Genomic DNA, 60948 nt, shown 5'->3' with positions numbered 1-60948 from the left:
GGCATTAACGGGAAATGAAACAAATTAAGCAGGTAGAGAATGGCAAATATGTTATATTGAATGCAATGTAATAAATATTGAACAGCAATGTTGAAATGCAGTTACATAATAAACAACTGCCCATTGGTGAAGGTGAAAAAGGAATGCTCTGTGTGTGTGTGTGATCGTTGCCTGTTCAGTCGGTGAACAGAGAACAGCCAATTCAATACTTTTTGAAGTGTAGTCGCTGTTGCAAGAAAATTAGGTGGGAAAAGCCAGAATGGTTTCAGGGCTATGAACCCCCAACATTCATCATTGAAAATAAGATTGGCAATTAATTTGGGTTCAATCAGCCTATTTAATTTGGACTGTGAGGATAGAACTAATGGCATTGTACGGAATATTAACCTTAAGCTCGGACACAAATGAGAAAGGTTTTTCTTCCAGATGAAGTGTGTAATCATTTGCTCACCCATCACCCCTCTGCTCGCCCATCACCCCTCTGCTCACCCATCACCCCTCTGCTCGCCCATCACCCCTCTGCTCGCCCATCACCCCTCTGCTCGTTGACCTACACCGGCTCCTGGCCCAGCAATGCCTCAGTTTTAAAATTCTCACCCTCGTGTTCAAATCTCCCCCATGGCCTCAGCCCTACCCTATCTCCGTATCTTGCTCCAAACTCTCCAAATTCACTGCGCCCCTCCAATTTTGGCCTCTTGCACATCTTTGAGTTTCATTACTCCACCGTTAGCGGCCGTGCCCTAGGCTACCTGGCCCCAAGCTCGGGAATTCCCTCCCTAAACCTCTCCACGTCTCCATTTCTCTCTGCTCCTTTAAGAATCTCCTTAAAACCTACCCCTTTAACCAAGCTTTTGGTGCCATGTCACATTTTGTTTAATAATATTCTTGCAAAGTTTCTTGGAATATTTTAATCAGAAGTAAAATGCATGTTGTGGCTGTTCTTGTTGAATTGTCGCTCAGTAACTGATCACGTCGTTTGAAAATAGTTGGATTAATCAGGATAGTAGAAAACTGCAGCCACACTAGGGCAGCCTTTTATGTTCAGCGTGGGTGGCAAGAGACACTTAACCCAAAGGTAGATCAGTCAAGGCGCAATTCCACAGGTCCATAAGACCATAAGACGTAAGAGCAGAAGTAGGCCATTTGGCCTATCGAGTCTGCTCTGCCATTCAACGAGATCATGGCTGATCTGATAATCTTCAACTCCACTTTCCTGTCTTTTCCCCATAACCCATGATTGCCTTACTGATTAAAAATCTGTCTGTCTCAGCCTTGAATATACTAAGCAACCCAGCCTCTACAGCCCTCTGTGGTAAAGAATTCCACAGATTCACTACCCTCTGAGAGAAGAAATTCCTCCTCATCTCTTAAATGGGCGACCCCTTACTCTGAGATTATGCCCTCTGGTCCTAGACTCTCCCACAAGGGGAAGCAACCTCTCAGCATCAACTCGTCCAAAACGCTATGCCTTCTCTATCAGTCAAACCACTTACGCTTAGGAGTGCAGACAACAATAGGAACCTTTTAGCCAGTCGCACTGGTTTAATATGGAAACATGAGACGATTAGACTTTCTGACTGAATGGTTTTCATGCACTTGGCAGTAGCACCCTTTGTTCTGAGTCGGTTTTGGGTTCAAGTCCCACTCCAGAGACTCGAACACGGAGTCCAGTCTGACACTCCAGTGCAGTACTGAGGGAGTGCGGCACCGTGGAAGGTGCCATCCATTGGATAAGACGTTAAACCTCTTAAAAGATGCCATGGTGCTATTTCAAGGAAGAGCAGCAAAGTTATCCCCACTGTCCTGGCCAATATTTATCCATCAAGTAACATCACTAAACACAGATTATCACATTGCTGTGTGTGGGAGCTTGCTTTACACAAATTGGCTGCCATGTTTCCTACTTCACAGCAGTGACTATACTTCAAAAAGTACTTAATTGGCTGTAAAACACTTTGGCATGTCCTGTGGTCATGAAGGGCACTATATAAATGCAAGCCTTCCTTTCTGTCTTCTGAGACATGAGTGTGGGACAATAAGACTGACCACCCCATTCTAGACTGTCTGAAACAGATTGGATTGCAATGGAATGGAAGTGTACTTTAGCATCTTGGGAGAAGACGGTGGCATAGTAGTAATGTCACTGGGCTAATACCCAGGAAACATGGGTTCAAATCTCACCACGGCAGCTGGTTGGATTGAAATTCAATTAATAAAATCTGGAATTGAAAGCTATTTTCAGTAATGGTGACCATGAAAGTATCATCGATTGTCATAAAACTCATCTGGTTCACTAAGTGTTGTTGAGGGAAAGAAACCTGCTGTCCTTATCTGGCCTGGCCTGCATGGGACTCCAAGGTGGTTGACTCTTAAGTGCCCTCTGAAATGGCCTAGCAAGCTATTTCAAGGGCAATTAGGGGGTGGGCAACAAATGCTGGCCTTGCCAGTGACACCCACATCCCGCAAAAGAACGAAGAAAAAAATAAACAGTATATGAGTAATTTGAAACGTTAAAGGTGATTTGGGGCATACTGCCCTGGAAGTTCTCCACCACTGAGGGCTTTCCTCACCCCACGTCTGGGTTTGTTGATAGGAGATTGATGGCTGTGATTAGTCAACAACTCCATTATCATTGCACAACCAGGATGGTAGAAGGTGAATTAAATGGGCCTTGATCTTTTTCGTCTAGAAACTCCTCCTCAGAGACAAGAAGTGGAAATTGAAGAGAGGACTGGTGACCAGATTAAACATTGAAAGTTGGTTTGGAAATGATAGGGTTTAATGGTAGAAATCCTCCTAGTGAGGAGACAGTTAAGCACTGATGCTACTGATCAGATCTCCTATTTTCTCCTCCTGTCTTTATTACTCCAGCTCCGCTGACATGACTCTGAACACCCAGAGGAGTGATGGCCACGCCACCCTGCAGAGACGCGCTAGCTCTCCAGTGCCCTCGACTCACCATCACCCGCATCCTGACGCCCACCCTGTCCGCAGCCTCACCACGGAGAGGGAGCTGCTGGCCTACCCTGCCCAGAGGCAAAGACCCAACTTTGGCCAATTGGTTTCGTACCAGCCCGCGGAGAGGGAGCGCGGCAGCTGGTCATCGGACTCGGCAGAATCCGACGCCTCCAGTGACTCCGGTTGCGGACTCTTCCGGGTTCTGCTGCTTGGCGATTCCGGAGTGGGAAAGTCCAGCCTGACCAATATCTTTGCAGGGAACCAAGATGCACATGGCGAGCACTTGGGAGGTAAGAAGGGAGCATAGGGGAAAGGGTAGGCCATTCGGCCCCTCAAATGCACATAGGCACAGAAGAAGGCTATTCAGCCCCTCAAACCTCTTCCACCATTCTATTAGATCAGAGCTCATCTGCATCAACCACATTTCCTTATCTGTGTTCCATACCTCTACATCTTTCACCAACAAAATTCTAGCAATACAAAACAAAATACTGCAGGTGCTGGAAATTTGAAATTATGACAGAAAATGCTGGAAATAGTCAGCTGGCCTTGGCAGCATCTGTGGAGAGAGAAGCAGGTGACCTATTTTAACTATTTCTCTCTCCACAGATCTGCTGAAAAAATCTGTTTGAAAATTTGAATTGATTCCGGCCTCAATGGCTTGTTAGAGGAGGGAATTCCAGATTTTCTCGACACATTGTGTGAATGAAGTGCTTCCTGATGTCATCCCTGAACAACCTGGCCCTAATTTTAAGGCAAGGTCCCCTTGATCTGGGCTCCCCCACCCCCACCATCGACTCAATCGAATCTCTTTACCGTTTAGGAGAACACTCCTTGCTCTTTTGTACCTGAGGGAATGCAAGTCTGGTCTATGCAAACGACTCTCTTAATTTAATCCTTTAAGCCTTTGGTATCCTTCTGGTGAATCTGTGGGTATACGTACTCCGTAACCAATATATCCTTCCTGAGGTGCAGTGCCCTGAACTGGAGATATTAAATAATAGATTGAAGAACAAAAAAAAAGAGAGGCTATAACAGAGGACAGAAAGAGGGGTAAACATTTAACAAGGAAACTTGGAATATTGAAAGTGAAGCTAGCCAATAGGGTATGGAAGGCTACTGGTTGTGTTACTGCGCTAGTAATCTAGAGTCCTGGACCAATGATCAGGAAACCAGAGTTCAAATCCAGTTTCATTCATTTCAGAGGATGGTGGTGTAGTGGTAATGTCACTGGACTAGTAATCCAGAGGCACCAGGCTAATCTGCTGGGGACATGGGTTCAAATCCCACCATGGCAGCTGGTGGAATTTAAATTCAATTAATAAAGTCTGGAGCTGAAAGCTAATCTCAGGAATGGCTGAATGGTCAATTGTCATAGAAATCCATCTGGTTCACTCATGCCCTTTAGGGAAGGAAATCCTCCATCCTTACTTGGTCTGGCCTACATGTGTCTCTAGACCCACAGCAATGCCCTCTGAAATGACCTAGCCAGCCACTCAAGCAACGACAGTTAGGGATGGGCAATAAATGCTGGCCTTGTCAATCTTGCCCATGTCCTGTGAACAAATGGGGGGAAAAAAGTATAAGAAGCACATGAAATGGGAAAGTAAGAAACAAGAAATAGGAGCAGGGGTAGACCACATGGCCCATTGAGCCTCCTCCGCCATTCATTATGATCATGGCTGCCCTTGGGCTTCAACTCCATTTTCCCACCCACTTTCTATAATCTATCTATCCCAGCCTTAAACGTATTCAAAAATTAAACATCCACAACCCTCTGGGGTGTAGAATTCCAAAGATTCACAAGCCTTTGATTGAAGTAATTTCTCCTCATCTCAGTCCTAAATGATCGGCCCCTCATCCTGAGACTGTGCCCCCGCCTGTGTTTTAGATTCCCCGACCAGCGGAAACAATCTCTCAGCATCCACCCTTTAGAACCCCTTCAGAACCTTATGTGTTTCAATGTGATCACCTCTCATTTTTCTAAGCTCCATATAACATAGGCCCAATTTACTCGGCCTCCCATCCTAGGACAACCCCCTCAACCCAGGGGCTAATTTAGCAGACCTTAGCTGTATCGCTTCCAGTGCAAGTATATCCTTGCCAGAACTGCTCACACTATTCCAGATGTGGTCTCACCAAGGCCTTGCACAATTGTAGCAAAAAGATGGCTAACCATAATGAGTTACGGAGACAGGGAGCGAGAAATAATGGACCACATAAGAGGTGGAATTTTATAAATCCTCAGCCGGAGTATTGTGGACAATTCTGGGCACCACACTTTAGGAAAGATGTAAAGACCTTAGAAAGGGTACAGAGGAGATGTAAAAGGATGTTAGCAGGGATGAGGGACTTCAGTTAAGAGGAGAGGTTGGAAAAGTTCAGATTGTTCTCCTTGGGATGACCTCCTAAAGGTTTTGAAGATGAGAGATTTTTGATTGAGGAAGTAGGGGAAAGCTATTCCCTCTGGCCAGTGGGTCAGTAACTAAAGGTCAAGGGCCAGGATTTTATGGCCCTACCGCAACATGTCTCCCTCCGGCGCATGCGGCGACCCATTTGAATCTCCATTTCAGGGAGATGGGACGTGATATCCCACCAGGTGGGAGGGACCTAGAGGAGAGATGAGGAGAAACATTTTCACTGAGAGTTGTCAGGATTTTGAACCTGCTACCTGAAAGACTGGTAGAAGCAGATTCCACAAGTAATAATAAAGGGGAGCTGGGAAGGAGTTGAGGATGAGGATATTACAGGGTTGAGAACAAAAGGTGAGGACCTGGGACTGAGCACAATAGCTCTTTCAAAGAGCCAGCACAGTCCCAATGGATCGAATGGCCTCTTTCTGTGCTGTAATTTTCTATGATTCAAAATAAAATACACACTAGTGAAAGTTCATTACTTCTGGTTGTGTTTATGTTTCACCTGTCAAATTGGAAAATGCTCCCAATGTTACATTTGCCTCATCCAACACATGAAGAAATCTACAGTCATAGAATTTCTTTAATGATATTCACCTCACTCTCTGAGCAGCTGCAACATGTGACTGATTAAGTGGTGTAATGACAGAGAACTTAAGCAAAAGAAATACCCAATGAAAATTTTGTAAACACCACATTATCGACCAGAACCGTTTTTCAATAGCTTCCTCGCAGGAACGTAGGAACAGGAAGAAGCCATTCAGCCCCGCCTCCCCCCGCTTCAACAGCCCTTTGGGAGAGAGAGTTCCAGATTTTCACCGCCCATTGTGTGAAGAAATGCCTCCTGACATCAGTCTAACTCTAATTTTAAGGTTATGCCTCCTTTGTTCTTGACTCTCCCTACTGGAGAAAATGGTTTCCCTCTATCTAGCCTATCGAATCCTTTTGTCATTTTAGACACTTTGAGGGACTACAAAGCCTCATCTGTGCAACCTGCCCTCATTACTTAACCAATTCCAAGTGCCAACCCACTCTCTGCCTCATAGCTCAGATAATTCAGATTAGCTTGCGGCTAACAGATGCACTACAAGTCCATGCACATTTGAGGACATGAACAAAATGCTACTCCAGCTGATAGTTCCAACTTGACCTAACTCCCAGTGAGAACCCCACTCCAAACTGGTTCCTGGTGGCTTTTCTGACTTGCCTTCGTTGTGTATATGAGCTTGCATAGTGTTACCACTAGATGACCCCTGACGGGGATAAACACACTGTAGTAATTACACTCCAAGGCCGTCACTTGCATTAGGAACATAGGGACAGAAGTGGACCATATAGCCCATCAAGCCTGTTCCTCAATTCTCTCTCTAGCAGTCCCTCAGAGTGAGGAGGACACTTAGAGCCCATGGCAAGAGCTTGTGCTTGGAGTCTTTTACTGTGGGGAGGCTGTTGTGCTGCAATTACCACACAGGTCTGGCTGACCAGGAAACTCTCCCTCTTACACCACCTGCCAGGTTGACAATAAATCTTCTTGGCAATGCCACAGGTACACCTTCCACAGCCATCACGTCCTGGGGTGGTACTCAAACCCTGAGCTTCTGGCTTAGAGGTAGGAACGCTACCCATTGCACCACAAGATCTCCTGTTCCTTGATTCAATGAGATCATAGCTGAACTGCAGCCTAACTCCATATTACCCACCTTTGCTCCATATCCCTTAATACTTAATACCTTTAGGTAACAAAGGTTTCTCAATCTCAGATTTAACATTAACGATTGACCTAACATAAACTACCACTTGCGGAAAAGAGTTCCAAACTTTTACCAACCTTTGCATACAGAAGTATCTCCTAATTTTGCTCCTGTATTTTTAGCTATGTCCCATAGTTCAAGACTCTCCAACCAGTGGAAATAGTTTCCCTCTCTCCCAACCCAATGTTATGATGTGACGGGTGGTATTTGGCTGACCAAATCCACAAGGGAAACTTGGCCACGCTATCACAGCGGTTTTGCAATTGTATTTATTACGAGAGGATTTGTGCAGTGAATTCAGAAATAAATGAGTCCACTAACAACTTTAGAGATTTTAAAAATTAAATGAAATCATTTATTAACAAAAGAAAATAATTCAAACACATACATAAGATTACAGTTACTTGATATTATAACAAATCTCAAAATTCCTAATTAACCTGACTCCCAACTACACACCCGCTTTAAGGCAACTGTCCAAAATAGATTTTAAATTTAAATGGGCAATCCAGCAAGGTTACCACAGCACCCACTCGACAGTGGAATTCCAAAGGCTTTTTTAGCACAACTTTCGTTGCTGGAGCAGCACTTGTTCTTTGGAGTGGCTAGAGGCTTTTTTCTTGGCTATTTCACCCAGTTACCTTTCAAGACTTTACAACGCCACCCCCACATAGCCATCCATCCTCCTTATAAATGTTTCTCTCTCTTTAATGTGTAAAATCTCATTGTTCTACATGTCTTTGGAAACTTACTTTTCCCATAATATAAAACCCTTTTATGTCATCATTATGGTCAGTGCTTTTGGGAAAAATAAACATTTAGCTTTGCCTCACTTACCTTGTTAGTTGGAAACATTACACCTCCCCTTTGAAAATCAAACAACCCTTTCACTTATCTAAAAATGCAAATATCGTTCACACCCTCTATCTGTGGGACCTTCATCCTGGCTTATCCATCTCCATTTCAAATCCCATTTTATATCTAACTCTTTTGATCATTTCAATCTTGTAGTCTAAGCATCTCTAGTCTAATTAAATCAGTCACTCAGACAGAACCACCCACACTCACACCCATAAGCCTACAATAATATTATGAAAAATATGATAGGTCTGTGATACCTATCAGTTTCCCTTCATATCTTGAAAATTTCAATTAAATCACACGTTAACCTTCTCATTTCCAGAGTATACAGCCCTAGATTGTGAAATCTCTCCTCATAATTTAACCCCTGGAGCCTAGATATCGTTCCAAACTCCCTCCAAGGCCAATATATCCCTCCTAAGGTGTGGGCCCAGAACTGCTCACAGCCTAACCAGGGCCTTGTATAGCTGTAACTTGGCTTCTAGCCTCTTGAATCTAGCTGTTTTTTTATTATTCTTTGACAGGAAGATTCTCAAGGGCGGAAGTAAAAGCATTTAATTATTACCGCACACAGGTCGATGTTTATTCAGCCACCTACAGCAGCCTCAGATCAATGAAGCTCAAACTTACAGTCCTGAGCCAGTGAAACCATCACTGGTAAACCTGACCCAACCAAACATAACGCCAGTCGACAATCCACTAACTATCGGGAAAGACCGAACAGGTTGGGGCTCTTTTCTCTAGAAAAAGAATAGACTGAGGGGTGACCGGAGAGAAGCCTTTAAAATTATGAAGGGATTTGTTATGCCAGGCATGGAGAAATTAAAAAAAAAAGAAAATGCTGGAAATACTCAGAGGCCAGACTCCGCCCCACTCGCCGACGAGTAAAATGACGCCGGGTGATGTCGGGCATGTGTCCCGATGTCATCGCGCGTCATTCCGATCTTCGGTTCGGCGTGCACCGGAATCGGCTGCGCGCCCGAAGAACTGTCAAAGGCCTGTGAAGGCCATTTACTACGTAATTAAAACGATTTTCAGGGCTGCCCGTCTAACCTTAAGGTTGGCGGGAGTGGGGGGCAGGCGAAGAGCCCAGGCGGCCTTCGCATTTTTCATGAAACTTCATCCACAGGCAGGATGAGGTTTCATGAAGGGTTTATAAATGAAATTAAAAATTTTATTAAAATTCATAGGCACTGTCACATGAGGGGACATGTCTGAATAATTTTTTTCATTTTTAAAAAAATTTCATAATCAAGTTAATCTCCCTAAGGCAGCTCCGTGCCTCAGATTAAGGCCCCGACTCTCCCTCCTCCCCCTGCCTGCACAGGTAGCACTGAGCGCTTCCGGGTGCCTGTCACGCTGGGCAGGCCTTAATTGGCCCGCCCACGTCAAATAGCGGTGCGCAGCCGATCGCAATCGGCGATCAGCTCCGCGCCAGCCCACGCCCGCCCAGCGGGGAGAAAATTCTCCCCAGAGAAACAGAGTTAACATTTCAGGTCAAGTAACCTTTCACCAAAACCCCTTTCACCAGGTTATTGACTTGAAATGTTTAATGCTGTTTCTCTCTCCACACACGCTGCCTGACCTTCTGAGCAGTTCCAGCGTTTTCTGTTTTTATTTAAACTTTCCAGCATAGGCAGTATTTCACTTTTGTAAACGCTGAGAAGACGTTTCCACTTGTGAAGGAGACCAGAACTAGGGGCCGTAAATGTAAGGTCGTCACCAATAAATCCAACATGGAATTTAGGAGAAACCTCTTTACCCAGAGAGCTGTTAGGATGTGGGAACTCACTACTACAGGGAGTGGTATAGGTACCATAGATGCATTTAAGGGGAAACTAGGTGAACACATGAGGGTGATAGGAATAGCAGGTGAGATGAGGTTGGTGGGAAGAGACTCGTATGGAGCATTAACACCAGCTGAATAGGCTGTTTCTGTAATTCTGTGCAATGTAAGAACCATTATCAGTACCAAGTATTTGCACAGAGAAAGTCAGAGTGTAGGAAGCAGCTAGACACGAGCCGATAAACAAGATGGATATACAGCTCATGACTGTCTAGGCGGTAAATTTGAAATATGCTGAAAAATTCAACCTTCAGCATTCCCGAAAATTCCTGAATATAGGCAAACACTCCCTCAGCCAGGCCACCATTCTTCGTGTGAGTCGAGCCATTGAGGAATCACAGATGAGCCAGATCCTGCCAAAAGTGTGTATGTACATATATAAATTATTAAATATGCGCACCTGGAGATGGGTAAGGACAGGGTCGGGCTCAGTGTGATTCCTCCCTTGGCCGGAAAGCCCACTCAATGGCTAGAATCACAGATGAAAGGTACCTTCATATAACCTTACATGGTGAGGTACTGCTGGGCAGCCAACGCCCAAGTAACTGCATCTCCGACACGTTTCGGGGAGAGAAGGGATTCCTACCTAAGTGCGCACACTATATAAAAAAACAATCCGAAACAGATCGAGTGACAGCTAGCAATACAACAACAGCAACAAGTTACAATTATACCATCTTTAATGTTGAAAAATTAAAACTCAAAGCACTTCATGGTGGCATAATTAAATAATGGGCACCGAGGTAATGAAGGAGATGACGGTGGGGGGGGTGTTGAGGGGAGCGTCCAATGGGTTTTAAGAAGGACCATGAAGGAGGAGAGGGAGGTGGAGAAGCCAAGAGGTTTGAGAGAGGGAAGCCCAGAATGTGGGAGCATTAGCAGCTGAAGGCACAGCCAGCAATGGCTGGGGCAGAGGGAGGGGAGAGCGAGATTTTTTTTTTCAAAATTGAGATAGAAGCTGGGAGGAATAACACAGTGGGAGAGCTTTGCTTGACTACATACTTCACGAAATCTGCTGTTGCTTTTCTTGGTACAAAAGGTCAGGGCTTGCTTTGAACTCGAGGCTGCAGGAAAACTGAAACTGGGACGAACCAGGCAATTAATAACTACTGAGGCCCTTTTCCAGCCTAATTTCATGCTGGAGTTATGGAAAATGTTTGAATGCATTAGCTTAACTTTTGACAGGGAGATTCATACTGTATTAACAAGACCTACCATTAGACAGTCCACAGGGAAATTTAGAATTCGAACAATGTGCTTCTTTGTGTTCAACACAAATAATTCTGCTGTTTGGAAAGTAACTGGTTTAGAGGTTTGGTTCCTAATGAATCAATTAAAAGTAAAACTCTGGAGATATCAGAAACCTTGATTTTTCTCAAAAAGACGCATGGCTGATTACTCCTTTTTGAGGGCATTCCAAATGCCAGAAAGATAGAATTGGAAAAGGGCAGTTTGCTCTAGTCCAGCAAGATAAGTCAAGCTTCCAACGAATACCCTGCCTTATAGCTTAGATCATAGAGCCATTGAATGATAGAATGGTACAGCGCAGAAGGAGGCCATTTGGTCCATCGTGCTGATGCTGACTCATTGAAAGAGCTACCTGATTAGTCACATTCTCCTGCTCCTTCCCCACAGCCCTGTATTTCTTTTTGCTTCAAGTATTTATCAATCCCCTTTTCAAAGTTATTATTTAATCTGTTTCCATCACCCGTTCAGCCAGCGCATTCCAGATCGCAACAACTTGCTGTTTAAGAAGGAAAGTGATTTCTTATGGCACTCTGGTTCCTTTGCCAATCACCTTAATTATTCCTTTATGGGATGTGGGCTTCGCTGGCTGGGCCAGCATTTATTGCCCATCCCTAATTTCCCTTGAGAAGGTGGTGGTGAGCTGCCTTCTTGAACCGCTGCAGTCCCTGTGGTGTAGGTACATCCACAGTGCTGTTAGGGAGGGAGTTCCAGGATTTTGACCCAGCGACAGTGAAGGAACGGCCAATATATTTCCAAATCAGGATGGTGAGTGGCTTGGAGGGGAACTTGCAGGTGGAGGTGTTCCCATGTATCTGCTGCCCTTGGCAGTAGTCGTGGGTTTGGAAGGTGCTGTCTGAGGAGCCTTGGTGAGTTCCTGCAGCGCATCTTGTAGATGGTACACACACTGCTGCCACTGTGTGTCGGTGGTGGAGGGAGTGAATGGGAGGTAATAAAGCTCAGAAGGGACTTTGAAGTTGCAATAGGGCAGACACCAGTCTGTAAGACACTGGTTTGAATCCCGCTAGGTTTGAGCGTTCAGTGTGAAATAAATTTGGCTGGTGGCAACCCAAAATCTGCAATTCGCTCCCTAAACCTTTTGGCTTCTCCACCTCTCTCCCTTTAAGATGCCGTTTAAACCCCTTCTCTTTGACCAAACTTTTGGGCACCTAGTTTGGTTGGGTGTCAAGTTTTTGCTTGATAATTGCTCCGTGAAGCGCCTTGGGTCACTTTAATAGTTTAAAGGTGCTAGATAAATGCAAGTTGTTGTTGTTGATATCAGTGGGCATAAATGCACAAGGCAAAACCATCCCTCATTTGCAAGTTTGGTGTTGTGCCACTTCTCGAAGCTGTTGTAATTGTTGGAGGCACAGCCAAGTTCAGACACTGTGGGCTGGATTTTTGCAGAACCCGGAACACTCGGTGAACTTTTAAAAATAGCGACCGGGATCCAGCTGCAGATGTCCCAACGAACCCAGTTTGACTTTGAATTGACGTGAAGGGTTTAAGGAGCCATGGGCAGGCAGGGCGGGTGGATGGAGGATGAAGTGGAGGAGTGAGGGCGAGAGGGCCTAACAGCTTTGGAAACAACTTGGGGCGAAGTTCCAGAACCGAGTCAGGCCTCCCAACCAGCCCTCCTCGGCACTTGCCCGTCCCCATGGCCGCCTACGCTTGCTCCGGGGGTCGGTGGGCACTACTCAATCCTGCCGCTGCTTCCCCAGAGTGAAAATCACATGTTTCAGACTACGTTTTACCGAGGCAGGTCAAAAGAGTCAGAAAATTTCCCGACTCGGGCTACCCGCCTCAGTTGCGAAAATCCAGCGCAGTCAGAGAGGAGACTGTTAAATTGGCCGTGAACTGGGACTTGATTTGATTGAATGACTTGGCCTTGCATGCCTGGGCTGGGAGCGAATGATTAATATGGTTGCTGTTTGGGATAACCTGGATGTATCTTTAGCACTGTTAAAAATATTTCTGAGCTCATCAGTGGGACTTGTGTTAGCGCTACAAATGGAAGGTTCTTTTCTGTCTCTGGAATCCAGCTGACACTATTTCAGGTCAAATACAACATTCTAAGATGCAACTTAGAACTCCTTACGTTCTGCTCCAACAACTCAGTCAGGGGCGGGGGGAGTTATCTAATCCTGCCTTCCATTTGGTTTCCCTTAAAGAACTTGCAAATAAGGGATGGTTTGGCATTTATGCCTCCTGATACCACCAGCAACAACTTGCATTTATATAGCACCTTTAGCCATTAAGCGACCCAATTTAGAAAATGTTAACATTTGTGAGATGTTGGTGTACAGAATTCATCTGTCCACCAGTTGAATTCATTTAAAATAAAAAGGTTTAACAGTGGAAATAAGATGTAAACTCATCCATGCTTTTCAATTGTTAATTTCACATTTCAGTTTCACCCGATTACCTTTCATCCATAAAGTTAAAACCTCCCAGGGAAGCTAAACCTTGTGCAGACAGCAAGTGGATTACAATAGTAAGACCTGTAAAATGCAGTAATAGAAATAAATATTTGCATTTATATAGTACATTTCATGACATCAGAATGTCCCAAACTCCTCCATGTCCAATTAAGTACTTTTTGAAGTGCTGTTGTTTGTAGAAAATGCAGCAGGCAAAGTTAGGAACAGCAAGATGACAATGTGATAATGATCAGACCATCGGTTTCTTTTTAGTGCTGTTGGTTGAGGGATAAATGTTGCATAGGGCACAAGGGAGGATTCCCCTGCTTTTTTTCAAAATAACGCTATGGGATTTTTTTAAACTCCTGTGAGAGGGCAGTCGGGGCCTTGGTTTAATATTTCATCAGGAAGACAGCACCTCCAGCGAAGCAGCACCCCTACACTATTGCATTGATGAGTCAGCGTAGATTTTGTACTAAAGTCTCTGGAGTGGGACTTGAAGCCACAATTTCTAGCTCAGATGCGGCAGTGCTACCAGCTGAGCCATGGTTGAGCCACAGTGCCTCTAATCTCGAGGCACTGGAACATTTTCTCAACCGTCGATACCACGGCTGGATCTAAGTTAGAGCTGCCAACTCTTGCTGAACACAGATTCCTCGAGGTTTCGTTACCTAACTGCCACCAACCGGCCCAGCCCCACACTCTCACCATTGACAGCCCAACACTAATTTCCTCCCTCTGTTCTGGGGAGTAACCAGCACCCCCTGCCATTTGTCCACACCCCAATACCTTGGTGGTCTCCTAAACCAAGTGGTCAGGGTGACACGGTGTCGAGGCTGTAGACTCTGTACATGTGTAAACGTTAGGAGATATTTTTGAAGCAGTGAGACTCAGGAACTGAGCAGGATTGCAAGACTCACTGTTTCTTTCATCTACAGGGAAAATTACACTTCTTTTCCACAATGTCCCCGCCATAGCCTTCATTATGTGTGTTGATCCTTTGTTTCAGAGGACACGTATGAACGAACTTTAACCGTTGATGGAGAAGATACAACCTTATTAGTAATGGATACGTGGGGAACTGAGGTAACATCATTTGCTTTTTTTATTCACTTAAGGGGTGTGGGCATCGCTGCCTAGCCCATCCCTAATTGCCCTTGAGAAGGTGACGGTGAAACATCTTGAACTGCTGCAGTCCATGTGGTGTAGGTACACCCACAGTGCTGTTAGGGAGGGAGTTCCAGGATTTTGACCCAGTGACAGTGAAGGAACGGCGATATATTTCCAAGTCAGGATGGTGAGTGACTTGGAGGGGAACTTCCAGGTGGTGGTGTTCCCATGCACCTGCTGACAATTGTCCTTCTAGGACAAATCTAGAGATAGAGGGTCGCAGGTTTGGAAGGTGCTGTCGAAGAACTCTTGACGGGCTGCTGCAGTGCATCTTGCGGATGCTGCCACTGTGCGTTGCTGGTGGAGGGAGTGAATGTTTAAGGTGGTGTGTGGGGTGTCGATCAAACAGCCGGCTTTGTCCTGGATGGTGTTGAGCGTCCTGAGTGTAGCTGGAGCTGCACTTATCCAAGCTAGTGGAGAATTTCACATCACACTCTGGATGTGCTTAAAAACACTAAGGGGAGAATTTTTAGCTTGTCGAGCAGCATGCACCTGACCGGAGTCAGCAGCGCGTCCGCCAACAATTAAAAGGTCTATTAAGGCCATTAAAAAGGTAATTAAAAGAAATTTTTCGCTGCCCGTCCAACCTTTCGTTGGACGGGCAGGCGAAAAAGCCAAGCGGCCTTTGCATTTTTTAGGAAACCTCATCCACAGGCGGGACGAGGTTTCCAATAGCAAATAAAAATAAAATAAAAAGTTTTAAAATTAAGAGTCACATGAGGGGACATGTTTCATAACATTTTAGAAAGAGTTATTTTTTTTTATTTTGAAAAATGTTCATCTCCTTGAGGCAGCTCTGTGCCTCAGGGAGATTTTCAATGGTGCACCAGCACACACGTGTGCGAAGTTCGCCCTCTGCCTCCCCCACCGACACAGGCAGAGCTGAGCGCTGCCGCTCACGTTTCATGCTGGTTGCATGAAATGGCCCCGATCGGCTTCCCAACCACCCCAACCCGCCCCCGCCGAGCCCGCCTGACGAGGGAAAAATCCCCTAAGGGTGGAATATCACACCGGCGGGATTTTAAGGTGCGACCAAAGTCAATGGGCTTTTGAATGGCGCACCGCAACAACAGGGCCATAAAATTCCACCCAAAGAGATTTCCTCCTCCTATTGTTGAGTCCTGTTCTCTCAACATCATGTTTCCCCATACGTCTCTCTCTGACTAAGCTGGCTTGGTAGTTAACTGCTTTTCAGCCCTCGGTAAATGCCATTTTGAAGCAGCTGAGCAGTCGGTGCTCACCGGGACTGGGTAAATTAAGTCACTTTCTTATTTTTCCCTCCATGAACCTGATAAGTATATTCGCTCGCTGCTTGCACCTCCCACTGATGTCTCAACTCAGGTCAGGAACTCAGATGAGCTAATCCCTTCGATGCTCGTTCACTACTATGTTCACATAGGTTCCTGTCTGTACTGTTTTTTAATGCAGCCACTTAAGAGAAGAAATTGGCCCACCATGCCCCCTTTTTGGAGTGAAAAAACAGCATTAGGAGACTTGTGGGTTGGCTACTAATTTCCAACGCTATATCTTGCACCCAATCTTCACCAGAAGTAGACCAGCTGCCATATTGGACCAGTGGCAACAGGTCCTGAAACAGACCCTTAAGTGTGCTAATTACGGCGTCAATACAGTTAGCTTGAGCTAACCACTGCCAAATTCCTTAGAAAGAAGGCGTAGAAGAAAGTTATTTGGTTACAAATTCCATATCACTGTTACACTGCCAGGAGTGAATCCCAAATCCTGGGGATGGGTGGTGGTCCACACATGTCTCAATTCAACAGAGTCCCTTCCCCCCCAGCTTGCAGCATAGGGGTTTCAATCAAGCAGGTGGGGTGAAACTTTATCCACTGGCGGAGGGTCGGTAACCAGAGGGCACAGATTTAAGATAATTGGTGAAAGAACTGGAAGGAGACATTTGTTACACACACAGAGAGTTGTGACCAGGAGTGCAAGGCCTGAAAGGGTGGTCGATGCAAATACAACAGTAACTTTCAAAAAGGGAATTGGATAAATTGCCACCACAGATGGTGGAGTGAAGATTTACCGCCTGATCCTTTCCCTCTTCAGGGGGATGAGCCATGGGTTCAGGATTACTGTATGCAGGTCGGAAACGCCTACATTATCGTCTACTCCATCACTGACCGCACCAGCTTCGAAAGTGCATCAGAGCTTCGCATTCAGCTTCGGAGGATGAGACAAGCTGAAAACATCCCGATCATCTTAGTGGGGAACAAAAGTGACTTGGTTCGATGTCGAGAGGTCTCGGTTGAAGGTAATTTGTGCATCCAGTTTGCGCGCACAGAGGCAGAGCAGTGACCAGCCCTGAAGAGGTACTCGCTGCCCTGTCCCGCCTCAACTCAACCCATTAGGAAAATCCAGGCAATTCTAGATACATTCATGGTCCAAGCATAATTTGATTAAACTATACATTGTGATTGTACAGTTTGTTCCAGTTGGATGGTGTTCTAATGGATCCGTTCCATTCCTACTTACTCCCATCTTACGGAATTCTATTTCCATTTACAGCAACAATTTGCATTTATGTAGCACCCTTAATGTCGTTCAAATGTCTCAAGCGTTAGGATCGCTATCAAACAGAATTTGCCATCGAGCCCCACACACATGTTCATATTAGGACAGGTGACGAAAAGCTTTGTCAAAGAGGTAGGTTTTAATGATCTTCTAAAAAGAGGAGAGAAAGAGAGCGTTAGCAAGGGAAAGAGGCTTAGGGAGGGAATTCCAGAAGTTAGGGCCCAGGCATCACAGTTTCATCACAAAGTTTTAATTGACTACATTTCTTCACTACTCACTCCTATTGTATTGATTCCCAGTGGACCCACCCTCGTCATCAAACCCTTCTATTGTTTAAAATTTGGAGTAGATTGGTTACATTCCCGGACTAGTACACTGACAGATCTGGACTAACAATCCAGAGAACACACATTCAAATCTTAGCTTGGCCGTTTGGAAATATGAATTTAATTTTGAGGTTGCTGTCAGTAAAATTGACCATGAAGCTGTCAAATGATTGTACAAACCCAAACTGGTTCACTAATGCTGCCCAGAGGAAGAAAACCTGCTGTCCTGAACTGGTCCCACCTATATGCAATTCAGTCTCTCACCAACATGGTTGACACTTAACTAGTCTCTGAAGTGGCTGAACAAGCCACTTGGGTTGAAGAAAAGCCCGTCGTCGCCTCCTCATGGTGACGATGGGTGGGTATTAAATGCTGGCCTTGCCAGCAACATTGTCATGCCGAGGAACAATTTTTATTCGATTTCAGCGGACCCGATCTCCATCTTAAACAAAAACAAAAACAGAAATACCTGGAAAAACTCAGCAGGTCCGGCAGCATCGGTGGAGAAGAGCACAGTTGACGTTTCGAGTCCTCATGACCCTCCAACAGTTCTGTTGAAGGGTCGTGAGGACTCGAAACGTCAACTGTGCTCTTCTCTGCCGATGCTGCCAGACCTGCTGAGTTTTTCCAGGTATTTCTGTTTTTGTTTTTGTTTTGGATTTCCAGCATCCGCAGTTCTTTGCTTTTAGCTTCGATCTCCATCTTGTTGTGTTTAACCTCAGTCGGTCAACCACTTTTCCACTCGCCACCCACTGCACGAACCAAACACAAAGTTGCCCACTAACCACACTCAACAAATGTTCCCCCATAATAAGGACAGAAAATGCTGGAAAAACTCAGCACATCTGGCAGCATCTGTGAAATTCTTCCACAGATGCTGCCAGACCCGCTGAATTTTTCCAGCATTTTCTGTTTTCATTCCAGATTTCCAGCATCCACAGTGTTTTGCTTTTATTTTAATGTTCCCTCTCAGCTATGCAGCCATGCAGCAACCTGAAAGTCCCTGCAAAGGCCACACACAAGTCAGCCCATTTAAGTACCAGGCCTGCGCAGCCAGACAAAAAAATTTTAAAGGAGCTACGCACCTTAATAAATCACCTGCCTTCTCCAATAGAAGAGGGAGCGTTGCACTCAACATATTTTCACAAACAGATGTTCTTTGATATCTGTTATGTACAGTTATGATAGAGTTGCTGGATCAATAATTAAATGGTCACAGCTCTAAGATTTGAAATCCGTTGTTTTTTTTTAATCCATTTATGGGATGTGGGCATCCACTGGCTAGGCCAGCATTTATTGCCCATCCCTAATTGCCCTCGTTCAGAGGGCATTTAAGAGTCAACCGCATTGCTGTGGGTCTGGAGTCACATGTCAGCCAGACCAGGTAAGGACAGCAGGTTTCCTTCCCTGAAGGACATTAGTGAACCAGGTGGGTTTTTACAACAATCAGCAATAGTTTCATGGTCATCACCAGACCTTTAATTCCAGACTTTTATTAAATTCACATTTCACCATCTGCCATGGTGGGATTCAAACCTGGGTCCCCAGAGCACTATCCTGGGTCTCTAGAATACTAGTTAGTGACAATGCCACTGCCTCCCACCTTTCTTCAGTTTACAGAACTCTTGTTCCAAGCCAAACAGATTTAGACTTTAGTTATCGGTTTACTAATATTTAATTTTGGACATTTCTCACGCTACACGAGAGACTATATATCTACTTGGATATGACCCAGTAAAAGTTTGATACCGCTGTTGGAGTCCCTCTGAAGCAGGGCGCTGAACTTTTTCATTTGTAAGTAACTGGGATGCTCCCTGAACCCCAGATAGATTAAAAATAGATCCCAACTGGGAGGCTTCAAGCTCTTGGCGGCAAACAGCGTGATTGCTCATCTATTGACATCATAAACCAGGAATTTAAACAAAGAATTCTGAGCTCAGCTTTTCCCTCAAACAGCTCAAAATATTGCGAAAAAAAAAAGGATGATTGAACAAAGAAGATTTATTGCCATGTCAGAACTTTGGGATTTGAATTGGGAATCAGCCAATTTGATATGCTTTTTTTTCTTTAATCTTTCATGGGATGTGGGCATCACTGGCGAGGCCAGCATTTGTTACCCATCCCTAATTGCCCTTGAACTGAGTGGTTTGCTAGCCCATTTCAGAGGACAAGTAAGAATCAACCACATTGCCGTGACTCTGGAGTCACATGTAGGCCAGTAGATTCCCTTTGTGAACCAGATGGGTTTTTACAACAATCAATAATAGTTTCACGGTCACCGTTACTGAGACTAGCTTTCAATTCCACATTTTATTAATTGAATTTATATTCCACCAGCTGCATTGGGGGATGGGGATTTGTACTCATAGTCCTCAGAGCATAAGCCTGGACATTACCACTAAGCCACCATCATCTCGAATGTCTTCTGCAACTCAGAATCCATCGACCCCACCCTGCCCGAGCTCAAAGTGCCAGGAAACTCAGGGTGCATTGACGCAATAAAGCAAGTGATTAACATTTTCAAATCTGTAGGAGGGGAGGATAGGACAACAAGCATTCTCGCATTTAGTTCTCCTCCTTCTTATTCTGAATCTTTTTATTTATTTGTTCATGGGATATGGGCAAGGTTGTTGCCCACTCATGGGTGGTCCAATTAAAAAATGGTGCATTTGAAATGACAAAGAAAGGTCGGAGAGAATTCGGGACTTCAAAAGTTTTCTTTCACTGTAACTCCAGTTGCCAACCCAAAAGGTGTCAAGAACAGGTGCACACGTGCACTAGGCCCACAGGCGCATGCACAGGTTCAGAACTGCGCTTTGTAACTTTTAGAAGCTGGGTCTAGTTATAAAGATAATGCACAATAAGCTTTACAACCGTGCCTTTGGAGGCAAGAGGTTGAATTCAATAAATTCAGGCTCTAAACGAAGTAACTTGAATCTTATTGTTAGTCTGTATCAAGCCAACTTGTTTGTTTTAATGCAGGCAGCTGACACTCTGACCCGAATTTCCGCTGCCCACTCAGGAGCGCAGCATCAGGAAAATTCCCAGCTCTGCAAACCTGACTTGGGAGACAGTGCCCCGAACGGTCGGATTTTCATTCCAGGGGACAGGTGCTAACTGGATTCAGGCCTGCTACCGCTGGAAAGAGTTCGGAGGCAGCCACAAGGGCTGACGGATGTGGAGGTGGGCTGGTTAAAAGGCCCGCTTCAGTGCTGTGGGACTTTGTCCCAGTTATTAAAAAAAAAAGTAAAACCAGAAACAACCCTCAAACCCTCACCCTGCACACCCCACCCCTCCCAAGTCCCATTAATGCCACTCATGCCACCTCATGTGCCCCCACCCACCTCTCCCATGGCCTCTCATACCCTCTGTGCCAATCTATGGCCCCTCATAGCCTCCATGCCAACTTAGTTCCAAATCATACAAAACTATCACTCCCCATCCCCATGGCCCTTTGTAGCCCCTATGCCAAAATGCCAACCCATGTCCCCAACCTACCACCCTTTGCCCTTACACCCACCTTGCCAACTCACTGAGGTATCCACCATGAACAAACCTTAGGAGCCATGGTGAGATGGAATAAAATAAAGTTCTAAGTATCTTTTATGCACTTCACTATATATTTTTTTAAATCTCATTGATGAAAATCCCATTCAATACATCTGAATCCCTTTGAGTAGTTAATCCCTTATAAAAACAAATGTTTATTTAAAAAGACACAAACCTGGAGTGCGATGGAATACTCTCCATTGGCTGGATGAGTGCAGTTCCAATTACATTTAAGAAGCTCGACAACATCCAGGGCAAAGCAGCCCACTTGATCAGCACCCCCATCCACCACCTTAAACAGTCACCACCTCCACCACTGATGCACCTTGCAACAGTGTACATATACTATATGCACTACACAACTCAACAAGCCTCCTTCGACAGCACATTCCAAACCCACGACCCCTATCACCTGGAAGGAAAAGGGCAGCAGATGCATGGGAACACTACCACCTGCAAGTTTCCCTTCAAGACCCTCATCAACCTGATTTGGAACTATATCGCCATTCCTTCACTGTCATAGGTTCAGAATCCTGGATTTCCCTCCCTAACAGCACTATGGGTGTACCTACACCACATGGATTGCTGCAGTGGTTCGAGAAGACAGCTCACCACCACCTTTTCGAGGCAATTGGGGATGGGCAATAAATCCTAGAGGTGGTGAAAAGTATAAGTGTATCTGACTGATAACTGATCACTTGCTGTAACAAAAGGCTTGGCCTAATTATTAATTATGATTTTTTTAAAATTTAATTGGCCCCATTGTGGTAAATTTTGACTTTGTGCAACAATTTAAAACTATTAATTTCAACGGAAGTAAAAATCGTCTGAGAGCTAATATGGGCGGCTGATTGTCCATCACATGCCTTATACTTTTGCACAGTCAAAATGACCCTCATTGAATGGTAAATGGCAGCTTCCTTGCTGTTAGGGACCTTTGATACAATCAGAATCTCTAGATTTTATCGCAGCTGATTACATTTTCCAGATTATCAGACACTCTCAATGATCACTGGGCTACATAAGGAAGGAACATTGAAGCCCTCATTCAGAAAGACTCATTTTCACATTTCTTCTACCTTCATTTCCAGGTGATGTGTCTTACCTATCATGACATAAATTTTAAAATATGTAGTGCTTTAACATCATGGAATGGCTCCAGGTGCTACATAGGCACATCATAAAACAAAATATGCCTAGCCATATAGGGAGATATTAGATCTGATGACCAAAAGCTTGGTCAAAAAGGTAGATTTTAAGGGGTGTCTTAATGGAAGAAAGCAAGTTAGAGAGATGTAGGGAGGGTATCCTAGGGCTTAGGGCCCAGGCAGATGAAGACACAGGCACCAATAGTGGAGCGATTAAAATCCAGATTGTACAAGAGGCTAGAATTAGAGGAGCACAGATATATAGGATGGATGTGGTGTTGGTAAAACTGAACTCATCTCCTTTGGAGATCTTCCCTTCACAGTTTCCAATCCCGGACAGCCCGCTTCTACCTCCTTCCCAAAATCCACAAACAGGACTGTCCCGGTAGACCGATCACGTCAGCCTGTTCCTGCCCCACGGAACTCATTTCTTCCTATCTTGACTCCATTCTCTCTCCCCTCGTCCAGTCTCTTCCCACCTACATTCATGATTCCTCTAATGCCCTACATCATATCAACCAGTTTCCTGGTCCTAACTACCTCCTCTTCACCATGGACGTCCAATCCTTCTACACCTCCATCCCCCACCAGGAGTGTCTGAGGGCTCTCTGCTTCTTCCTTGAACAGAGGCCCGAACATTCCCCATCCACCACCGCTCTTCTCTGCCTGGCTGAACTTGTTCTCTCACTGAACAATTTCTCCTTCAACTTGTCTCACTTCTTCCAAATAAAAGGTGTGGCTATGGGCGCCTGTATGAGCCCCAGTTATGCCTGTCTTTTTGTGGGGGTATGTGGAACATTCCTTGTTCCAGTCCTACTCAGGCCCCCTCCCACAACTCTTTTTCCGGTACATCGATGACTGTTTCGGTGCCGCTTCATGTTCTCGCCTGGACCTGGAAAAATTGATCAATTTTGCTTCCAATTTCCACCCCTTTGTCATCTTCACATGGTCCATCTCCGACAATTCCCTTCCCTTCCTTGACCTCTCTGTCTCCATTTCTGGTGGTAGACTGTCCAACAATATTCATTTCATTCATTGGCTCCCACAGCTACCTCAGCTACAGCTCCTCACACCCTGATTCCTGAAAGGACTCCATCCCATTCTCTCAGTTCCTTCGCCTCCGTCACATCTGTTCTAATGATGCTACTTCCCAAAATGGCACTTCTGACATGTCTTCCTTTTTCCTTAATCGAGGTTTCCCCCCTCAACCGTGTCCGACCCATCTCCCACAACTCTGCCCTCACCCCTTCCCCTCCCTCCCAAAACCATGATAGGGTCCCCCTTGTCCTCACTTTTCACCCCACCAGCCTCTACATTCAAAGGATAATCCTCCACCAACTCCAGCATGATGCTACCACCAAACACATCTTCCCTTCACCCACCCCTGTCAGCATTCCATAGGGACAGTTCCCTCTGGGACACCCTGGTCCACTCCTCCATTACTCCCAACTCTTCATCCCCATCCCACGGCACCTTCCCATGCAATCGCAGAAGGCGCAACACCTGCCCATTTACCTCCACCTTCCTCACCATCCAAGGTCCCAAACAATCCTTTCAGGTGAAGCAGTGTTTCAGTTGCACCTCCTTTAAATTGGTCTACTGTATTCACTGCTCCCAATTCAGACTCCGCTACATAGAGGAGACTAAACGCAGACTGGGTGACCACTTTGCGGAACACCTTCAGTCTGTCCGCAAGCATGACCCAGACCTCCCTGCCGCTTGCCATTTCAACACACCACCCTGCTCTCATGCCCACATGTCCGTCCTTGGCCTGCTGCATTGTTCCAGTGAAGCTCAACGCAAACTAGAGGAACAGCACCTCATCTTCCGATTAGGCACTTTACAGCCTTCTGGACTTAACATTGAGTTCAACAACTTCAGGCCACGAATTCTCTCCTCCATCTTTACCCCCTTTTTAATACATTTTTTTTGTTTTATTCTTTTACTTGTTTCTTCATTTTTTAATCCTTTTTCCCCAACCCCCTTTCTGCCCACAGGGCTTTCTGTCTCTTGTTTCTATGTTGTACTTTCACAGAGCGCTGACCCTTGTTCTGCTATTGACCCCTTCTGCCACTATCAGCACCTTACCACTACCATTAACACTCCCCTTGTCTTGTGTCCATGACATCTTTGTCAATTTCTCCTTAGTTGTCACCTGATCTTCTAACTTGCCCCAACTGCTCCACTCCCTCTTAAACAGTATAAAATCCACCACATTTCTACTTCTCTTTAGCTCTGTAGAAGAGTCATATGCACTCGAAGCACTCAATTTAGAGATGGTGGCGGAGTTGAGAGAGGTAGTGGTGAGATAGAATTGGGTGTCGTCAGCATCCAAATCCCACTACACTCACTGACTGGGATACAAACAGGTGGCCTTGAATATTGCGCTCAACACAACACATCTTTGAAAAAAGAAACCAAAGCTAGCTCCTCTGAGCCCGCATTCTTGTTAGGCAAAGGAATCAAAGGTTACGGGGGGAAATGGGAATGTGGAATTTGAAACACCAGAGGATCAGCCATGCTCTGATTGAATGGCGGAGAAGGCTCGAGGGGCCGAAGGGCCTACTCTTGATCCGATTTCTCATGTTCTTCTGTTCTTATTTCTATGTTCTGTTTCAGAGGGCCGGGCGTGTGCTGTAGTCTTCGATTGCAAGTTCATCGAGACCTCCGCTGCTCTACATCACAACGTGAAGGAACTTTTTGAAGGTATCGTGCGGCAGATCCGGCTGAGGAAGGACAGCCATGAAGACAATGAGAGAAGGAGGGCCTGCCACAAGAGAAGGGAAAGCATCACAAAAAAAGCGCGCCGGTTTCTGGACAAGTTTGTTGCAAAAAGCAACAAGAAGATGGCCTTAAGAGCCAGGTCAAAGTCCTGTCACGACCTTTCAGTGTTGTAAATATACAGAAGTCCTCACAAACCAGCCAATGGTGGGGGACAGGAATTATGATTGACTATTGATGTCAGGATAAAGTTCCTAATCTGGCATCTCTCATCAGTGACCCGTGTGACCAAGTGGCTTAACCCCAATGAAGAAAACATGACTTGCTAAATAAAGACAGCTGAATCTTTGAGACATGTGACCACAAGGATGGGTTTCTGCAACATATTCATGAACCTGCTCCATAGTAAAACAGAGAAAAATTCACCAATGTCACGTGTGTGATCTGAACCAAACAGAAAATGGCATATTTTCACTTTTGGAAATAATTCTGCTGATTATTGCTTGGACAAACAAGGCTTTGACCTCCTTCATTTTTTGGCTGCAGAAGATATTTTCTTGTTATTTCCTTTCGTGGGATATTTTGTTTGCCTTCTGCTTAAGCCCATGACTGCTCAATACAAGTCTGAACCTTGAAGACAAATGAGACCTAAACCTTACTACCTTTTGGTGTGATCAATGTCTTCGCACTTGATACCAAAGACTAAAACCCAAGTTGATGTATCTTTATATCTGCAGTGTTTACATATGGTCAGATATATGAGGGTTTTTTTTTGTTGGGGGGTTGGAGGTGGAGTGGGCATTGGGGATGTTATAAGATCTGTAATAAGTTTAGCCTCAGAATATCTAATTTAGATAACAGTTGTTTGGTAGTATAGAACTTGATATTGCTGAAAAAACAGACTTGTCGAAACTTTCCATCTTGCACTCATCAGGATACTTGCAAGAATACCAATATAAGGGGAAAACAACAATTCATACTGTTATGTGAAGAGAGTGCTGATTGGTTTGCAAGTGGCATTGCCACGGAGAATGCACCAGTGATGGCGACTGACAGTTAACTGCCAAGTATTGTTTGAAATTTAAACCAGGCAGCTTGACCCTTATGTTGGTATATGTCCTGATGAGTGCAAGACGAAAAGCTTCGACATGTCTTTTTTTCAGCAATAATTTAGATAACATTTTAGGGAATTACAGCCTTACACCTCTTGGAGTTTTTGTGAAATTTTGATAAATGATAGATCACATTTAAATAGTGGAAATATTATTTCTAGTTATCTCATGGGTGTAATCACAGGGATGGTTCCCAGCTCTCTGAGGGAGTGTACTAAAGAAGGTCTTGTCATGCAGCAAATTAGCCTGAAATGAGTTGGCTCACCCCATGTAGAACTAGCATTAGGCACTGGATGAAGTTGTGGGACCACCAGAATGACCCTTGGTGGTCGTTATTGGTAAGCCCATTTTCAACCAATCCACCAAATGGACCATAACTTGGAACTAAAGTTTTCTGTCAATGGTGTGGAAGTGGAGTAGGGAGAGCGATGGAAAGAGAAGACATAATTTAATGGTCAAATTAGTTTGCCTGTCTCTGGAGGAATGAAGTCCATGTCCAGTACTAACATAGCTCCCTGCTTGAAGAAGACTGGAAGATGGCTGAGGAATGCTTGTGTTGTATCAGATAGAGTTGAGAACAGAATTCTGGTTTACTGAACCCAGTCCAGCTAAAGAAACAAGACACCCAAATGAGTAGCTCTGATTGTCATTGAAAGTAAAATCTTAATTACTCCAATAGACTTCAACTGGTGGGTCTCAACTCAAATTTGTGGAACTTGAAAGTAAGAAGCACTATAGATGAGCAGGTAATGGGAAAAGAGCAGAACATAGGAAATAGGAGCAGGAGCAGGTCATTCGGCCCCTTGAGCCTGCTCCGCTATTCCACTAGACCATAGCTGATCTTCTGCCTCAATGCCATTTCCCCGCACTATCCCCATATCCCTTGATGCTGTTAATATCTAAAAATCTGGTCATCTTTGTCTTCAGCATACTCAATGCCTGAGCCTCTGCAGTCCTCAAGGGTAGAGAATTCCAAAGGTTCACCACCCTCTGAGTGAAGAAATTCCTCCTCATCTCAGCCCTAAATGGCCTGCCCCTTACTCTGAGACTGTGCTCCATGGTTGTTGACCTCCCAGCTAGGAAAAATATACTTCCTGCATCTACCCTGTCGAGCCTTGTAAGAAATTGTTCATAAACACCTTCTCAGAACATCTGGCCCCCTGCCCTCTCAATCTTTTCATTGGAAATTAATTAATTAATTCACAGGATGTGGGCATCAGTCAATGCCAGCACTTATCGCCCTGGCCTAACTGCCCTTGAGAAGATGGCAGTGAGCCACCATCTTGGATATGACTGAGTGGCTTGCTGGACCAGTTCAAAGGGCATTTAAGAGTCAACATATTTCTATGGGTTTAGAGTCACACATAGTCCAGACCAGCTAAGGATTTCCTTTCCCAAAGGGCAGGAGTGAACCAGATGTGTTTTTACAAAGATCCAGTAACCATTGTTTTTTTGTTCCAGATTTATTTAATTAATTAAAGTTTAATACCCTAGTTGCTGTGAGATTTGAACTCATGTCACCAGGTCAATAGTCCAGGCCTCTGAATTACGAGTCCAGTAACCACTGCGTTCCTGACGTGGCATCAGATGTCTCAATTTCTCTGTTGTCTTCACTCATTCCTACCTACCTCACAGTAAACTTGCAGCACTCCATTGTCTTAAGTTCAACCCTGCCATTGTCATTACTGACAAGGCAGAGCTGTTGTTGGTTGGTGAACTGACCTTCATCTTGCAGGGCTTGAATGCTAACTCTTAGACACATCTTCCTACCTCCCACTGGGCCATGACCCCATAGCATTGAACACCAAGCCATTCTTTTCCAGATAATCTCATCTCCTCCAGAGATCTACCCCTCACAGCTCCAACCTCAGAGACACCCACCCCCACAAAAATACTTCTCTTCCCAGAATTATGTAACGTTCATGGCCAAATTTCACAATTTATCAATCTCTCCCCTGAAATTATCCTTTGTTAGGGAGCTGAACTCAAATAAAAACCATTCTGAGGTTTAACCATGGAATGTTCAACAGACATGTCTTCTTTCATTGACAACAATGAAAGCAATGGAGGCTGGGTCATTGAATATATTTAAGACTGTGTTAGATAGATTTTCGATTGGCAAGGGAGTCAGGGGTTATGGGGGGAAGATAGGAAAGTGGACTTAAGGCCAGAATCAGATCAGCTATGTTCTTATCATATGTCAGAAAAGGCTCAAGGGGCCAAATGGCCTATTCCTGCTCCTATTTCTTGTGTTCTTGTGACCACCATGGACCACTCCCTATCAATCCTCAGCTGCAGGCTCCCGCCATCTGAATTCCTTACTTCCAATGGCCAGGTAGCTGAATCCAGCCAGAAGGGAATCGGAGGACATTTCTTGAATTGAGGCACGGCTGTTGAAAGCCATTCGGGCCTTAAACATTTCCAGTGCTGTTCTGGGTGCATCGTTTGTTTCAGGAGTTTCCATGCATGGTTTCCCTTTCTAACTCCCTCCCTGATAAGATCGGGGCCAACGTCTCTGGATTAGGAAAGGGGGAGACGGGGAGAAAAATCAATCAAAGCCGCTGCATCCCGATCACGGTATAGTAACGACAAAGGGCACATGTGTGGATGCCAGACGAGGAGAGGGTTGGGCTGCCTCCATGGTTTGGCCCTGATTTTCACAGAGTCATGAGGACTCCATAGACCTTCCAAAATAGGTGGGCGGGACCCTGATCCAATTGTTGCTAGTAGGGGAAATGGAGTGGGGCTTGCTTCACACAGGAGGGAAACCCAAACTCAGCAGGGCAATGAGTTCAAACAGACCCCATTTTTGCTGTTGCAAGAGTCTTAACCGGCAGTGTGGGAGCCCCAGGTTTTTAGAGTAGACATAAATGCTCTTGAAGAGCGGAGAAGGTCTGTAGAACTGTCATGCTGTGAAGTTATTTAAATCCACAGCCTTTTAAAAAAATTAAAGAGAAGGCCTGCCTATGTCAGTGAGTGATTAAAAAAAAGTAAGCTGTGAAGTTACTTAAATCCTAGCCCTTCAAAAATTAAAAAAGGCTGTCTGTGTTAGTGAGGGGTTACAAAAAAATCTGGTCTAGCAGTTACAACAGCTGTTTGATAGCCTAAGGACTATTTTTTGTTTTAGTAATGCTTTGCTGTTTTCCACAACCTATAATTATCACAGGAGGGGGATCCTAAGTTCACAGTTTGTTTGAAGGTTCAAATAGGTTATTACAAGGCTATCCTTCTTTGATAGGGCGTTATGAATATGTATGTTTGTTTTTTTATAAGGAATTACGTACTTGAGGGAGTTTAAAATTTTTGTATGGACTTTCATGGATGGAGGGTTTTTAAAAATATATAATGAAGGCTTTACTAGATATTTAGAGCTTTATTTTATTTCATCTCAACGTGGCTCCTGAGGTCTGCCCATGGTGGATACTGAGTGAGTTGGCATGGAGGGTGTAATGGCAAAGGGTGGTGGGTGGGTTGGCATGTGTTGGCATTGGGTGCTATATGGGGCCATGGAAGTGGGTGAGGGACATGGGTCGGCATGGAGGGTAAGAGAGCCTATGGAGTTGGGTAAGGGGCACGAGTCAGCATAGGTGAGGCAAGGGGAGTGGGTGGGAGTGTGATGGGTGAGGGCCTAAAATATGAGCAAACAACTGGGATAAAAGTCCCAAAGAACCCAGGTGAGCCTTTTAAACAGCCTTTTTCATCACTTGGCAGCCCCTGTGGCTGCATCCGATCTGCATTCAGGGACGGCAGGGCTAACCACACCTCACTTTTAATATTTTCATAGTTGTTTTCAAATCCCTCCGTTGCCTCAATCCTTCCTACCTCTGTTTTCTCCTCCAGTTCTCCAAGAACTCTGCAATCCTCCAATTCTGGCTGCTTGTCCATTCCCGATTTTCATCGCTCCATCAATGATGGCCGTGCTTTCAGCTATCTGGCCCCTAAGCTCCGGAATTCCCTCCTTAAACCTTAGCAACTCTCTCTTTCCCCCTTTGGACGCCCTTTATAACAACACTTTGAGCAAGCTTTTGGTCACCTGCCCTAATAGCTCCTTGGGCTGAATTATACAAAGCACCAGATTTCCCGCCAGCCCCTCAACACCCATTGGCTGCTCATAGACTGAAGGTGGGGTTTCCACTCCTCAGGGGCAGGAAGAGCTGCTGGCCAATCAGAGGCTGGTAGCTCTCCAGTACTTTAGGACAGAGGCATGCGGTGTTGGATTGGGATTGGGTCAGTGTTTGGCTGGCAGGCCCTGTCAAAGGGGATTGAGGGGGTTGGTGTTTGAGAGGCCACTGGCTAAAGGGGAAGAGGGAAACCTCCAGTGGCCCCAGGGGACCCATTAAGGTGGGGGCCCTCCAGCTGCCAACTCCCTAAACAGGGAAACCTGCTGGGCTGGCCGCTTGGTGTGGGCCCCTCCCTTAACTGAGCATCCACCCCACCCCCCCAACCCACTTTCAAACCCGCCAGCTTACAATCCATCATGTGGTTCGGTGTCAAATTTGGCTTTATAACACTCTGGTGAATTGGCTTTTGATGTTTCACTACAGTAAAGGTGCTATATAAATGCAAGCTGTGTTGAAATAAGAGGGAATGAGAGGTTCAAGCCTTGTTTCTTAGAATGAGAAATACCTTTGCATCATAGCTTTGCCAAGGGGTTTCTCGAGCACTAGATTGACAGTTAGCAGAGCTGGAGGGTGGAGCACAGACTAGGATTAGGGTCAGGGAAAGGGTCTCAGTTGCACAGATCAATGATTTGAATTTTAAATACTACTTATGTGCGTCTATATAATGGTAGACTCCTCGTTTTAGTATGATTAAGTGATTTCTAAGTTCACACTTTTACAGCTAAACCCACACTGAGGAATTTGATTATATTGGAGGAGGGGTACATGCTGCAGTCCCTACTCTCTCAGTTGCGTTGCCCTGAGGGAAAGGAGAATCCAGGACATCTGGGTAACTTGGCAGATACGCTATGGGGCAAGGCAAAAAAGGGAGGCCCCACAAATCACCTCAGCCGGGACGGGGGATTAAACCTGTGCTGTTGGCATCATTCTGCATCAGCCAACTGAGCTAACTGACCCCTCATGCACAGCTACACTGTCACAGACAGAACTTATGTGTTTCCTTTCACGGCTGTGATCAGCATGTTTGTGTAAGAGGTGTGCATTTTCTTACACTCAGAGTGAGAATCCCAATTAAATAATTTCCAGAAGCAAACTTTCAGTCAACTTAAAAATAAGGGAGCTTATCTATTAACACACACTTGCCCCAGATGTTTAAAATGCAATGTCTCTCTCTCTCATCTCTCACACACTATCGTATACACAAAGATTAGATACAGATGAAGGTGAAGCAAGTTATAATTATCTCAGTCTCTTTCGTGGCAGGCCTGTAGTTTCTTAGATGGAGGTAGTACTTTAAAGTTGAAGTGAAAGTCTGGTAAAGTGAAGGATTCTCAGTAAACTGTGAGGTTTCTTGTAGTTGAATTTCCAGGAGGCTGGTTCTCAGGTGAACTTGGAACAAGTTGGGGGGGAGTCTTTCTCCCACTTTCAAGGTATTGCTGCTTATTACCTTGGCTGCTTGTTTAAAAGCAGACAATCAAAATGGTTTCCTCATCATGTGACTTCTACAAGTTCAAGGTCCATTTTTTTTTCAAGCAAAGGGTGATGTGTCTTGTTGATTTCAATCATCCTGAGTTGCCATTTGACACAGCCAATGTCTATGCGTTTAAATGACCCATTCAATTTGAAATTATCCTTTTGAACAGGTTTCAAGGAAGGCATTGATTCACCCTCAGTCTGGAATGTCCCTTTTGTTTCCTCTTGAGAAAGGGGAGTGGTTTCAATCCACAAAGAGAATTCAAGTGACCCTCAGGTAGCCATCTTTTGCAGCCTTTTGTTCAGTTTTTAAGATTATAAAAGTATCGAGCGGTAGTCCATAATATACTGGAACATGATAATGTATTGCTCGATTGATATTACTCTGATACAGTGCCTGCCAATGCTGATTATGGTGCACTACCCTTTAATAGGATAAATATTCTGGATGCCTTTTTGTGGCGCTACATAATTTAAAGAGGGGCAAGCATTACCAAATTAAAAGTTTTTGCCAGTGTAGCCTGTCCAAACACTGTAACAGGGTGTCTCACCTGAGGTCAAAACATGTCATGCCTCCCAAGGACCCAATGAAAATGATACCTCACCACACTCATGGCTGCCTTGCAATGCACAAAAGGGTTGTGTGTCTATATGTGTGCATCTGGGGTCTGGTTAACAAAACATTACTTGGTACAGTAGACCATATATTGAAGCCACATTTGATGCTAAAGAAACAGACAGCAGGTGAGGGGAATTTATTCAAACACATTACAATCTGGAGTGCGCTGCCTGAAAGTAGATTCAATAATAACTTTCAAAAAGGAATTGGATAAATACTTGAAAGGAGAAAGTTTGCAGGTCTAGGGCATAAGATCAGAAGATTGGGACTAATTGGATAGCCCTTTCAAAGAGCCAGCACAGACACGATGGGCCAAAAGACCTCCTGCGCTGTATCATTCTATGACTTATTATTCCTGCCCTCAAACGTTTCCTCCAACATGATCATCGTCTGGTATTCCAGCCATTTCTCTGATTGTGGCTGTGTAGGAGACCTTAGCATGAGTTTCTAATTGCGTTTTTCTGCAAATTGCTAAATTTTCTACTGAGCTGCAAAAACTTTTGGCAGCTACTTTTCACCTGTTTTTCAACTTTCTTCGATGTTTAGACTGGAAACATTCACAATGCCATTTTATAGCAGCAGGGTCGGAATCTGTAACTGGTTAAACATGTCATTGGAAAACAGGAATCAGAGCAACCTTTCATTGTACAAGCGCTTGCGAATGAAGCCTGGCATTGATTTCGCAAAACGGAGTTGCTAACAGGGGAAGAATGTCCTTGCCTTCGAGGGCCTATTAGGTTGATTCCTGGGATGAGAGAGTTGTTCCATGAGGGGAGATTGAGTAGAATGGGCCTATAGTCTCTGCAGTTTAGAAGAAGGAGAATTAAGTCATCTCATTGAAGCACAAGATTCTGAGAGAGCTTGACAGGGTGGATGCTGGGAGGCTGTTTCCCTCCAGTAGAAAGTCTAGAACTAGGGGCCGTGCTCTCAGGATAAGGCATGAGCTGTTCAGGACTGAGATGAGGAGAAATTTCTTCTTTCAAAGGGTTGTGAACCTTAGGAATTCTCTACCCTAGAGTGCTGTGGCACAATATTAGTATCCCTACCTCTGGGCTCAAGTCTCACTTCAGGACGTGAAGGCCATGGAAGGTGTGTTCATAATGTAGCCAAACAGGTTATTTATCAGCCTGTAAATCCTTCTAGAATATCTGATGGCAGACGGTAAAGAGTGGGAGAGTTTCCTGATCAGCCATACTGCAGAAGGCGATGGCAAACCACTGCAGTATTTTGTCAAACATGACCATGGACCAATCCAATGAAAGTCCATAGTTGCTAATGCCCTCTTAGGGCATGGTACCTGAAAGAGGAGAGTGCTGTAAATGCACAGTCATTGAGTGTATTCAAGACTGAGATTGATAGATCCTTGATCATGAAGAGAGTTAAGGGATATTTAGGATTGGGCAAGGAAAGTGGAGTTGATATAAAAGTTCAGCCATGATTTTATTGAATGACAGGGCAGGCTTGCAGCCTAGTCCTGCTCCAATTTCCTATGTTCTTATAGAATCATAGAATGGCTACAGCACAGAAAGAGGCCTTTCTGCCTGTCGTTCAGTGCAGGCTTTCAGTAAGAGCAACTCACTTAGTGACACTACACCCCCTTCTCCCCGCAGCCCTGCAAAACTTCTTTTCTTCAGATAATGACCCCATTCTCTTTGAAAGCCACGATTGAACCTGCCTCCAGCACACTCTCAGGCCGTGCATTCCAGATCCTAACCACTTGCTGCGTGTAAATGTTTTGTTCATGTGGCCGCTGGTTCTTTTGCCAATTACCTTAAATCTGTGCCCTCTGGTTCTCAATCCTTCCACCAATGGGAACAGTTTCTCCCTGTGTACTCTATCCAGACCCCTCATGAGTTTGAGCACCTCGATCAAACCTCTTCTTAACCTCCTCTTTTCTAAGGAGAACAGCCCCAGCTTTGCCAATCTATCCATGTCACTGAAGTCCCTCATCCCCAGAACAATTCTCACAAATCTTTTCTGCACCCTCTCCGATGCCTCCACATCCTTCCTAAAGTGCGTAGCTCAGAATTGGACATAATATTTCAGTTGAGGTCCAAACAATGTTTTGTAACTTCCTTGCTTTTGCACTCTATGCTTCTATTTGTAAAGCCTGGGATCTTCAGCACTATTCTTTCAGCTAACCAATGGGCAAGTTGCCGATATAATTTGTCCACCAGGCACTTAGATTAAACTCTGCTGCGCATATCGTAACTCGTACCAAGGCCTGTTCACCCATCACACACTGTGCCCGCTGACCTACTTTTACGCCCACCAATGCCCCAATTTTAAAATTCTCACCTTTGTTTACATGCCCCTCCGTGGTCTTTGCCCCGGACTTACTCGAAAGCAGCGCCGTAACATTTTATTTTTTGTGCTTGGCTCTGGTCCCCTTTCACAATTCACAGTGTTTGCCGTGATACCTGAGCAATCGTAGAGGTTACGTCCAAGAAAAGCCTTCCTATTTTGGTGTCAGCCTTAGCTCAGATGTGGCTCTCACCTGTAACTCTGACTGAAGGCTGATTATCTGGACCCTATCACATTGTTGTCCGTACACAAATTGCCTGCGACCTTTTCTACATTGCAACAGTGACTACACTTTAAAAAGTACTTTATAGGCTGTAAGGCACTTTGGGACATCCCGGGGTCATGAAAAGTTCTATTTAAAGGGAAGTTCTTTCTCTCCAGACAACTTGTGATTTACCAAGCTGCTCTATAAGCCTGACCTCAATGCTCCATTAGCCAGACTTAATCTCAACTCTCTAATCCGTGGCTTCATTGAGGGGTTTTTGGGGAAGTGTTTTTTTCAGCATAAATCCACCTCACAGCTCCATGCTGGGACTGGAACAAAAGAAATTTGTCCATAATTGCAACAACAATTTGCACTTACATAGTAAAACATCCCAAGGCATTGCACAGGAGTGACTATCAAAGAAGATTTGACACTGAATCCCATTAAGAGATATTAGGACAGGTAACCAAAAGCTTGGTCAAAGTGGTAGGTTTTAAGAAGCACCTGAAGGAGAAGACAATGTGGCTGTAGGCCAATTGTGGAGTTTTAGGCGACTATATAAACCGTAGAGTGACTGAGTGGAATTCTTCCAATGAATACTTCTGCTGTTTATGATTTGAGGTGTTTTTTTGACAACCAATTCTTTTGATATCATAAATTAGCACTGAGTGATTTGGGATCAGACAGAATATCGAGTTGTGATTTAAGACCTTGCGGGATTGCTGGACTCTTGGGAATTGTGTGTTACACAGCAATTCATCAGAAAATATAATTAAAAATCTGAAAACGTGGCTACTCGACTTAACAAGTCCATCCCTTAATGGATCAATCCTGCTTCAATCCGTCTTCTTCCATTTCTTTATTGTCCAATAGCACATTTAATTATCTTCACAATCACTTTATACGCTCAATGGCAACCCCTGTGGTATCTTATCCCATGACAGTATCACTCTTTGGTGAAATTCGAATTCTGTTCGATTGTGTAGAAGCCCACGTACATGTTCACAGCTCCTGGTTGTCGAGCAACAACACAGGTATGCTAATGTACAGCATTTTCTATCCGCTTTATACAAAAACTTTTGCAGGATGAAATCCCTGAATTTTGAACCTATTTCTGTAATATAGCACTTCATATACTGTAGATTTCACTTTTTTCAATAAAAGCATTTTTTTAAATTAAATATATTGTAACTTGATTTGTATTTCAGTCACATCGCTTTGCTACAGTTCGGGCTTTATTGCAACACTTAGAGTCATAGAATGGTTACAGTAAAGAAAGAGACCATTTGGCCCATCGAGTCATACCTGCTCTCTGTAAGAAAAACCCAGCTAGTCCCAGACCCCTGCCTTTTCTCCATAACCTTGCACTTCTTTCCTCTTCAGATAATTATACAATTCATTTTTGAAAGCCATGATGGAATCTGCCTCCACCACCCACTCAGGCAGTGCATTCCAGATCCTAACCATTCGCTGCATAAAAGAGTTTTTCCTCAGGTTGCTGTTAGTTCAACTGCGGTCTGGTTCTCAACCTTCCACCCATGAGAACAGTTTTTCTCTATTTACTCCGTCTAGACCCCTCATGATTTTAAACACTTCGATCAAATCTCCCCTCAACCTTCTCAATGGAGAACAACCCAAACTCCTCAAATTTATCCTTGTACCTGGAATCCCTCATCCCTGGAACCATTCTCATAAATCTTTTCTGCATTCTCTCCAAGGTCTTCATATCATTCCCAAAGTGTTTTCATCTTTACATTAAACTCCAGCTTCTATAAACAAACCGAGTCCCTTACAGACAAAAAAGTGTATCTTTATTTGCTGTCTTATTTGGGCCAATATGCCCAGGTTTAACCCGAACCTTTAAATATGGTAAGTTACTTTCTGGAGGATATGACATGCCCACCACGTCATTCCGCCCTCTTCTCCCTTCACCATAAGTTCGACATAACGTCACTACACCAATGCATTCGGGCTAAAAATATGTTGTCAGATTTATCTACCGGTGAAATGATATACAGAAGCAGAAAGCTGAGTACACACACTGGATATAAGCCAATCAACATCCCGGGGGTTAGCATTGACCAGAAACTGAACTGGACCAGCCATATAACCACTGTGGCTACAAGGGCAGCTTAGAAGCTGGATATTCTATGGTGAGTACTATTTCTCCAGTCCCACACATTAATCCTTTCAACCCTGAACACCCTAATACTACAGCTCCCCCCAAGTCTTCATCCAAATATATTTACATTCTATCCCATCTCCCCGCCCCCCCCCCCACCAAGTCTCTGACTTCATAAATATAATCAGTCTGGAGGTTTCATAACTCTCCTTGATCACAGTTGTCAGACTTGGAAGATCGGTAATCTCCCTTTGGATTTCTTTGCTTTGACTTGGTAGGTCTTCGGTGAGAGTTGCAGTATCTGGTACATTGTCAGTTTGTGACTCAACAGCTGGCTTTTCCAAATGTAATATGGATGGTTCTGTTGTCTGGATCTAGACTTGATTCTCTTTTTCCTCTCCTTTATGTTATACCTCTCTCAATCCGATATTTCTCTCTCATGATTGGATTTTGTGGATTTATCCCCTTCTTTACATTTGATATGTTCCGTCTCCTTGTCTGTTGAGTGCACCCTAGTTCTTTTTGACAGTTTCGTCTGTCTTTCTTCACTTCTGGAGTGTCTTTGACATTCTTTTGTTTAATGAGTTGTACCGTCATTAGGGGCTTTCTGATCCATACTCCTCTGAGCATGGCTCTATTTTATTTACAGGCCTCTGTCCCACCAATTGTATCGCCTTCTCCAAAGTTAAGTCTTCTTTCGATTGCAGTGGGTCAGATAGGGTGTCATCAGTAACACTGACTACAATGCGGTCTCGTGTCAGCTCAGGTTTTAAGATAACCAAATTCACAAACAGTCATCGCAGGTTATTGATAAAGACATCTACTGGTTCATCTGGTTTCTGGACCCTTTTGTTGAACTTGGCTCTTTCTCATATCCTGTTACCCTGTAAATTAAGATCATTATCAAAGATTTTTAAGACTTCTTCAAATTTGACTGATGTTTCATTAATCTCTTGTCTTGCTATAACATCATTGGCAACTGCTCCAATAAAGTACAATAATGTACTGACTTGTTGAGCCTCAGACTTATTGTCCAATCAGGAAGCAGTTCAGAATCTTAAAAATTTCTCCCCCCAACGTGTCCAATTCTGTGTTTGACCTGGCCCTTCCATATGCCCAGATCAGTCTGGCATGGTGAATTTGGAATCCATAGCTGCTTTTAGGAGGTTTGCCTTGATTTTTTAAACTTCTGTTACAATAATGGAGTTTTCCCATGCCGACCAGCCTTTCACTGATACCCGCTCCAGTTGCTGACCCTTTTTGGTAATCGTTCCTTAGTTTCTCAGAGTTTTTAAACTAATCACTGGAAGTGACTATTAATCTTTGTTCACTGCTTTCCTCCCACTGAAGGGTCATGTTTAAGCAGCGGAATTTTATTTTCAATAGCTGCCTCGCGGTTGGCACATCAATGGTGCCAACCTCAGACTCAGGGTGCGGGGTATATCAAAGCTTGTGCACACTAGAAATGGAATTTGCCCAGAGCTGCCCCCTTATTGCACCATTAGATTGAAGATTTTGAGCCTTTTTCATGGTTTGTTCGCCCTTCCCCAATCGTCATTAGGTTCTCTGACTCTGCTGCCACATCGTGTATTTTCTCAGACCACCACGTGCTATGGTGTAGCCTTTAGCAAGCTGAAGAGATGATTATTTTTTTCTCTGCCTCCACATCTTCTATGGAGCTCTTTTGGAGATTTTCAACTGTTTTACCAAAGTCTTCAGTTTTGGCGCTGTTTTCCATGTCAGACTTACAAACTTTTTTAAAGTTAATTTTCGGATATTTCAGGGTCCTTCACAGCTGCCACCACCAACACAGCGGCCACCGTGTTGCATGTTGGTTAGGACTAGCTAAGAAACGATTGCTGAGGTATAGGTATGTCTGAACAATACTGTTTATTGGATGGAACATAACTATGAACATATAGGATCTGTACAAATTTAGGTGTTACTCAATCTAAACCAAGAGCTTTCTTCTTCTCAACTCTTAATCATATGTGTCTTATGTCATCATGTGGGTGGTACTGTTTCTCCAGTCCCACACATTAATCCTTTCAACCCTGAACACCCTAATACAACAGCTCCCAGGCTGAAACTCCCTAGTTGCCAGTACTGAGGGAGTGCTGCACTGTCGGAGATGCCATCTTTTAGGAATGGACATTAAACTGAGTCTGTTCCCTCAGGTGGATATAAAAGATCCCAAGGCACTCTTTTGAAGGGGAGCAGGGAAGTTCTCCCCAGTCTCCAGGCCAATTTTTATCCCTCAACTATATCACATAAACAGATTATCTGGACATTAATGATCCTATTACCGTTATGGGAGCTTGCTGTGTATAAATTAACTGCTCCATATCCTACGTTACAACAGTGTCTACATTAATTGGCTGTAAAGCGCTTTGGGACATCTTGAGATCATGAAAGGTGCTATAGAAATGCAAATTCTAATGAATTCTGCCACGATTCACTGGGGATAATGCACTGTAATATCAAACCCCACTGTTCCCCGAACCGTGGCAAATGTGACAAAGTTTGATCAAACCAGCAGATTGCCCCAATTCTGCCTAAATGTTTAACTTAGGTTAACAGGATATGAGCACCAGGTTTGTAAACTTAATAAGTAAATAACTGTTCATTGAACAAACTGTTGTTAACCAGTGGTCTGGTTAAAGAAAGAAATATGAACTGCTAATTTCTAACACAATAACTTAAACTCTACCCCATTCTTAAATCCTTATACACACACACATACAAGACACATAAGACACACAAAAACATGGATTTTATGGACGGGATAAAACAGTTCAATAGCACCAATTCCAGAGTACATGATTTGAGGGCTGATTTTGATCGATGTCTTCCAAATTCCGTTCGGTTCTTGTTGATGACACGAGGTGGTCTTCCAGCACTTTCAATCTTTAGTTCACTGGTTGAGCACTTGCCTTTCAATGTCTCTAACAGTGATTTTCCCCTTTGCCTCTTGACAGGGGTTTTCAGAGAGAGAGCAGGTTATAGAGGTATAAGGAGGGAAAAAAACTAGCTAGCTATTCTTGTGGAATTACTGGAATCTTCCACACACATGAGAAAGAGGTTTTAGGTTGTGTTCTTTTCAGGCTAGGAGCTATTCTGCTCTGCTCTCACACAAAACCTGGTCACCTGGTCAGGAGCCAATTAAAACACTATTGTCAGGTAGCTCCCTTGGTCCAGGACTCTTTTCTGGCACCATCCTGTCTTTCATGACATACTCTGTTCCAGGGCTGCAACATTGTATATATCTCTCATCCTGTCCCAGTAGACATGATCTAGATGAAGGAACTGAGGGCGTTCTGGCTAAGTTTGCAGATGATACAAAGATAGGTGGAGGGACAGGTAGTATTGAGGAGGCGGGGAAGCTGCAGAAGGATTTGGACAGATTAGGAGAATGGGCAAAGAAGTGGAAGATGGAACACAACGTGGGGAAGTGTGAGGTCATGCACTTTGGTAGGAAGAATAGAGGCATAGACTATTTTCTAAATGGGGAGAGAATTCAGAAATCTGGAGTGTAAAGGAACTTGGGAGTCCTAGTCCAGGATTCTCTTAAGGTTAACTTGCAGGTTGAGTCGGTAGTTGGGAAGGCAAATGCAATGTTGGCATTTATTTCGAGAGGACTAGAATATAAAAGCAGGGATGTGCTGCTGAGGCTTTATAAGGCTCTGGTCAGACCACATTTAGAATATTGTGTGCAATTTTGGGCCCCATATCTCAGGAAGGATGTGTTGGCCCTGGAGAGGGTCCAGAGGAGGTTCACGAGAATGATCCCTGGAATGAAAGGCTTAACATATGAGGAACGTTTGAGGACTCTGGGTCTATACTCGATGGAGTTTAGAAGGATGTGGGGGGATCTGATTGAAAGGCCTGGATAGAGTGAACGTGGGGAAGATGTTTCCATTAGTAGGAGAGACTAGGACCCGAGGGCACAACCTCAGAGTAAAGGGAAGACCTTTTAGAACAGAGATGAGGAGAAACTTCTTTAGCCAGAGAGTGGTGAATCTATGGAATTCATTGCCACAGAAGGCTGTGGAGGCCAGGTCATTGAGTGTATTTAAGACCGAGATAGATAGGTTCTTGATAGGTATGGGGATGAAAGGTTACGGGGAGAAGGCAGGAGAATGGGGTTGAGAAACTTATCAGCCATGATTGAATGGCGGAGCAGACTTGATGAGCCGAATGGCCTAATTTCTGCTCCTATGTCTTATGGTCTTATGTCTTTCAGCCTACAGCGATTGTAATTTTACTACAGTCCAACAGAAAATAAAAAGATATGTTCTTCACAACAGTCCAACAGAAAATAAAAAGATGTGTTTTTTCACAATTCTCACAGAATTTGAAATGAAATATGTATTGCAACTGAGCTACTTTAGTATCACAAAGAGTGAAAACTGAATGCATTTAAAATATCAGTTTGCTGTTCCATATTATGTTATAGGGTTTGGATCAGTACAATGTGGATATTCAACATCTATTGCTTGTTTGTTCAGTTGTCTGAATTAGTAATTTGAGTATTCTTGGCAGGAATTCAGCACCAGGTACAAAGAATTAATTTCTAACATTGGTGCCCCTTGCCAGAGAGTAATGAGATCCAATAGAAGGTCATCTGTTGTGTAGCGGGCATGTAAAGGAATTGAAACTGAGACAACCATTGCAAATTCACATGTTAGTTTGGTCGAAGAGGGCTTCTTGACCCTTTTCATCTCATCCTTTCCAAAATGCTAGCTGTTTCTTCAATTGGTCTGACATCATCCTTTACCCATATCGCTCAACAATTCTTTTCATCTATGTGCCTACCCTCTGTGTAAGAAAATACTTTGTGGTGTCCATCTTAAACTTCCTTCGCTAATAGTGAAGCTGAGCGTTCTTGTTCTTCTGACTGTGTGTGAATTAAAAGCTCTGACCAACCAACCAAGACTCTATGGTCAAGTGTGTTACAGTGATCCTGAGAGAGTGGCTCTCAATAAAGATATTGGTTGGCAATGTGGTAATTAGTAAGACTATCATAGGACAACAGCACAAGCTAAGTATATTGTGGTGGTTGAGACTCTCAATGAATACACGTGTTAGTAAAGACCAAGCATCCATCGTCATTACAACAACAATTTGTATTTGCATAGTGCCCTTAACGTAGTAAAATGTCCCAAGATGCTTCCACAGGAGTGACCATCCAAATATCTCCTTATGTGTTTGTGTCAAAATGTGTTTGGTGGTGTCTTCAAGGGGGAGAGAGAGGTAGAGAGTTAGAGGGGTTTAGGGAGGGAATTCCAGAGTTTAGGGCCCAGGCAGCTGAAGACATAGCCACAAATGGTGGAGAAATTAAAATCGGGGTTACGCAAGAGGCCAGAATTGGAGTGCAGCTATCTTGAAGGTTGCAGGGCTGGAGGCGGTTACAGAAAGAGGGAGTGGCCAGGCCATGGAGTGTTTTGAAAACAACAATGAGAATTTTAAGGTAAAGGCAATGTTGGATTGAGAACCAATGTTAGTTCATCGAGGCCAGCATTTATTGCTCATTTTTAATTTCCTCAATAACTGAGTAGCTTGTCAGCCTGTTTCAGAAGGCAGTTTAGAGTCAATCACATTACTGTGGGTCCGGAGTTAAATGTAGGCCAGACCGGGTAAGGACAGCAGATTTCCTTCCCTAAAGGACATCAACAAACCAGATGGGTTTTTATGACAATCCAGTCATTGCATGGTCACCATTAATCCTGCTAATTAGCCATAGTCCATGAAGGGCTATGGCTATCTTTCTCCATTAGAGAGAGACACCATTAGTCCAGGCCTTCTGCCCTACTAGTACCAGTAACATAACCACTGTCCTACGGTTCCTGTGAAAATGCTTCTGTTTATATGAACACTTGTTAAATAAACTCTTTAGGTAAGACTAGCTAAATAAAGGCAATTATTATCAATACCATAACGTTTTTTAATTCAGTGTGGTTGTCTTAAAAATGTTGTACACGTTATCTGTGTTTATTTTTAGCTATGGTGACACTGAAGAGAATCTGAAAAGATCATGAAAGGCCACGTTACTGAAAATATCTTGCTATAATGCACGTGACCAGGTTCTCGTGATACCGCACACCATCAGTTCATTTCCCTTGAAAGACAGTATCAGACGTTTCTCTTAAAGGGCTGGAGCACCTTAACTGGGGTTGACGGAACAATGTTGAGATCCCGTTACCATCAGCCCGCCAGACCCACAGCAATTTCCATCTGTCTGCCCTCCTGTGTGGAAGTAAAAGATCCCACGGCACAACTTTGAAGAAGAGTTTGAGCGTTCTCCCTAGGGTCGGGGACAATATTTATTCCTCAACCAACGTAAGATTATCTGGTCATTATCACACTGCGGATCCTTCTATGTTTCAACGCAAATCCAGACCTTTCTCCCCCCAACAGGGTTAGGACCACTGTTCAGCCTCTTGAAGGACTAAATGAATATATTTACAAGGCCGCTTGACAAGAAACTACCAAGGACTCAAGTTTGCAATTAAATTTTTTCCTTTATTAGCTGAGTGCTGGGATGTTATGCTAGCACTGTATATATAGCGCTATAGAGACTACAACTAGAGTACTGTGTTCAATTCTGGCCCCTGCATTGCAGGAAGGATGTGAGTGTACTCGAGGAAATTTGTGAGGATGTTCCCAGGAATGGACAATTTTAGCTATCAGGAAACATTGGGTAGGCTGGGACAATATAAAAGCAAAATACTGCTGTAAATCTGAAATAGAAACAAAAAATTCTGGAAATACTCAGCAGTTCTAACAGCATCTAGAAGAGAGGGAAATAGCATTAAAATTTCAGGGCAATAACCTTCCACTTCTGAAACGTTAACTCTGGGGGAGCTGGGGACCCCATGCCCTGCCGTAAAAGTTGGGGGTGAACCTGCCTCCGCTTGGCTGGTTCGTCTCAAAGCCATTTAACAACCATTGGCCGATTTGGGGTGGAAGTCCCGCCCCTGAGAGCTGCCAGCCAATCAAATGGTCACGGTTCTCCAGTCCCAGCAGTGCCACAGGGAGTGGTGGCCACAGCTGGGACTGCAGCCTGTCCCGAAGATGGAGGCCAGAATTTAAGTTCAATCTGGTGACTCTTCGGGGCCAGGCCACCCCTACTTCACAGATTCACAGAATTGTTTCAGCACAGAAGGAGGCCATTCGGACCATCTTGTCTGCACTGGTTCTCCAAAAGAGCAATTCTCAAATAGTACCATTCTCCCGCCTTCTTCCTGAAATCCTGCACATTCTTCCAGCACAGTCTGAACAAATCCAAGAATAATGTTGAGAGCAACACAAGGAACTTTTTATTGCATTCATCGACCGACCAAAGCATTTAAATCAGTTAGCGGGATTATGTCCTATGCCACTGGCAGAACAGAGATAGCAGCACAGTGGTATATAGTCAGGGTGGAATTGCCCTGGGAGTCCTTAACATTGACTCTGGACTCCATGAAGTCTCATGACATCAGGTCAAACATGGGCAAGGGAGCCGCTTACTGATTACCACATACTGCACCCGCCACCCCACCACCCCCCCACCCCCACCCCCCAACTCTCAGCTGATGATTCAGTGCTCCTCCATGTTGAACACCACCTGGAGAAAGCACTGAGGGTGGCAAGAGTGCAGCATGTACTCTGGATGGGGGACTTCAATGCCCATCACCAAGAGTGGCTCAGTAACACTGCTACAGACCGAGCTGGCGGAGTCCTAAATGACATAACTGCGTGACTGGGTCTGCAGCAGATGGTGAGGAAACCAACAAGAGGGAAAAACATACTTGACCTCATCCTCACCAACTGGCCTGCCACAGGTGCATCCATGACAGTATCGGTAGGAGTGACCACTGCACAGTCCTTGTGGAGACAAAGTCCCGTTTTCACATTGAAGATACCCTCCATCGTGTTGTGTGGCACTACCCTCGTGCTAAATGGGAAAGATTTCCAACAGATCTAGCAACTCAAGACTGGGCAACCATGAGGCGCTGTGGGCCATTAGCAGCAGCAGAATTGTACTCAACCACAATCTGTAACTTCATGGCCCAGCATATTCCCCACTCTACCATTACCATCAAGCCAAGGGATCAACCCTGGTTCAATTAAGAGTGCAGGAGGGCATGCCAGGAGCAGCACCAGGCATACCTAAAAATGAGGCGTCAACCTGATGAAGCTACAACACAGGACTACTTGCGTGCCAAACAACATAAGCAGCAAATGATAGACAGAGCTAAGTGACTTCACAACCAACGGATCAGATCTAAGCTCTGCAGTCCTGCCACACCCAATATTGGACAATTAAACAACTCACTGGAGGAGGAGGCTCCACAAATATCCCCATCCTCAATGATGGGGGACTCCAGCACATCACTGCAAAAGATAAGGCTGAAGCATTTGGTACAATTTTCAGCCAGAAGTGCCGAGTGGATGATCCATCTTGGCCTCCTCCGGAGGTCACCAGCATCACAGATGCCAGTCTTCAGCCAATTCGATTCACTCCACGTGATATCAAGAAACGGTTAAAGGCACTGGATACTGCAAAGGCTACGGGCCCTGATAATATTCCGACAATAGTACTGAAAACCTATACTCCAGAACTTGCCTTGCTCCTAGCCAAGCTGTCCCAGTGCAGCTACAGCTACCCAGCAATGTGGAAATTTGCCCAGTATGGCCTGTATAAAAAACCAGGACAAATCCAACCCGGCCAATTACTGCCCCCTCAGTCTACTCTCCATCATCAGTAAAATGATGGAAGGAGTCATTAACAGTGCTATCAAGTGGCACTTGCTTAGTAATAACCTGTTCAGTTTGGGTTCTACCAGGGCTACTCAGCACCTGACCTCATTACAGCCTTGTTCAAACATGGGCAAAAGAGCTGAACTCCAGAGATGAGGTGAGAGTGACTGCCCTTGACATCAAGGCTGCATTTGACAGAGTGTGGCATTAAAGAGCTCTAGATAAATTGGAATCAATGAGAATCAGAGGGAAAGCTCTCAGCTGATAGGAGTCATACTTAGCACAAAGGAAGATGATAATGGTTTTGGAGGTCAATCAACTCAGTTCCAGGACACCACTGCAGGGGTTCCTCAGGGTAGTGTCCTCGGCCCAACCATCTTCAGCTGCTTCATCAATGACCTTCCTTCCATCATAAGGTCAGAAGTGGGGATGTTCGCTGATGATTGCGCAATGTTCAGCACCATTCGCAACTCCTCAGATACTGAAGCAGTCCATGTCCAAAAGCAGCAAGATCTGGACAATATCCAGTCTTGGGCTGACAAGTGGTGAGTAACATTCATGCCACACAAGTGCCAGACAATGACCATCTTCAACAAGAGAATCTAACCATCACCCCTTGATATTCAATGGCATTACCACCGATGAATCCCCAACTATCAAAATTCTGGAGGTTAACATTGACCAGAAACTGAACAGGACTAGCCATATAAACACTGTGGCTACAATAGCAGGTCAAAGGCTAGGAATCCTGCAGCAGGTAACTCACCTCCTGACTCCCCAAAGCCTGTCCATCATCTACAAGGCACACGTCAGGAGTTTGATGGAATACTCTCCACTTGCCTGATGAGTGCAGCTCCAACAACATTCAAGAAGCTTGACACCATCCAGGACAAAGCAATCTGCTTGATTGGCACCCCACCTACAAACATTCACTCCCTCCACCACTGATAAAGCAGTGTGTACCATTTGCAAGATGCACTGCAGGAACTTACTGAGCCTCTTTAGACAGCACCTTCCAAACTCATGACCACTACCATCTAGAAGGATAAGGGCATGGGAACACCACCACCTGGAAGTTCCCTTCAAAGCCACTCACCATTCTGACTTGGAAATATATCATCGTTCCTTCACTGTCGCTGGGTCAAAATCCTGGAACTCCCTCCCTAAAAGCACTGTGCGTGTACCTACACCACATGGACTGCAGCGGTTCAAGAAGGCAGCTCACCACCAACTTCTCATGGACAACTAGGGATAGGCAATAAATGCTGGCCTAGCCAGCAACGCCCACATCCCATGAATGAATAAATAAATTGCGAGGCTCTGTGGATTGTGCTCCAAAGATTTGGATCTCCAAGAAACTTCATTGCAGCCCTGCAACTGCTTCATGATGATGCGACTGCAACTGTCTTGAGCAGGAAATCTTAAACAGGCATCTTCAAAATCTGGACTGAGATCAAGCAAGGCTGTGTGATAGACCCCATACTGTTTACAATCTACCTGACAGTGGCTGTTCACCTTATCAAAGATCAACAGCCCTCTGGTCAGTCTTAATTACTGTCTAGATGGAAAACACTTTAACCTCAGTCACCTCCGTGCCAAGACTAAACTAACCACCATACTTGTATGGTTCTTACAGATGGCTGCAGTGTCATTGCCCACTCTGCACCATCTTAGCAAGCTACTCTCAATCTCTTCAATTCAGAATGCAAGAAATTTGGCCTGCCCTTGAAATTTGCTACATCAAAACCCATAAATCAACCCAGACCTGGACAGTCAAATATTCCACCTCCCATTTACGGGCCACCATTGATGGGGAGTTCGAACACCGGATCAGCTGCATCGGCTCAACCTTCTACAAACTACAGCAGCAACTGTTTGACAACAAAGACGTCCGTAAGTCAACAAAAGTCCTAGTGTACAGGGCAGTTGTCATCGCCACACTCCTGTATTGTAACAAGAACTGGGCTGTGTGTCGGTGATATATAAGAGCGGTTGAGAAATTCCATCAGCAATGCCTCCACCACATCCACCAGATTCACTGGAAGGTCCGTTGAACAAACACCAGTATTCTTCTTAAAGATAGCTCCACAAGCATTCAGGCTTAACTCCTCCAAAATCAACTGCGATGGACTGGACACTGTGTTGGAACGGCTAAAAAGTATCTCCCCTGCCAAGTCCTGTTTTCTCAGCTCATAAATGGCCACATTACGGCAAAGAAAACGTTTCAAAGGCATTCTGAAGCTCCCCTTGAGGAACAGCAGCATTGACATTAATGACAGGGAGGAGCTCACTAACAAGTGCTTCAAAATATGGACAGCTTGTCCATCGAGCTGCATCATGCTTTGAGTCCCAGCGTCTTAACGATGAGGCTGAGCGGCGGCAGGGAAGGAAAGAAAAGGAAGTAAACCCTGCACTCCAGAGCCCACCACCTCGTGGGATGCGCTGCCCCATGTGTCCAAAGATCTGCAGGCCAAGAGTCAGCCTGTTCACTCACATGAAGACCCATGGCCAAAACTCAAGGCGCTGAGTAGATGTCATCCTCGAATCGAGGGGCAGCCGCCAATGATGATTTCTTTCTCCTTCATGCTTAATTCCCCTTAAATGCATCTCTCATCTCATGGTAGTGATCTCCACATTCTATTCAGTCTCTGGGCGAAGTTTCTTCCGAATTCCCTATTGAATTTGCTCGTGCCGACTCTTATATTGATGAGCCCCAGCTTTTGGTCTCCTCAGAGATGGTCACGAGGGTTGGATTTTGCAGACATTGGCAGCTGTTGGTTAACTCTCCCCACCACCTTTGCTCTCGCCTGGGCCTAGATAGGAAGGTGAGCCTGTATGGTACCGTCCACACTCACCACCCACGCAAAGCCGCTTTCCAGCAGAGGCCTCCAGATTGCGGCCAGGAGCAAGAACCCTTTGGGCGTCCAAACTCACCAGAAACAAAATGCACCGTCTCTCACATGCTGCCACAGGCGGAGACCAATTAACTCAATGCCAACCTTTGCTGAAGCTGGGACGTGCGTTTGTCACAGGTACAAATAATGTAAAGGGCTGGAATTTAGGCCACCTCTGCCAGTGGGTTTGAAGCTGGGGAGGCACATAAACTCCAGCGGGCCCATGCCCACTGTTTACCCGCCTGCCCCTGCTCCATCCATAACTATTGTTGCAGCAGGGAGCCTGCCCGCCCTTGGATCAATTGAGACCCTTAAGTGGCCAAGTAATAGCCGCTTAAGGGACTCAGCCCATCACAGCAGGTATTTTACCTGCTGCAGTGGGAGGCCGACGCTATGCATGAAGCCTGACAGCTTCAAAGCAAAGGTGGCAGGGGGATCACCACCTGGGCCCATTAGAGTACCCTTCCCCAGAAGGTCATCCATCTTCCTATAGCCCCCCCCTCCCTAGCCTGCCAAACCCATCCCCTCACCCGCCTCACTGCCCCCATTCCCCTCACTGGGCCGTGGCAGCTTTGTCCTGTCGATACGCCACCCCCAATTCCCTCCTCGCCCCCCCTCCCCCCAACAAAGTGCTTAACTCACACCTGGCTCCTGGCTCTTCCATTGCCAGGACTGGATGCAGTCCCAGCGGTGGCCACCGTTCCCAGAGGCGCTGCTGGGACTGTAGAGCTACCGGCCATTCGATGGGCCAGCAGCTCTAGGAGGTGAGACACCTTTCCCAGATGGGAGCAGAAGGCCCCCCTCAGGTCAATTGACACTTCTCACAGCATGCAGCATGTAATGGCTGTGGAGCATGCCCCCTGGCCCCTGACTCTAGCTGATTTTGGGGGCTGAGAGGGGGGGTGGCGGGGGCTGATACGCAGGGCCACAGCACCCTATTAATCCAGCCTATACAAACTACACCTGCTCCGGGTATTTATACCCAATTCCCAGTAGATCATATAATTATAAAATGGGTTAGAAGGAGGCCATTCAGCCCATCAAGCGTGTACTGGCTCTCTGTTTCAGCTTTTTAGCTGGTCCCCATATCCCCCACCCTTTCCCCTTTCCCTGCACATGTCTCATTTATTAATGAGATTGGATGAGGGATAAATATTGGGCACCAGGCCGAACTCCCCTGCTCTTCTTTGAAACGCTGCCACGGGATCTTTTATGATCAAGAGTGGGCAGATGAAAGACTGTCTGCAGCTCCGACAGTGCAGCATTCCCTCAGCATGGGAATGCCAGCCTGGATTTTGCCCTGGAGTATCTGAAGCAGACCTTGAACCCGCAATCTGTGAACTCCGAGGAGACAGTCCAGCGACTGAACCACGGCTGACATACGAGCCAGATGTGAATGGTTCATGTCCAGCAGTAGGGAGCTCCGGTTTGTGTAGTGACGAGAGTGGGATATTGGGAGAAGCACAGCTGGACAGCTGTAGAAAAGTCCACGGGTAATCTTCATTCAGTTGCCCAGGGGTTAATTTGCTGATTTCTTCCTCGGATATTTGGGATCTTTCTCCAGTATCTTTTTAAAATTATCACAGCTTGTAAATTGCAGATGAAAAACAGATGTAGCTTTGAAGACGTAGATAGTCCATTATACATCAGATCTCAACAATCAAGCAGCCTTTCCCATATTCCGTGCTTAACCGTTTGCATGCTTCTTTTTGAACGCTTAATATCTTTGACATATTTTCCTTCTTTATCTTGTTCCCCCTCTGTTTTCCAACATCCTATTCTAGCATTATTCGGAATCCTTCACTATCAACATCCTGGGGGTTACCATTGACCAGGAACTGAACTGGACCAGCCATATATATACTGTGGCTACAAGAACAGGTCAGAAGCTGGGAATTCTGTGGTGAGTAACTCATCCCTTGACTCCTGAAACACCATCTACAAGGCACAAGTCAGGAGTGTGTTGTAATACTCTCCACTTGCCTGGATGAGTGCAGCTCCAACAACGCTCAAGAAGCTTGACACCATCCAGGACAAAGCAGCCGCTTGATTGGCATCACATTCACCACCTTAAACATTCACTCCCTCCACCACCGACCGCACAGTAGCAGCAGTGTGACCCATCTACAAGATGCACTGCAGCAACCCACCAAGGCTCCTTCGATAGCCCCTTCCAAACCCTTGACCACTACCATTGAGAAGGTCAAGAGAACACCATTACCTGCAAGTTCCAGTCCAAGTCATCTTGACTTGAAAACATATCGCCGTTCTTTCACTGCCGCTGGGTCAAAATTCTGGAACTCCCTTCCTAACAGCACTGTGGGTGTACCTACACCACATGGACTGCAGCAGTTCAAGAAGGCAGCTCATCACCACCTTCTCAAGGGCAATTAGGGATGGGGAACAAATGTTGGCCTAGCCAGCAACATTCATACGCAATGGAAGAATTAGAAAAAAAGATTGGGGCCATAATTTGTACTGAGATACAACAAGCCCATTACCTAACCCTCCCAGCATCCATTCCACACAGAATTCTTTGAACCATCTTCAAGGACAGGTTCACTTGGCACCCGCCGACCCAGAACATCATTCCTTTTAAGCTGGCTGTGTGTCCTGGGCCTTAAACAACGGAGAGATAGAAGATAACTGAATGTACAGGTAAGAGGACATGGGGGTGATGGTAAATTTAACACCTGCCACCCCCCCCACCCCACCACCCCCCCCCACCCCCACCCCCCCCCCCCCCCCCCCCACAACCTGGGAAAGGTAGTGAACAGGTGCTGGAGGGAGGGAAACCTGACCCCAACACATGGAAATGACAACAGCAAACTCAGCCCTGTCGATCCTGCAAAGTCCTCCTAACTAACATCTGGGGGATAGTGACAAAATTGGGAGAGCTGTCTCACAGGCTAGTCAAGCAACCCATCAACAGGATTGACCCAGCAGAGGTGGCGGCAGAGTGGTATACAGTCAGGAGGGAGTTGACCTGGGAACCCTCAACATCGACTCCAGACTCCATGAAGTCTCAGGTCAAACATGGGCAAGGAAAGCTCCTGCTGATTACCACTTACTGCCCCCTGTCAGCTGATGAATCAGTGCTCCTCCATGTTGGACACCATTTGGAGGAAGCACTGAGGATAGGAAGGGTGCAGAATGTACTCTGGGTGGGGGACTTCAATGTCCATCACCAAGAGTGACTCGGTAACACCACTACTGATCCAGTCCTAAAGGACATAGCTGCTAGAATGGGTTTGCGGCAGGTGGTGAGGGAGCCAACAAGAGGGGAACACATGTTTGACCTCATCCTCACCAATCTGCTTGCCGCAGATGCTTCAGTCCATGACAGTATCGGTAGGAGTGACCACCACACATTGTGGAGACGAAGTCCTGCCTTCACTGTCGCTGGGCCAAAATCCTGGAACTCCCTTCCTAACAGCACTGTGGGTGTACCTACACAACATGGACTGCAGCGGTTCAAGAAGGCAGCTTACCACCACCTTCTCAAGAGCAAGCAGGGATGGGCAATAAATGCTGGCCCAGCCAGCAAAGCCCACGTCCGACGAATGAATTTGAAAAAAAGTTTAATGGGTTAGGAGTCCGGGACGTAGCTAGCTCTCGAGAGGCTGGTCATGTATTATAATATTTAAATGAGCTTTTGTGTCTAAAATTTTTAGCAGCCAAGTGGCTTTAATGGCTGTGGTCTGGGTTTCCCAGAACCTGGAAAATCTGGGAGCTGAAGGGGGGCATGAAGGTCTGGATCCGGCAAGTTAAGTGCCTTTCCAGCACTGCTTGTGGGCCAAGTGAAGCAGGAGTGCTCACACTGCACTCCATCCCAATCTTAACATGACGCAATCTACCTCCCTTCCTGTGATTGACACTTTAACCTGCTCCCACCCCGCCCTCGCCAGCATGACCTCCCCACCCCCAGGATCTACCCCTCCCTGCATTCTCCCTCTTGTGATCTCTTTCCCTGCCCCTGGCACCCATGAACTCCCCTCCCCCCATACTCTTTGGTCCCCTGCTGTGGCCTCCTAATACAAGCCCCCCCCCACCCCCCACCTACCAGGCAGCTGGGCAGCCTCTTAGTCAGTCTGACTACAGGCGGGAAATGGGAGAGAAAAAATGCAGGTGACGTCCTCCTGTTAAATTTGGCAGACCTTCACCATCCTCATATTTCCCGGTTTCTCTTCCCATTGAAAGACTTCCCCACTTCACTAGAAATATCAGGCCATAATAAAAAATAAAAATCAAGGCAACCAATTTAGGATTTTCATGGAAAGTTCACAAAGTTCTTGCAGTACTTCCTAATAAAAATGAAAGTTCACCTTCGTTAGTTACCATACACCAGTGGCTTTGCATCCAAATTACATTATCATAAGATAGCACACGCTTCACTCTTCCCTGGGATGTGGGCATCACTGGCAAGGTCAGCATTTGTTGCCCACCCCTAATTGCCCTTGAACTGAATGGCTTGCAATGTCATTTCAGAGGACAGCTAAGAGTCAACCACATTGCCATGGGGGCCTGGAGTCACATGTAGGCCAGACCAGACCAGATAAGAATAGTAGATTTCTTTCTTTACAGGACATTAGTAAACCAGATGGTTTTCAACAACAATCAATGATAGCTGTCATGGTTAATTTATAATCCAGATTATTAATTGAATTTAAATTCCACCAGCTACAATGACGGGACTTGAACCCAAATCTCCAGAGCATTAACCAGGACCACAGGTTGCTAGCTCAGTGACATTACCACTCTGCTAGGCTGTGTTGCATTATGTTATGAAGGCTAATGGAATGCTATCCTTTATTACAAGGGGAATTGAACATAAAAGTAAAGATATTATGCTTCAATTATATAGGGCACTGATCAGACCACATCTCAAATACTGTGTGCAGTTTTAGTCTCCTTATTTGAGGAAGGATATGAATGCATTGGAGGTGGTTCAGAGGAGGCTGACCAGATCGATACCTGGAATAAGTGGGTTGTCTTATGGGGTAAAGACTAGACACATGGGCTTGTTTCCACTGGAGTTTAGAAGAGTGAGGGGTGACTTGATCGAAGTATATAAGATCCTGAACAGTATTAACAAAATGGACGTGGAAAGGATGTTTCCTCTTGTGGGTGAGTCCAGAACTAGGGGGAACTGCTTTAAAATTAGGTGTTGCCATTTTAGGAAAGAGATTAAGAGAATTTTTTCCTCTCAGAGGGTTGTGCAACTTTGGAACTCTCTGCCTCCGAAGGTAGTGGAGGTGAAGTAATTGAATATTTTTTAAGGTGGAGGGGGATAGATACTTGTTAGGCAAGGGGATCAAAGGGTATTGGGGGTAGCTGGGAATATGGAAATTGAAACACTAACGATCAGCCATGATCCTATTGAATGCGAAGCAGGCTCAAAGGGCCAAATGGCCTAATTCTGCCCCTATTTTGTATGTTCATATGTACGCCACAGTCTCCCCCCAAGATGCTGAAGTACACTTCCATTCCATTGCACACGCAACCTGTTCTGTTCCAGATAGTCTAGAATAGGGTGGTCAGTTATTCTCTCACCTTGTCACATATGGAGCAATGTCTGGGAGAGCTACTCACCTTTAACAATTCCATCTCACTTTCCAGCAACTTCCCTTATAGTTTCCCTCTGAAATCACTCAGCATGATTTACAATTAAGAGATCAATACCTTCGTTAAGAGATTGGACAGAGGGGTTTTGTACTAATGCAATAGTCAGGTCACTACCAGCGTCAGAGAAACTTGATTTCAATTCATTTGCCTCACCCTGTCTTTCTCTCTCTCTCTTTCTCTCTGTCTCTGTTCTCTTCCTTTTCCATCTCATAACCTGCTCTATAATTTACAGCTTCAAAACAAAAGTAGGGATTGGGTTGCTAAATGTTTGGCGAGGGTTAGTGAAGATTAAATTGGAGACCAGGAGTAGCTTGGGTACAGTGAGACAGATGCTGTGGTGGAGATAAAACCCTAGCCTAGACAAACAAAGGATTGGATCAAATAAAACTGCTTCATTAGGCTGACAGATTCTGTAAATATCTAATGAGTTCATTTGTCGATGATCTCATCTACACACTTCATCAAGCCGCAGACCTTATAAGAGGTTTGATTGGGAAGGTTATGCGGTGAGTTGAATAGATTATGCCATGTGTGGCAGCCTCCCTTTGGCTTCAAGGAGGAAGCCATCCTAAATGGGCATCCTGTGGCCCATGGAGGGCACCCCAGGAGTAAGGGTCACCCCCACAGAAATACCACTTCCGTCCTCACTAATGACACCGAACACCGCCCACACCCATTGCCCCCCCCACCCCGCCAACCTGCCAGGGCAGCGTCCACATTGTTGCTCTAGGCCAGGTGAAGTACCAGCAGTGGCCACCGCTCCCAGTGGTGCTGCTGGGACTGAAGAATCGTCAGCCTTCTGATTGGCTGCCAGCTCTTGGAGTTGGCATCTCAGCCCTTCAAGGGACGGGAGCCCCAAGGCAAGGCAGGTTAATTACCTGATGGCTGCTGAATCAGGATGGGCTCCCGGAAGTGGCAGAGGCAGGGATTCCCCCAGATTTCCAGCCCGCTGTCAGGCCCATTGTCACCAACATTAAATTCAGCCCATCGCCCACTTCAGTTACATTGACAGACTGGAGAGGCTGGGATTGTTTTCTTTGGAGAAGAGAAGGCTGAGAGGAGATGAGATAGAGGTATTCAAAATCAAGAGTGGATAGGAAAAAACTATTCCCATCGGTAGAAGGATCGTGAACAAAAGGGCACAGATTTAAGGTAATTGGCAAATGGAAGCAATGAAGCAATGACGACATGAGGAAAGGTTTTCTCACGCAGTAAGTGGTTAGGATCTCGAATGTGGTGAGAGTGTGGTGGAAGCAGGTTCAATCAAGACATTCAAGAGGGAATTGGTTTCTAATCTATAAAGGAAGAATGTGCAGGGCTATGGGGAGAAGACTGGGAAGTGCCAATAAATAAATTACTCCTTCAGAGGATCAGCACAGACAAGATGGGCTGAATGGCCTCCTTCTATGCTGTAACCATTCTGTGATTCTGTTTGACATTGACTGAATACCTTGGTGACTTAATAAATAACCCCTGCCAATTATGACGCAGGTATCAATGAATAAAATGGACTTCAATTTTGTTTGTAAAAATCAGAGCTCTGTCATCGATTTTCCTCTCTAAAAATTTGAGAAATTGCACAGTCTGATCCAAAATCCTACAATGACACCACAAGGCATTGACGGGCAACTTGCCAGTCAGCATTGAGTCTGTCACATTGAGTTCCAGCCAAATCATGGAGGAGGCAGGATTAATTATTCACCAACTGAACCACTCAAGTAACTATAGCAACAAGAACTTGAACTTGTATAACACCTTTAAAGTAGTAAAACATCCCAGGGCGTGAAAGGTAAAAGAACCATGAAATAGGGGGAGAAGAGTTATGGGTAGTGATTGATAAGAAGACTGAAGATGAAGGATTTTGAGGAAAGCATTGAAGTGGGGGGAGGAGGGGAGGAATTGAGAGATAAAGTTGCATAGGAACGTCCAAGGGAATTCTCCAGCGGAAGGTAGGTGGAGTCCATGGGGAAAGCCACAGTTTCAAAATTTTGACAGATTTTTAACTGGTTTCTGCAGAAGATTGGAAGAATTCAGTAAAAATGAATACTCTTGCCTGTACACTGCACCTCATTACATATTAAGGCGTAGTTACTGTTATACAGATTTTTTTTTTCTTTTACATAGGTAGAAGATTTACAAAAATTGCAATGAAATGAGAGAGATATGTTGGCCAGGATAGTGCGAGATCTCCCTCCCCTTCTTGTATTTATTTAGCACCTTGCATGACTTGAGGAGGTCTTGTGGCATATTGGGTAGAATCCTTGCCTCTGAGTTAGAAGCTCATGGCAGACTGGTACAGACGGTAAAGTCGCACGGGATCAGAGGTGAGCTGGCAAGATGGATAGAGAATTGGCTTGGTCATAGAAGACAGAGGGTAGCAGTGGAAGGGTGCTTTTCTGAATGGAGAGCTGTGACTAGTGGAGTTCCGCAGGGATCAGTGCTGGGACCTTTGCTGTTTGTAGTATACATAAATGATTTGGAGGAAAATGTAACTGGGCTAATTAGTAAATTTGCAGACGACACTAAGGTTGGAGGAGTTGCAGATAGTGAAGAGGATTGTCAAAGGATACAACGGAATATAGATCGGTTGGAGACTTGGGAGGAGAAATGGCAGATGGAGTTTAATCCGGACAAATGTGAGGTAATGCATTTTGGAAGGTCTAATACAGGCAGGAATTATGCAGTAAATGGCAGAACCCTTAAGTGCATCGACAGGCAGAGGGATCTGGGCGTACATGTCCACAAGTCACTGAAAGTGGCAACGCAGGTGGATAAGGTAGTCAGGAAGGCATATGGCATGCTTGCCTTCATTGGCAGGGGTATTGAGTATAAAAGCTGGGAAGTCATGCTGCAGCTGTATAGAACCTTGGTTAGGCCACACTTGGAATATTGCGTGCAATTCTGGTCGCCACATTACCAGAAGGATATGGAGGCATTGGAGAGGGTGCAGAGGAGGTTTACCAGGATGCTGCCTGGTCTGGAGGTTATTAGCTATGAGGAGAGGTTGGAGAAACTTGGATTGTTCTCATTAGAGCGACAGAGATTGGGGGGCGACTTGATAGAAGTTTACAAAATTATGAGTGGCATGGACAGAGTAGATAGTCAGAAGCTTTTTCCCAGGGTGGAAGAGTCAATTACTAGGGGACATAGATTTAAGGTGAGAGGAGAAAACTATAGAGGAGATGTGCGGGGCAAGTTTTTTACACAGAGGGTAGTGAGTGTCTGGAATTCGCTGCCAGAGGAGGTGTTGGAAGCAGGTACGATAGTGGTGTTTAAGAGGCAGCTTGACAAATACATGAATAGGATGGGAATAGAGGGATATGGACCCCGGAAGTGCAAAATGTTTTAGTTGACGGGCAATATGATCGGCGCAGGCTTGGAGGGCCGAAGGGCCTGTTCCTGTGCTGTACTTTTCTTTGTTCTTTGTTCTTTGTTCTTTGGGTTCAAGTCCCACCCAAGGACTTGATGATCAAGGAATGTGTGTTTGTAACACATAGGTTTATTTCCACCCTGTAAACCCTTCCAATATACCTATGGCAGATGGTAAGAGCTGGAGAGACTGCTGGTCAGCCATGCTTGATGAAAAGTGGTATTCTCTATATAGCCTCTGGTGACAGGCTAATGACCTATTCCAGGAAAAATAAGCATGTGTAAATTTATGCTTTGTCTGCCTCATAATCTCAAGATGTGGGAGCTTTCAGGACTTTCCAAAGTACTCTACGGCCAATGAGTACTTTACAAATGAACTTACTTTTGAATTTAGCAAGTGCAGCGACCAATTTGCAACCAGCAATGGGGTAAATGATAACCTTTATTTGGTACTGGATGAGGCTTAATTGTTGGCCAGGAGGCCAGTAACTCTCCTCCTCTTCTTGGAATAGCACTGTGGGATCTTCTATGCCTACCTGAGTGGCCAGACCTGATGATAAGATTGGTGTCCCATTTAATTTGCAAGGCATGTGACTTAGCTTGACAGATGTTGGGGAGCTTCCTGACCCTCTTCAGGTAGAAAGAACTTTCATTTATATAGCGCTTTTCACAGCCTTAAAATGCCCCAAAGCGCTTTACAGCCAATAAAGCACTTTAGAACTGTAGTCACTGTTGCATTGTAGGAAACGAGGCATTGCAATTTTGCACAGCAAGCTCCCACAAACAACAATGAAATATTTGACGAGATCATCTGTTTTAGCGATGTTGGTTGAGAGATAGTCTTTGGCCAGTTTACTGGGGAGAACTCCTCTGCTCTTCTTCATGCGATCTCTTATGCCAAGTTGAGATGGCAGACAAAAGGTTTAAAATTCCATCCAAAAAAAGGGCAACAGCGCAGCACTCCCCTCGGTACTGCACGAGAATGTCTGCCTGCTCTTTGTGCTCAAGCCTCTGGAGTGGGTCTTGAACCCACAACCTTATAGCTCCAGCTACCATAGCATGTGTCAGTTGCAGCAGCAGAGGATGTTTGGGGTGGGGAAGGTAAAACAATTGTCTCTTGTACCTAACGAGGGAGACCTAAAGTATAGAATCTTTCTGTCGGTCTCCTAGACAGCGGCTATTTTAGACCTGAGAGCTAGAAAAGAGTCAGTACACTGGTATTAACCACAGACCAGGGCCAGGCAGCAACTGTCTCAATGATGGTACCATGTAGAATGGATTAACACCTCGCTTCAGTTCAGAGATGTCAGCTGCAATGAATTCATTACCAACAGGAACAACTGGAGCTACCAGTAAACATACTGAGCTCATACTAAAGCTCCAAGTGGATGATGGATCCCGTTTGGCATCTAGGATTAAGGAGCACACGCTCAACAACATTCCTAATAACAAAACCACTTGTCGCGGGGAAAAAAACATATTTTTCATAAGCAATCATAGGATGGCAAAGCCTTTCTAAAATTTTTTGAAAATACCTAAATAGACCTCAAATGGACCCTTGATTTCGATGGTTTTTAACTGAAGGCAGGCCTATTGGGTCTGCTGCCCCCAGCAGTTGCTGATTTAACTGGTCAATTTAGTGTAAATCTATCCAAACTATTAGCCTGAAATCACAGCATTAAATCATTGAATTTTCACCTTCACAGGGAAAAAGGAAAATTCCAGAGGGATAGAAGAGGGTTGTGTGAGTTGCAGTGTGATATAAGCACGTTACATAAATCAGTTCATAAGATACAGACGAGGACGGCCATTCAGTCCATCTTAATTGTGATGATATGTGTATATTTTTAAAGTTCTGTGTTTATGTATATATTCTGCTGTGTCTGCGTGGGTCCAGGGTTAATCGAAGGAGAGGTTGCTGAAGTCAGAGTGCCTGGAGAACCTAAGGGATGAAAGACTAAAGGTGTGATCTTCTTGCGTTTTGAAATGAGGCCTTATGGTGGGCGTTAATTTACAAGGAAACAGAGTAGATCTGAAATTAGCATTTGGGGATAAGCTTTGAAATTGATTTGTAGCATTTCAAAGGAGTCTCAAAGGGCGTAAAGGACATTTGTTTTTTACGGGAGATTTGTGAGTAAACGGGAACAGGCGTTTTAAATTTTATTGACTGGAAATAGAAGTAGAATAGGAACGTGAAAGGTTTTGATACTTGGGAACCTGAGTTTTCAAAGAAATATTTAAAGACAATGGAGAACTAAGATGAAAGGGGTGAAGAGGTATTTATGAAAATAGGGTTTTAGTTGTAGTAGTAGCTGTGGGGGGGGGGGTGTCCCACTGAAGGCCAACTCTGGTGCTTTGGAGTGTGCTGAAAAGCTGTGAAAATCTTTCAATTGAAGAAAACCGCTCAGTTTTGGGTACAGGAGAATATTTGTCCTGAGAAACAGTTGGTTTTAAATCTCCCTTTGAAAAACCCACATCAGTGTGAATTCGTTCTGGGAAGTCATGGATTGTACTCCTGTTTAAAGTAAAAGCGATTCCTCGGTAATATTTCCTGGATTTTATCTTTAAGAATTTATAAGGGCTATTGACAAAAAAATAGTTTTATTGTGTACCTTTGATAAAGCATTTTGGTGTATTATTTTGTAAGATTTTTTTCTAATTGGGTATCTTTTATCTTGTGTGTTTAAGTTCATTTTTTTTCCTTTTCCTTTAATAAACATTTTAATTCTTCAAATTCTAAGTTATCACTGGAGCCCTGTGCTTTTATGTTTAGTAGCTTTCCCTCCTAATTTCTACAAAAATAGGGGGAAAAATTATGATCAGCCGAGTCGGATTTCAATCTGAGATCTGGCTTGCTCAATTGATCTGTCTACAATGATAAAAGCAACAACTTGCATTTATATAGCATTTATAATGCTGTGAAACATCCCAGGGTGCTTCATAGGAGTGTTAGCAAACAAAATTTGACGCGGTGCAAGATAAGGAGCAATTAGGACAGATGAGCAAAAGCTTGGTCCACGAAGTGGGTTTTAACAAGGGAGGAAAGAGAGGCGGAGAGGTTTAAAGAGGGAATTCCAGAGCTTAGGGCTCAGCAACTGAAGGCACAGCCACCACTGGTGGAGAGATGGATTTTTTTTTATCCTGGTGTTAGTTGTGATCTGGGATGCACTGTCTGAAAGGGTGGTGGAAACAAATTCAACAGTAACTTTCCAAAGGGAATTATAGACATAAAGGAAAGGTTTACAGGACTATGAGAAAAGAATGGGATTAATTGAAGAGCATTTTCAAACCACAGAACGTTGAGTCAAATGGCCTCCTTCTGTGCAATATAATTCTGATGTGGCGTAATCTGATGTTTTCTATGTTGCAAGGAGCTTTATGAAGTAGCTTAAAATTTACTGTGAATATTAATCTGTTC

At 44.8% G+C, this 60948-nt stretch overlaps 1 protein-coding gene across 1 annotated transcript; it reads left to right on the top strand.

The window, feature by feature from the left end:
- The first annotated feature begins 2842 nt into the window (after positions 1-2842).
- Positions 2843-32412, top strand: rem1 (RAS (RAD and GEM)-like GTP-binding 1). The gene is made up of 4 exons (XM_078554868.1): positions 2843-3248; positions 14505-14581; positions 16733-16937; positions 24840-32412. The coding sequence occupies exons 1-4, from the start codon at positions 2882-2884 to the stop codon at positions 25115-25117; spliced, it is 927 nt and encodes a 308-aa protein (XP_078410994.1). The 5' UTR covers positions 2843-2881; the 3' UTR covers positions 25118-32412.
- Positions 32413-60948: the final 28536 nt, after the last annotated feature.

Source organism: Cetorhinus maximus, chromosome 13, assembly GCF_964194155.1.
Source record: "Cetorhinus maximus chromosome 13, sCetMax3.hap1.1, whole genome shotgun sequence".
In the NCBI taxonomy this organism is placed as follows: domain Eukaryota; kingdom Metazoa; phylum Chordata; class Chondrichthyes; order Lamniformes; family Cetorhinidae; genus Cetorhinus; species Cetorhinus maximus.
This window is presented reverse-complemented; position numbering and strand designations above follow the sequence as displayed.

Coding starts and splice junctions, on each gene's coding strand:
- rem1 (XM_078554868.1), top strand. CDS start 2,882: ATGACTCTGAACACCCAGAGGAGTGATGGCCACGCCACCCTGCAGAGA. Junction 3,249..14,504: donor ACATGGCGAGCACTTGGGAG/GTAAGAAGGGAG, acceptor CCTTTGTTTCAG/AGGACACGTATGAACGAACT. Junction 14,582..16,732: donor TGGATACGTGGGGAACTGAG/GTAACATCATTT, acceptor TTCCCTCTTCAG/GGGGATGAGCCATGGGTTCA.